The 70,201-nt window shown below is 35.8% G+C and overlaps 8 protein-coding genes and 1 long non-coding RNA gene across 17 annotated transcripts in view; 5 read left to right on the forward strand and 4 right to left on the reverse strand.

Annotated features, from left to right (window-relative positions):
* Positions 1-5,928: 5,928 nt before the first annotated feature.
* Positions 5,929-6,879, reverse strand: LOC140804536 (serine/threonine-protein phosphatase 7 long form homolog). Its single transcript, XM_073160576.1, has 2 exons — positions 6,190-6,879; positions 5,929-6,045 (listed from the first exon to the last, which is right to left on the reverse strand). The coding sequence occupies exons 1-2, from the start codon at positions 6,877-6,879 to the stop codon at positions 5,929-5,931; spliced, it is 807 nt and encodes a 268-aa protein (XP_073016677.1).
* Positions 6,880-13,726: 6,847 nt separating this feature from the next.
* Positions 13,727-23,365, forward strand: LOC140805792 (aminodeoxychorismate synthase, chloroplastic-like). Of its 2 annotated transcripts, none has more exons than XM_073162098.1 (14): positions 13,727-13,951; positions 14,197-14,594; positions 15,764-15,895; positions 16,535-16,602; positions 17,134-17,198; positions 17,375-17,441; positions 18,638-18,910; positions 18,992-19,118; positions 19,283-19,557; positions 19,962-20,041; positions 20,163-20,262; positions 20,465-20,547; positions 21,497-22,111; positions 22,464-23,365. In XM_073162098.1, the coding sequence occupies exons 2-14, from the start codon at positions 14,264-14,266 to the stop codon at positions 22,975-22,977; spliced, it is 2,730 nt and encodes a 909-aa protein (XP_073018199.1). In that variant the 5' UTR covers positions 13,727-13,951; positions 14,197-14,263; the 3' UTR covers positions 22,978-23,365. The 2 variants fall into 2 exon arrangements, with proteins under 2 accessions (XP_073018199.1, XP_073018200.1); XM_073162099.1 differs by having other exon boundaries at positions 20,172-20,262.
* A 2,262-nt stretch (positions 23,366-25,627) lies between these two features.
* On the forward strand, positions 25,628-34,158 carry LOC140804305 (uncharacterized). Of its 4 annotated transcripts, none has more exons than XM_073160217.1 (6): positions 25,628-25,756; positions 25,892-25,989; positions 26,150-26,249; positions 28,568-28,750; positions 30,644-30,786; positions 33,893-34,158. In XM_073160217.1, exons 1-5 carry the CDS (start codon positions 25,700-25,702, stop codon positions 30,764-30,766), a joined length of 561 nt encoding a protein of 186 aa, XP_073016318.1. In that variant the 5' UTR covers positions 25,628-25,699; the 3' UTR covers positions 30,767-30,786; positions 33,893-34,158. The 4 variants fall into 4 exon arrangements, with proteins under 4 accessions (XP_073016318.1, XP_073016320.1, XP_073016317.1 ...); XM_073160219.1 differs by lacking the exon at positions 33,893-34,158 and adding an exon at positions 31,098-31,169; XM_073160216.1 differs by lacking the exon at positions 33,893-34,158 and adding an exon at positions 30,911-30,966.
* Positions 32,931-39,328, reverse strand: LOC140804304 (patatin-like protein 6). The gene is made up of 3 exons (XM_073160214.1): positions 38,002-39,328; positions 35,053-35,354; positions 32,931-33,189 (listed from the first exon to the last, which is right to left on the reverse strand). The coding sequence occupies exons 1-2, from the start codon at positions 39,133-39,135 to the stop codon at positions 35,079-35,081; spliced, it is 1,410 nt and encodes a 469-aa protein (XP_073016315.1). The 5' UTR covers positions 39,136-39,328; the 3' UTR covers positions 32,931-33,189; positions 35,053-35,078.
* A 6,964-nt stretch (positions 39,329-46,292) lies between these two features.
* Positions 46,293-50,736, forward strand: LOC140805870 (probable protein phosphatase 2C 38). 5 transcript variants are annotated; one of them, XM_073162221.1, is made up of 5 exons: positions 46,293-46,365; positions 46,900-47,425; positions 48,280-48,662; positions 49,489-49,725; positions 50,163-50,736. In XM_073162221.1, exons 2-5 carry the CDS (start codon positions 47,098-47,100, stop codon positions 50,376-50,378), a joined length of 1,164 nt encoding a protein of 387 aa, XP_073018322.1. In that variant the 5' UTR covers positions 46,293-46,365; positions 46,900-47,097; the 3' UTR covers positions 50,379-50,736. The 5 variants fall into 5 exon arrangements, with proteins under 5 accessions (XP_073018322.1, XP_073018323.1, XP_073018324.1 ...); XM_073162222.1 differs by having other exon boundaries at positions 46,304-46,321; XM_073162219.1 differs by lacking the exon at positions 46,293-46,365 and adding an exon at positions 46,378-46,735.
* An 8,694-nt stretch (positions 50,737-59,430) lies between these two features.
* On the forward strand, positions 59,431-60,248 carry LOC140804537 (uncharacterized). The gene is made up of 3 exons (XM_073160577.1): positions 59,431-59,910; positions 60,007-60,105; positions 60,178-60,248. Exons 1-3 carry the CDS (start codon positions 59,439-59,441, stop codon positions 60,246-60,248), a joined length of 642 nt encoding a protein of 213 aa, XP_073016678.1. The 5' UTR covers positions 59,431-59,438.
* A 21-nt stretch (positions 60,249-60,269) lies between these two features.
* LOC140804279 (uncharacterized) lies at positions 60,270-60,779 on the forward strand. The gene is made up of 3 exons (XR_012112157.1): positions 60,270-60,412; positions 60,484-60,540; positions 60,609-60,779. It is a non-coding gene; the product is annotated as an uncharacterized lncRNA (long non-coding RNA).
* A 3,251-nt stretch (positions 60,780-64,030) lies between these two features.
* LOC140804539 (uncharacterized) lies at positions 64,031-66,032 on the reverse strand. The gene is made up of 3 exons (XM_073160582.1): positions 66,011-66,032; positions 64,817-65,934; positions 64,031-64,765 (listed from the first exon to the last, which is right to left on the reverse strand). The coding sequence occupies exons 1-3, from the start codon at positions 66,030-66,032 to the stop codon at positions 64,031-64,033; spliced, it is 1,875 nt and encodes a 624-aa protein (XP_073016683.1).
* Positions 66,033-68,107: 2,075 nt separating this feature from the next.
* The window catches only part of LOC140805871 (protein TONNEAU 1a-like), a 6,559-nt gene continuing 4,465 nt past the window's right edge, over positions 68,108-70,201 (reverse strand). Inside the window, exons 3-8 of the mRNA XM_073162224.1 lie at positions 70,179-70,201; positions 69,968-70,090; positions 69,405-69,538; positions 69,300-69,325; positions 69,058-69,211; positions 68,108-68,496 (exon numbers count right to left, since the gene is read on the reverse strand). The exon at positions 70,179-70,201 is cut by the window's right edge and continues 66 nt beyond it. Of these exons, the coding sequence (XP_073018325.1) occupies positions 68,445-68,496; positions 69,058-69,211; positions 69,300-69,325; positions 69,405-69,538; positions 69,968-70,090; positions 70,179-70,201 (512 nt within the window). The 3' untranslated portion in view covers positions 68,108-68,444. The remainder of the gene's footprint in view (positions 68,497-69,057; positions 69,212-69,299; positions 69,326-69,404; positions 69,539-69,967; positions 70,091-70,178) is intronic.

Here is a 70,201-nt window from a genome sequence, read left to right on the forward strand (position 1 = left end):
GAAAATTTCACGTGAAGACCAATAATAGAGAAACGAGTCCTATATAATTGAAAAATTTTCGATTGAATCAGTTAACAATTCTCATAAATTTTCCCTCACTTCTCTTTGAATTTTTCTCCAATCTCAGTGAAAAATGTCTAACATCGACGTACTCTTATATTTTGGTGGTCATGTAGTTAGCAATAATGAATCGATTGAATATAGCATTCCATTTGTTAGACCGATACGAGTATCACGATCCATTAATTTGATGGATTTAGTTGAAGTTGTGCATAAAATGTTAGCAATCGATCCAGCGAATTTTGTTTTGAAGATGTCAACCAAGTATTCATTCATGGAGAGAGCATCTTGGCATGAAATTCAAGTCAATCTCGTTGATGACGATGTTTTACAGTTTATAATGCAATGTGACAATATGCATGTTTTTCATCTGTACGTGGAAGCAAATTCAATTGAGAATAATGTTGTATTTGATGATCCTGAATCGTACGTTCCACATGCATCCGATTCAGGTTTTTGTAACCAACCCGGTACGTCTACATATGGTGGTTTCCAGGAGCAAGAATCTTATGTTCCACAGGTTACTGAAGGACTCGGTAATATGAGTTTCGATGATGTAAGTGGGCCTTGGGATCAATTTATAAATGTCTCGTCGGAACAAAATAATGTTCCATATTGGCCGAATCCAACATTAGATACGAGTGCTCGTTGTCCGGATGAGGCCAATAATGATTATATTTGGAGGACTGATTCTGAACCCGATATATCATACAGCGAGTCTGAAGAAGACGATGCGAATGTTGATGATGAAGTGAATATTTTTACGAATCCTGATGAGGGGACATCATCTCGACAACCACCACGTGACACATTGCAGAGGCAGACCGTATCATTTCTGTCAAACACTTCTGAAATACCATCATTTTTCAATAAATTTTTTGGGGAAGAGCATCTTGCTTCTGTCGATGTTCCTTGTGGAGAGCAATCAAGCTATTACAATCCGGATAGAGGTGAATTACGCGTCAACATGTTATTTAAAGATAAGAATGATCTTATTGCATCTGTGAAGGATTATTCTGTCAGAGTTGTCAGGCGTGAGTACCGTGTCGAGGATAGCACACGCAGTTTGTTGAAGTTACGTTGTAAAAATAATTCTTCTACGGTCATTTGTCGATGGGGACTGCGCGCTTCATTGAAGGCCAAGACAGGTTATTGGAAAATAACAAAATATGGCGGGCCTCACACATGTATATCTACGTCTGTTGGTATAGACCATAAGAACTTGAGCAGTGAGATGGTGGCACATACGCTATTGGGAGTTGTTCGTTGTGATCCTTCGTACGAGATTAAGTACATCATTGAAAATGTGAAAGATAAATATGGTTATCAAATCTCGTACCTGAAGGCATGGCGAAGTTTGAAACGTGCTATGGAAATTGCTTATGGTACATGGGAGAGCTCGGTTCAATTACTTCCGAAATATATGTGTGCTTTGTCCAAATACAATCTGGGAACAGTTGTGGAGTGGAAGCATCTCAGAGCCAACAATGAAATGAGTAAGACACTGAACTATGTTTTCTGGGCATTTAGGCCGTGTGTTGATGGGTTTCGGCATTGTCGGAAAATAATTAGTGTTGATGGTACACACTTGTATACCAAATACAAGCACAAAATGTTGATCGGTGTCACTCTGGATGCGAACAATCAGGTTCTACCGCTAGCATTTGCTGTTGTGGATGAAGAAACAACAGATTCTTGGAAATGGTTCCTGGAGAATCTCGGAAGACATGTTGTTCGTGGTGAAAATGGCGTGTGTCTTATTTCTGATAGACATAAGGGAATCGTGCGCGCAACTGCAGATCTACCATATTTTCAACCTCCACACGGTGTGCATCGGTTTTGTTTGAGACATGTGTGTTCAAACTTCAACGCTAAATTTAAAGACGTGCATCTGAAAGATTTATGCTGGGCGGCAGGCACACAGAATCAAATTTGTAAGTTTGAATCAGTCATGGAGGCAATCAAACAAAAAAAAATTTTGGCGCGCCGATATTTGGGTGGAATTGAGAAAGAAAAATGGAGTTTGGCACATGATGGTGGTTGGCGTCGTGGGGTGATGACAATCAATATATCGGAGTGTTTAAATAGTGTGTTGAAGGGTGCTCGTAGACTTCCTATATCTGCCATAGTACACTTGACACTTCAGAGGTGCGTACAATATTTTATTGAACGTGTGACTAGAGGTGCTCGAATGGTTCAGGAAAATCAGATGTGGTCAGATTATGCATTCCGGAAGTATGACAAGTGGGCGAGAAAATCTAGTGAACATCGTGTTGCCAAATATGATGTACGTGATCCAACTGCTTCTGTTGCAACTGTAGGAAGGCCAAGTCGTGGCCAACATATGCAGGTGGTGAAGTTAGCAACGAGTGATTGTTCGTGTGGTAAATGGACGATTTTTGGCATACTATGTTCTCATGCTATTTGTACCGCGAAGTGGCACTCGTTGGATCCCACGACACTAGTGCGACCATGGTATAACATATCTGAGTACCTAGCGACTTACGAAGGCAGATTTCAACCTCTTGCAGATGAGTGTTACTGGGATCCTCCACCTTTCGAGTTGCTACACAATCCTTTTAGACGTGAAAGAGGAAGAGTTGGTAGGGATAGAACAACTCGATTGCGAAATGAGATGGACACAAGTGTTTCTAGACAGAGACATCATGGATGAATTATTTTCTGATATTATAATAATTATTGATATGATAAATGAGAAATTTTATAGTCACAATTTGTTTTTACGTTATGTTCACGATTAAAATTAATTTTAAATAATTTAACATATGCCAGGGAAAATCGAAATAATTCAAGTGCACGTCCGACGTCCGGCGTCCGAGCGGTAACGAATTACCGCTCGGGCGCAACCAGAGCCCCTCGCGCCCGGGCGGTAACAAGTACCGCTCGAGCGCGAGCAGTGCGTTGGAATTCTTTCCAGCGCACAGCTCGCGCTCGTGCGGTAACTTGTTACCGCACGAGCGCGGGGGGCTCTGGAAATTTTCCAGAGCCCCTCGCGCCCGAGCGGTAACAAGTTACCGCTCGGGCGCGTTACGTGCGCTGGAAAGAATTCCAGCGCACAGCTCGCGCTCGAGCGGTAACTATTTACCGCTCGAGCGCGAGCATTTCTGCCTCCACACATCAACGCCCCTTTCTCATTCCCTTTCCTTTATATTTCCTCCACTCCTTTCTCTATCTCTTTATCTCATATCCAAATCTCTCTCAATTCTCTCTCAATTCTCTTCCCTCCACCCCTTTTCCTTATCTCCTTACCAAAATTCCTACAACTCTCCAAATATCACTCAATTATCCTCATCTAATTATCAATCAATGGCTCCCAAGAAGGAGAAAGGTAATCTCGGGTCTTATTCTTCGTTTGATAGAACTCGATTTGTTAGTGATGCGGCGCAGGCTCAGTATGAACATGCCAAAATCAATAGAAACCCGATTACCGAGCGGGGATTTCGTAGACAAAGGGAGGATCGATACGTTGGGCCTCTTGTGGATTTGGATAGGCGCAGCTGGGAAAAATTTGGAGCTCAACCGAGAGCGGCGGTGGTCTCGATCGTGCGAGAATTTTACGCAAATGCGGGTGAGAGGACGGATGACAAAGCTTTTGTTCGGGGTAAACTTGTGTCATTTGATTATGATATAATCAATGCTTTTTTAGAAACGCCCGAGGTCGACGATTCCGCCTTCCAGACTTTGGTTGCTAACCCTGATTATACTGTGATAATCGACACCCTGTGTCATCCATGGGCGATCTGGAAACCAGTAGGGGGATCACCGAGTTGTTTTGATGAAAAATATCTGAAGGCCGATAATGGTCTTTGGTATTTGTTTTTGGCAAAGAGAATGATGCCGGTGTCACACAAAAGTGAAGTTCAAAAAGAGCGAGCCGTGGTGCTATATGATATATCTCAGGGTTACCCAATCAATGTGGGAAAGCTTATCAATCCTCAAATTTTGATAAGCGTTAATAATAGACATATCGGTCTTTTCTTTCCATGTCTCATATCAGAGTTGTGTGCGATGGCATGCGTTGTGTTCCGTGATGATGAAGAGTGGCTGCAACCAATGAAGCCCATTTGTATCCAGGACTGACAGCGTAAGTATGCTAAACGACGTTTAGAATTCAGGACGGATGAGGGCGATACAGGTGGATCGAGCACCGCCGTCCCGCATCGCCAACAACCCCACAGACGGTCCCTAAACGAGAAAGTAGATGAAACTCTTGCCTTCATGGCATACCAGGAACGAGTTAACTTGAACCACAATGAACATATATCATATTTGGAGTCCATGATGCATACAATGATGGCCCATAGAGGTGTTGACCCAGGGACCATTCCTCCACCTCCGCCGTTCATTTCTCCGTTCAATTTTCAGTATGACTATCAGCCACAGGGGAATGCATCGGGAGTGCCACCACCAGATAATGACGAGGATGAATGAGGTATGTCATCTTATTTTTCGATTGTGTATCTTCTTCATTTCAGGTGTGTAAGATGTAAAAGAAATTGGAACGTGTTTGTTTATATTTTTTATTTCAGTTTTGTTTACTTGTGTTTTGTTTCCTGCACTTATATTAATCTGATACTGATGAAATTAAAAAATTTACAATCAGGTAAATAACACTATACTTATGAAATCATAAAATTCACACGGTGCAACAACGCAAACTGTACAACAATTGAAATTTTATAGTCACAATTAATTAGCAGAATCATCGTCATAATTAAAATGATACAAATGGCTCCCTGTTCCACAGTCAGGTGGATTGCGTCTTCTCGTCCCTCTACGCAATCCTATATTTCCAGGAATTCCTTCATTTGAATAATCTGGATAAGTGATAGGGGATATAACATTCCTCTGCGGTCGAGTATCATTCACAACATGCTGATGTCCGACGTTAAGCAAATTCGTGAAACTTTGTGTGTTCGACCAATAAGGAGTCTGAAAATCTGTCTGACCAAACGGACGAAAGTCACCATACCCTGAATCACCGAAAAAATCATGCTGAGTATTAGAGGTTCCTGCAATATTCATTTCAGCTGACGTAAAAATCGTAGAGCCTCCTGCAAACCCACTTGGTTGCCCAACCATGTCAACTCTCCCTCCAAATGAAGACTGATGCGAAAACGGAGAAGGCGTACTAAAATTTTGTTGAACATTAAATTCTCCAACAAAAGTATTGTACGGTTGTGGTTGAAAACCAACGGCAGTAACTGCAGGTGAGATCGTGCGCACAGTTATTCGATTGTACCATTCAAAGTAATCTTCATCAGTTTGCGTCGTTCGCCCGTATCGCACCCCTTTACAAACATGTCTCAGCCTATTATTCCACAACTCAATTGAATTCCTATGATAATCTCTCCAGTTGATGTTGCGATGTCCTATTCTCGTGATATTATGCATATCGTCATTGTCGACGGCAGACCCTGGAATTGATTGCCGCCTTCGAAATTGTCGCATTACCCGATTAGGACGATGCATCTCCACAATGTCAAAGCAAATAAGGGGACAAACACATCGCCATATTTTGTTGTCGTATGAATCAATAATGGTCTTCACATCTATGTCATTTTTCTTGTATACGCTCCAATTAAACTGCAAAAAAATTATTAAAATTGAATATTAATTTCATCAACAAAAACTAAATATTTTTCGGCTAATCACTATTACGTATTAAAATTTTATAATACCTCATTATTATTCATACGATCTAGCGAATCCCTTATAATTCTTACAGAATGTGTTGGCGAATGTGTGTAACTAAACTCATACGTCCACCTACAGTTACAAAAAAAAATTATATATCAAGAAAATATACAAGATAAATATGATATTTACAAAAATAATTTTTACATATTACCGTGCACCATATGGAGAAACTGGAATTAAAGCATCCGGATCAACGGGAGGTACAACTAATGTTAACCCATCTCGATCGGGATTAACATATTTAATCCTGCTCCATGCCCAAATCTGCGTGTAATAATAATAAAAAAATTTAACAAATTTAAACAAAATATCGTGTTAAATAATCACATCACATTAATGATACCTGCGGGATATATAAAGGTTCAGCCATTGTAGACTTCTCTACACGTGTCGCGCTGCACAACTCACGATATAGAAATGCTCTGCACTACCCCAACTATAAGACTTCACGTTATCAAGATCTCGTAACAGTTGCAAAAAAATTAGTCTAGATGACCCTCCTTGATAATCAGGGAACATTATTCCTCCAATAATCATTAACGCAACACAACGAGTAAATTTCACAACATCTACCTCTGAAGTTTCATCATTGACAGGGTTAGATATACAATGATCATGTAGTGCTGTCATAGACAGATGACCACCTTTCAAATATTTTGATGCTGACAAAAATCCCAACATATCCAAACATATGTGTTGCCATTCCTCAACTTTATGCGATACGTCTACTCCGGTTACTGCTTCACCATCAATTGTCAGTCCCCAAATTATTGAAACATCTTGTAATGTAACTGTTGCTTCACCACATGTAAAGTGAAACGTGTGTGTCTCACATCTCCAACGTTCAACAAGCGCAGTAATAAAATGATTATCAATAACTTGCGAGCCACATTCTAAAACTCCATAAAAACCCATATGATTTAAATATGACAATACACGCCTGTGTAAGTAATTATCGGTATATAACTTCCAAATCAAATTGTCTGACCTTTTCACTTTGACAATATCATCGACGGTTAATGAAGATACGCTTGATGAAATATGGGTCGCCTGTAAATATAGGACACTAAGATCTTCTGGATTTCTATTATCTGCCATTTTTGAAAAATGCTGTAGATCTTCTCAACTTCTTCAAAAAATATTGTGCGTAGGAAATGAAATGATAAACGAGAGCACGACAGAGGAAGATAAATGGAGGAAAAAAGAGGATGAGGAAGAAGATAAGAATCGACACTCATAATGCTTGGACCAATCAATAAGGGCCACGTGGCATGAGAGAAGAGGGGACGCTCCACGTAGGAGCGTCCGCGCATGACAAGCGCGGACGCTCCTACCTGGAGCAGCGTCCGCGCTTACAAAGCGCGGACGCTCCTACACATAGGCAGCGTCCGCTCTTCTCATCAGCGGATTGAGGTAGTTTTGAAACATATTTTTTTTTTAAAGTATTTTTGAAAAAAAATTTAAAATTTAAATTATTTTTAATAAAAACCCTGAAATACGAGAAAACCTCGAGTTTTTAATTTGATAACAACTTCAAATCACGTTGAAATGAAGAAGAGATTTATACTCAAAACCTATATTTATATTTTAAATAATTACAAACAACCTAAGATCGTCACATTAGAATTTTGGCAAAAACTTGTGTGAGACGGTCTCACGGGTCGTATTTTGTGAGACGGATCTTTATTTGGATAATCCATGAAAAATTATTACTTTTTATGCTAAGAGTATTACTTTTTATTGTGAATATGGGCAGGGTTGACCCGTCTCACAGATTGTGATCCGTGAGACGGTCTCACATGAGACCTACTCTAGAATTTTTGTGATTTTGAGAACAGAGAACTCTTGCTAACAAAATATAAAATTCTCACATAATTTGTTCTTAAAAATTTATATATATTTTTATCTTGTTTTAGATAAATAACAAAATGTAATTTTTTATGTCAAAACATTATTTTTATTGTAAATATGAACATAATTGATCCGTCTCACGAATAAATATCTGTGAAACGTATCACGAGCACAATCGAACCTACTATTCCTAGTAATTGATTCGAAACTGAATTTTTTAAATTGTGCTCTAAATATGAGTTAATTTTCCGAATAAAGGATTTCACAGATTTTATGGTGCACCTCAAGATCTCTTGACTTTGTTTGTTTTAATGCTATATATAGAAACAAACCCGTCGAAAATCAAGAAAAAATGTTTTTTTCCCTATATTTTAATATGGTAAAATCTACGTGATATTAGAAAAAGGATAAAATTGGAGCGTGAGGTTGCTTGAACTGAATCGTGCATTGATTTTTGGACAAAAGATTGAATCAGAAATGCTTCGGTGAATCTGTCGGCAGAAACAAGGGGGGACCATTTAAATAAATAAAATAAAACGTGGGCTGTTTGATTGAATTACGTGAGAAGATAGAAGACGCGTTTTATACGCGTTTTCACACGGTCAGGGGCTCTATAAATAGAGCTCCCCCTTTCATTCTGAAATCATCCATTCTTCGTGTTTTCTCTCATCTTATAAGCATTTAAGTGCTTAGTTCTATAATATTTGTGAGGTATTTGTTCTCCTGTATTAAGAGAGTGTGTGTTCTATTTGGAAACACAGTGAGTGAGTTGTACACCACAAAATATTATAGTGGAAATTCTTTTCATCTTGCCCGTGGTTTTTACCCTAATAATTTTTAGGGGTTTTCCACGTAAATCTCGGTGTCCAGTTTATTCTTTATTTTCCTGTTTTTACTATCTCAAATTCCGCACGTGGGACCAACAAGTGGTATCAGAGCCTTGGTTTAAAATTTCTTAAAATTCTGAGTATGCTCTGTGGTTGCAGCCTAGACTGATCTTCCACATCAGAAAAGATTTTTTGATTAAGGCGGGATTATTTTGTCCGGTCTACTAAAATTGTTATAGACATAATGGCGGGAAGGTACGAGATAGCAAAGTTCAATGGAAGCAATTTTATGCTGTGGAAAATAAAGATACAAGCAGTTTTAAGAAAGGAGAATTGCTTGGCGGCTATTGGAGATAGACCGGTGGAGATTACAGATGATGGAAAGTGGAACGAGATGAATGATAATGCTGTTGCCAATTTACACTTGGCTATAGCTGACGAAGTTTTGTCAAGTATCTCTGAGATAAAAACAGCCAAAGTTATCTGGGATACTCTGACAAAGATGTACGAGGTCAAGTCGCTACACAACATGATTTTCTTAAAGAGAAGGCTTTATACTCTTCGGATGGCGGAATCCTCATCGATGACCGACCATATCAATACACTAAATACTCTATTTGCCCAACTCACTTCCATGGGGCATAAAATAGGGGAAAATGAACGTGTGGAGCTTCTACTTCAAAGTCTACCAGATTCATACGATCAACTTATCATCAACATTACCAACAATATTCTTATGGGCTTTCTAAGATTCGACGATGTCTTAACTGCGGTTCTCGTAGAAGAAAGTCGGCGCAAGAATAAGGAAGACAGGTTGGTAACTTCGAAGCAGGCAGAGGCTTTGCCGATGATAAGAGGAAGATTCATGGACCGTGACTCCAGTGGGAGCCAAAGACGAGGTAGATCAAAGTCAAGAAGTAAGAAGAAAAATATTTACTGCTTTAAATGTGGCGGTAAAGGGCACTTCAAGAAAGAGTGTACGAGTATCGATAAAAGTTCTCAAGGAAATGTGGCCAGTACTTCAGGCAGTGGTGAAATATTATTCAGCGAAACATCAACTGTTGCAGAAGGCAGACACAAATTTTGTGACACATGGATAATGGATTCAGGAGCGACGTGGCACATGACGTCTCGGAGAGAATGGTTTGATAATTATGAACCAATCTCAGGAGGATCTGTATTCATGGGAAATGATCATGCCTTGGAAATCGCTGGGGTCGGTACTATCAAAATAAAAATGTTTGATGGAACCATTCGCACCATACAGGAGGTACGACATATGAAAGGACTGACGAAAAATCTTTTGTCCTTGGGGCAATTGGATGACATCGGGTGCAAAACTCGGATCGAGAACGGGATCATGAAAATTGTGAAAGGCGCGCTTGTGGTTATGAAGGCGGAAAAGGTTGCTGCAAATCTGTATGTACTTTTGGGAGAAACACACAAAGAGGCAGAACTAGCTGTTGCATCAATTGGTTCAGGAGAAGAATTAACAGTGTTATGGCATAGAAAGCTCGGGCATATGTCAGAACGGGGTTTGAAAATTCTCTCAGAACGGAAGCTACTGCCGAGACTTACAAAAGTATCACTACCCTTTTGTGAGCACTGTGTTACCAGTAAACAACACAGATTAAAGTTTGGCACTTCTACTGCCAGGAGCAAAAGCATATTGGAGCTGATTCATTCGGATGTTTGGCAAGCACCGGTTGTATCCCTAGGAGGAGCGAGATACTTTGTCTCGTTCATTGATGATTTCTCTAGGAGATGTTGGGTGTATCCGATCAAGAAGAAATCAGATGTTTTCCAGATCTTCAAAGATTTCAAAGCGCGGGTTGAACTTGATTCACAAAAGAAAATCAAGTGTCTGAGGACTGACAATGGAGGAGAATATACCAATGACGAGTTTGATGCATATTGTCAACATGAGGGCATCAAGAGACAGTTCACGGCGGCTTACACACCTCAACAGAATGGAGTGGCGGAGCGAATGAACAAGACCTTGTTGGACAGAACAAGAGCTATGTTGCGGACTGCAGGTCTGGAAAAGTCATTTTGGGCAGAAGCAGTCAAAACCGCTTGTTATATTATCAATCGTTCTCCTTCAGTGGCGATTGATCTTAAAACTCCGATGGAGATGTGGACCGGGAAGCCGACAGATTATTCTCATTTGCATACATTTGGAAGTCCGGTGTACGTTCTGTACAATGAGCAAGAAAGATCAAAGTTGGATTCGAAATCCAGAAAATGTATCTTCTTGGGTTATGCTGATGGAGTAAAGGGGTTTCGCTTGTGAGATCCTACTGTTCACAAGCTTGTCATCAGCAGGGATGTTATCTTCGAGGAAGATAAAGTAAAGGGAGACAAAGACACACAGAATTCAGAAACTACTACATTTCAGGTGGAGAATAAGACAGACGAATGTCAAGTTTCTTATGAAGCAGTACCAGAGCACGAAGAACAAGAACATGTTGAGTCTGAAGTTTCCAATGTGAGGCAGTCAACTCTAGACAGAAGACCACCAGGTTGGCTTTCAGATTATGTCACTGAAAGCAACATTGCATATTGTCTATTATCAGAGGATGGTGAGCCATCGAGTTTCCACGAGGCTACTCAAAGCTCGGATGTATCTTTGTGGATGATAGCAATGCAAGAAGAATTGGAGGCATTAGACAGGAATAAAACGTGGGATCTTGTTACACTACCACGAGGAAGGAAAGCCATTGGAAACAGATGGGTCTATAAGATCAAACGTGATGGCAATAACCAAGTGGAGCGGTATCGTGCTAGATTGGTGGTAAAAGGGTATGCTCAGAAAGAAGGCATTGACTTCAATGAGATATTTCCTCCTGTGGTTCGGCTTACAACAGTCAGAGTAGTGTTGGCATTGTGTGCGGTGTTTGACCTACATCTAGAACAGCTAGATGTAAAAACGGCGTTTCTTCATGAAGATCTTGAAGAAGAAATCTATATGCTCCAGCCAGAAGGTTTTGCGGAAAAAGGCAAAGAGAACTTGGTTTGCAGGTTGAACAAATCTCTGTACGGTCTCAAACAGGCGCCGAGGTGTTGGTACAAGAGATTTGATTCCTATATCATGAGCCTTGGATACAACAGACTGAGTGCAGACCCTTGTACGTATTTCAAGAGGTCTGGTGATGATTACATCATTTTGCTGTTGTATGTGGACGACATGTTGGTAGCAGGCCCCAACAAAGATCAGGTTCAAGGATTGAAGGCACAGTTAGCTAGAGAATTTGATATGAAGGACTTGGGACCAGCAAACAAGATTCTAGGGATGCAAGTTCACCGAGACAGAAGTAACAGAAAGATTTGGCTTTCTCAGAAAAATTATTTGAAGAAAGTCTTGATGGCAATAACCAAGTGGAGCGGTATCGTGCTAGATTGGTGGTAAAAGGGTATGCTCAGAAAGAAGGCATTGACTTCAATGAGATATTTTCTCCTGTGGTTCGGCTTACAACAGTCAGAGTAGTGTTGGCATTGTGTGCGGTGTTTGACCTACATCTAGAACAGCTAGATGTAAAAACGGCGTTTCTTCATGGAGATCTTGAAGAAGAAATCTATATGCTCCAGCCAGAAGGTTTTGCGGAAAAAGGCAAAGAGAACTTGGTTTGCAGGTTGAACAAATCTCTGTACGGTCTCAAACAGGCGCCGAGGTGTTGGTACAAGAGATTTGATTCCTATATCATGAGCCTTGGATACAACAGACTGAGTGCATACCCTTGTACGTATTTCAAGAGGTCTGGTGATGATTACATCATTTTGCTGTTGTATGTGGACGACATGTTGGTAGCAGGCCCCAACAAAGATCAGGTTCAAGGATTGAAGGCACAGTTAGCTAGGGAATTTGATATGAAGGACTTGGGACCATCAAACAAGATTCTAGGGATGCAAGTTCACCGAGACAGAAGTAACAGAAAGATTTGGCTTTCTCAGAAAAATTATTTGAAGAAAGTCTTGCAACGCTTCAACATGCAAGATAGTAAGCCAATTTCGACCCCTCTTCCTGTTAACTTCAAGTTATCTTCCGAGATGTGTCCTAGCAGTGAAGCAGAGAGGATGGAGATGTCTCGAGTACCATATGCATCAGCAGTGGGAAGTTTGATGTTCGCCATGATATGTACAAGACCGGACATTGCTCAAGCAGTGGGAGCAGTTAGTCGGTATATGGCGAATCCTGGACGAGAGCATTGGAGCACTGTTAAGAGGATCCTTCGATACATTAAGGGTACCTCGAATGCTGCATTATGTTATGGAGGATCGGATTTTACACTCAGAGGCTTTGTCGATTCAGATTATGCAGGAGATCCTGATAAGAGGAAATCTACTACTGGTTATGTGTTTACACTTGCAGGAGGAGCAGTAAGCTGGGTTTCAAAACTGCAAACAGTTGTGGCGTTATCTACAACGGAGGCAGAATATATGGCAGCTACTCAAGCTTGCAAGGAGGCAATATGGATTAAAAGGTTATTCGAGGAGATCGGGCACAAACAAGAAAATGTTTCTTTGTTTTGTGACAGTCAGAGTGCCTTGCACATTGCAAGGAATCCAGCCTTTCATTCCAGGACGAAACACATTGGAGTACAATTTCATTTTGTGCGAGAAGTGGTAGAGGAAGGAAGCGTGGATATGCAGAAGATCCATACAAAGGATAACATAGCTGATTTTCTGACCAAACCAGTGAACACTGATAAGTTTGAGTGGTGTAGATTTTCCAGTGGTCTAGCGGAGACGTAAGCAGCAGGGATGGCAAGATTGAAAGGATGTGTGGAGATGTGTTTGATTCTCAATCAAATCTCCAAGTGGGAGAAATGTCGGCAGAAACAAGGGGGGGACCATTTAAATAAATAAAAATAAAACGTGGGCTGTTTGATTGAATTACGTGAGAAGATAGAAGACGCGTTTTATACGCGTTTTCACACGGTCAGGGGCTCTATAAATAGAGCTCCCCCTTCATTCTGAAATCATCCATTCTTCGTGTTTTCTCTCATCTTATAAGCATTTAAGTGCTTAGTTCTATAATATTTGTGAGGTGTTTGTTCTCCTGTATTAAGAGAGTGTATGTTCTCTTTAGAAACACAGTGAGTGAGTTGTACACCACAAAATATTATAGTGGAAATTCTTTTCATCTTGCCCGTGGTTTTTACCCTAATAATTTTTAGAGGTTTTCTACGTAAATCTCGGTATCCAGTTTATTTTTTATTTTCCTGTTTTTACTATCTCAAATTCCGTACGTAGGACCAACAGAATCGACCGTGGAAACTGGGAAGATAGTTTACGTTTGGGCCACGAGTTTTGCCAAGTAAAGACAAAGAGATACCCGCCGCCTCTTTTCGTTCGAAAACGGTGGTTGAAACAAACGCCTACGCCCCATCTTTTCTTTAAACAGTAAAAAGAATGAGAGGCAGAATAATCACGGGAAAAACTAGAAGATAAGGAGAAAAAGCATTACCTTTTCTTCGTTTTCCTCTCGCCAGGTAAATACTTTTTTGCTGAATGTCGAGGATTTGTTCTTTTCTGAATTAATCTTTACGAGATTCGGAGGATCTGCTTAGTATCTTTATATTTTGTTCATTTTAGCGTAGACCCAATTCATATAACTTGGTTTTTTGTTATGATTATATTTAATGTAAGCATATTTTTATTAGCCGTTTATCGAAAATGAGATTTTTTAGAAAAAAAAATGAGGTTGTGATGCAGTTTTTTGGCTCATGTTTTGCAGGGGAGTAAAGTGACGTTGGAAGTTGTTAGTATTTGGAGATTTTTTCATTGTTTTCTGAAACATAAATATGAGTTTTACTTGGGGTTCGCCTTCATCTGAGATTTCATTATCTTGTTGTGAGAACATTTCACGAAACAAGAATTTGAATTCTTTTCTTCCTAATGCTTTTATTAGAGTTGGTGATTTGAATCAGAATGGCAATTTCCAAATACATACGGGAGTTCTGAAAAAAGCCGTTGTTTCGAGCCATTTAATTCCTGGGCACTTGGAAGAATCATATTTAGCAAAGAAGCGGCTGCACGAACCTTCTAAGTTGGATTTTATAAGAACCTTGTTGATTGATAACTATGACAGTTACACATATAATATTTTTCAGGAGCTCTCCATCATCAATGGATGTAAGCTTTACTTAGTTTTTTTTTTGTTATGCAGTTTTCGGAATGTGTTTAGTTGTCTGATAGCATCTATTAGTTATAGAGGCATTTCTCGCACATTCTGGAAAGGATACGAAGGAATTCGCCAGTGAACCAACATTCGAGATGTGTGATAGATTGAACGGGCAGATGTAGAGATGAAGATTAGGGAGTGGGGTGAAGTTGAACGACCGAATTTCAATTGTAGCATTGCTAGTTAAAGTTTGTTGCTTTATAGGCTCAGTAAACATACATTTAAGTTGTTAATTGAAAGCAAGATCTCGTTTTCGTTGGTAATTTATGGTGAATGACGAATTTCTTAATTCTATTTGTTTTATAGAAGATCTTCTTCATTGAAGGCTCGTCCAAATTTTTATTACATTTTTATGTGTGGATAGGTAACCATAACTTGGAAACAATGTTAATCAATTGTTACCTCAAACTTAGCTCAATTGTTGATGATTGCTACCTAATTTCCCGAACTTTTTTAACTCACTTTGGTGTTGAATATGGGCATCCGTTTGTATAATTTGTTGGGCATAATAAACTTTAGTTTTACATAAAGAATGCTCCTGTGTTTTCCTTGCAAGAGATGTGAAAAGGGACTCCTCTACCTTTACTTTGTGAAGACGTTATCTTTCACAATTTCTTCGGAACAAATTAATCTGTGGTTTGTTTTGTAATTATTCAATAAATAATTGAGTTTTCCCCCCTGTATAATCTCAATGGCAAAGCAACTATCATGGACTCATTTCAACTTTTAGAAACACCATGTTTTGAACTTCCTTGATAAAAAATAATGACCGGTTTCAGTCTTTAAGCACAGATATGTGTATCACAAATAAGTCATTATACAAATTGCCCCGTTCCTGGCATTCATATTTCTGGGTAACCATCCAATTCATGTTGGTTCCATCTTTTATTTTCTCTTATCATGGTCAAATTTCAAATAAAGCTTCCGTTAATTGTTAGGCTTCCCTCCCGGTTTCTGTTAGCGGTCCAGTGAATTAGGTTCTCTGTTTGATCAATTTGAATTAGAAAAGAAAATGAATTGGATATAACCTTGTTCTTGTTGGCATCCATTTCTTTAATAGTTGCCTTTACGTTGGGAAATGATGTTTTTTAAAGATAATTTTTTCTCGAAACTGTACCAGTGTCTCCAGTGGTGATTCATAATGATGAGTGGTCTTGGAAAGAGCTTTATCATTTTATATATGAAGAAAAGGCATTTGACAATATTGTGATATCTCCTGGTCCTGGTTCTCCGGCATGTGCTGCTGATATAGGTTAGATTAAAAATTATGCTAACCATTTTTCTCACTGTTTAGGATACTACCTGACTTTACATTATGTTCAATATGAATATCTTCCAAAATGTGTCCTTTGATGAAGTGGAACTAATCCTCAGCATGTATTTACATTTTGCCGGACACACCTCTTCCCAGAACACATTCTGTTAGATAGTAGTACCCGAGCACTTTTGCAGAATGAAGGAGGCTAAGTGCACATGGAAGCCTTAATTTCGCAATAGCAAAGTGAGGTTGAGTTTGAAAAACTAAAGAGATTCACTGTTAGAACTCATTTGCCGAAGTAAAACATTTAACTTGTCTGTATCTTTTCTTATGAGAATTTTAGTGGTATTTGTTTGCTTAAAAGCTTATGAAAAAGATTTCTGTTTCGGTGCAAAAGTTAGGTTTATGAAAACTATCTCCCGCTTACTTAAACCTGTTTTCTTGTTGGGAATTAGAAAAGAATATTATTGGTGCGACATCGGGTCCAAAAAAGAAAGAACATTTCTTGCTTTAAATGATTTCATCTTGTATAATTTAATAAACTGTTACCGTCAACATTTTTCTATTATGTAACTAAAAACATGCTATAATTTGTTTGCTATTCAAGTTGTTCGTGGTATCGGTATATTTCAGGAATATGCCTAAGGCTACTGCTAGAATGCAGTGACATCCCCATCTTAGGTGTTTGCCTAGGACATCAGGTATGTTTACATTGTCCACCACTCTTTCGTGTGCTATTTATTACTAGATTCTTCGTTTTACACAACTTATGTTTCCTTATGAACAAATGTCCTTCTTTCCTTTATCGTCTATTACTGTGATTCATATATAGTGATGGATGATGAGTGGAGTTGACATATATGGGTGTGTCAGTGTGTGTGCGCGCACAACGTAACAGCTGGGAAATTGTATTAAAAGATAAGCAGGATTCTGGAAACTCCTGCATTTTTCAGCTGAAAACTCCTCTAATTTTCAGCTGAAAACTCTGTACTGAAATCTGAAAAACTCCTGCAATTTTTTAGCTGAATAAATTTCGATATAGTTTTTTTTTAAGTTCTGTTTTGTAATTTTGAAGTTTGCTGCTGTTTTATCTTTGGGGTTTTATTCTACCATTTGAATAACCAATGCCTTGGGATGTGCTTTGTCATGACGAATTTGGCTTTATGCATCCTTTTCTTGTTATCCCGTGTTTTGATGTTCAACTGAAGTACATACATGAAATGATATTACAGGCTCTAGGTTTCGTGCATGGTGCTGATGTTGTCCATGCTCCTGAACCTGTTCATGGACGGTTGAGGTAATCTCCTAGTTTCTTTGTTTGGTGGATATCTTTTATTTCTTTGTTAGCTGTATTGAGATTGTTAAGGAGTTTCGCCATGGATTCCTCTCTTTGTAGAAATTGTTATATACTATATAGGTGATCCGAGCAAAAATATACTTCTCTTTTTTTTTGATTATTTCACACCCTTGCAGTGATATTGAACACAATGGTTGTCAATTGTTCCATGGGATTCCTTCAGGCCGAAATTCTGGATTCAAGGTTGGCATCGCTCCACTTTAGATTGGATTATATAATACCTTTGTATATGTGCATGAGTTTTTCTTCAAAATATTTCTTTCAAATCATAAAATGGTGTGCTCCCAAATAATGTCCCCAGATTACTTGAGCAGTAGTAGCCGCACTTTGTTTGTATTGCATGATATATCTTGTATTGTATACAGGATTGTTGACAAGTCGAACTTGACTAAAAAAATTGAGCTCACGTTCATTGAGCTCAAAAGAAGGAGCTTGTTCTCTTGAGCTCGGTTTGTGAGCTGGCTCACAAGCTCAGATTGGGGTGTAAAAATTTGTTCATGGACTGTTGCAAGCTGGGATCACGAGTTTGGCGTGGGCTCGAGTGCATGAACTATTTAAATATATTAAAACCTTAAAGCTTATTTATATTATTAAAATTTAAAAATATTTTTGAGTTTTGGAATTGAGCTCTGGCTTAATCGAGTTCAAATTAAGCCTGCTCATCAGCCTTGTAAGCCTATCGAGTCGCCTTACACTGCTGATGCTTAGTCACATTTGGAGTTTTTTCTATGATCGACTAGGCCTTCCAAATTGAGTGCATTAGGAACGGCGAAAGAAAAAACTCGGTTTGATTTACTCGTGTCCTGGGCCATTTAGAAAGACAACATGAACTGAAGCCTTGTCCTGTTCCAAACTGCTTTTCCGGTTTTCTCTTGCTTTGCTCCTCCTATCCTTTTATTCTCGTGTTTTTCGCACCTTAACAGGATTCTTCAATGTATTTTGTTTTTCATTTCTTTGATGTGTTCATCTTTTCTCATGTCTGCATCTGTCAAGGCACACAAGAGTTTGAGTAACCATTTATTCCTCCAAAAGCTGAAGCCTCTGCATAAGCGTTGGCTTTTGAGGAGAGTTAATAGGTATAAAATGAGTTTTAATTTTTCACTTTTAAAACTGACGGATATGTTTGGTGGTCCTCATTTTTGCAATGGAATGGTTTTAAACGCAGCCATTCTCAGTATCTATTATATGAATTCAGCGGAATTCTGCTTGGATACTCCATGAATGCTGAATAAAGGATTTTATGAAGTCTACTTCAAAATGTTTCAACTAAACTCTATTTGTAACTACAGATATGTGTTTTTGATATTTTTATCATTGCTTCCTCCTGTAAAGAACAAAGGAGAATTCATTTGAATGCTTTCCGTGTTGACTGGATGCAGGTGGTTCGGTATCACTCCCTTGTTGTAGACCAAAGATCACTTCCAAAAGAACTCATACCTATTGCCTGGGCCTCGTCCTCTGACACAATTCCATTTCTCGGAATTCAGAACTCTGATTTTGTTGGACCAGCGGACTCCCAAGTTTCCGCCAAGTTTTATTCGACAAGATTGGAGAATAGATTGAGATGGCATTCATCTAACCCCGAGGAGTTACAAAGTGGAAAGATACTCATGGGCATCATGCACTTCTGCAGGCCTCATTATGGCTTGCAGGTTGGCATTTTCCCTGAATGCAAGTGCAATAAAGTTGCATCACTTTTAGTTAATATTTATTTTTGTGTTGTCCCTCTCCAGTTTCATCCAGAGAGCATTGCTACTTGTCATGGGAGGCAAATATTCAAAAATTTTGCTGAAATCACCAAGGACTATTGGTTTAGATTGAAATCATCCCCAAGTAGCATGAGGAATGTTAAATATGCTGGTAATTTACTTCAAAAATAAGATTATTGTCAACTTTTGACTTTTTTTTAAGATTAGTTTTAAATCTTATCTGAATAGATATGATTTGAAAATTTTCATACCTGTTCGTACTTGTGTTTTTGTAGCATGGTCTTTCAGTAACTCTGAGCAGTGAACTTTACTTAGCGTGCATGCAGGTGTCTAATGAGACTCAATTTTTCCAAGATGTTACGAGAAGCAAGCATTTGGTGAATGGATTCAGTAATGAGAAACCTGCAAGCATGCGTAACATAATGAACCTATCGCATTCACGAAAAACTGTAAAGTATTTGAAGTTGAAATGGAGAAAACTTGAATTCCCTGTGAACCAAGTTGGTGGGGCGAAAAACATGTTCTGTGAGCTGTTTGGTGATCGCAAGGCTGGACATACCTTTTGGCTGGATAGTTCCTCAACAGAAATGGTTTTCTTCTTAGTATTTTTAGTTTTCCCATCTTAAATTTTGATTGCCTGCTTGATCCTCTTTAAATACCCTGTCCTTTGGACCATTTATATTTCCGCTGCTGTGTTTTTGGAGATACGGTTAAGGATGTCATTTGGAATTTACTTTCCCCCCTTTATTATTTGAAGGATTTTTACTTCTCTCTAAGGTGTTAAATTTTTTCTCATTTACTTTTATCCATTGAGATGGAGAGAATAAAGTTAACTTTTTTGATTTGAAGTTACTCCCTCAATTCTAGTTGCTTGTTGCATATTTGCTTACATGGATGGAAATAATCCATATTTTGACAATTTGTTTTGGATATAGGTTACATGCTGTTTTTCCTTTCTATATTATTCTCTGATGGCGAACCCTCATATTTGTAGAACAGGGCTCGCTTTTCGTTTATGGGGGGTAAAGGTGGACCTCTTTGGAGACAAGTGACATTTAAATTATTGAGCAAGAGGTTAGAAAATTCACATGCAGTTAGTAGCAATGATTCTGCGACTATATTTTAGTAACCCGAATGAATCATATTAACAATGTTTTCCTTCACATGAAACTACGCATGTGGCTACCTCTTTCAGCGATGCTAGAGATAAAGGAGGCAACCTGTTAATTGAGGATGCTGAGGGCTGTACTTCAACTACCTTTCTGGAAGATGGTTTTTTTGACTTTTTGAATAAGGTAATGTATGGAAATATGATCAAAACTTATTATCATGTTAAAATGTATCAACATGGCCCTGAAGATGGCTATAATGTATCAACATATTTGTCTTATACACCAGTTCTTCCTTCCGTGATCCTCCTCTTTCTTTTTTTGGTATGATGATTATTAGATATATTTTTTAGAGAACTATTAATGCATTTTCATGCCCATGCTTCAGGAGCTCCAGTCATTCTGCTATGATGCATCAGATTATGAAGGATTACCTTTTGATTTTTATGGCGGTTATGTTGGTTACATTGGGTATGTTGTAGCTATCTCATGTTTGGCATCTCAATGCTGTTTATATCTTTCTTTAAGTCATCTGGTTTAAGGTGTTGAATTTTTACCATTGAGATTGGGAAGTACTCATGAAATATGTTGGCTGTTTCTATATGAATCAGGATTCTTGAAGTAGTAATGAAGTGAAAATTTAGATAAAATGAAGTGAATATATTCCGATCAGAAGTCAGTTTAGATTACTTTTCTTTGTCAAAAGTTAATGTGCCACATATTGTTTTATTATAATAAAATTTCCAAACAAATATACAGCAGATGACATACATTGACTTTCTTGGCCACTATGCTGAGGTCATCCTTCTCTGTTTTCGGCATTGAAGCCATTTAGATTTGTATTATCATGATTTTTCCGCCATACAGGTCGGCTTTTGTTCCGTTTGCTATAATTTTGATTCTGTTAGAAGAAAGGACCCTAGATTTCATTATTTATTGCTCTAATAATTTTTTTCCCAAATTTAAAGTTGAATTAGATACTTTTTGGGCACTCAAGATAATGTGTTTCCTGGACCTCTATAAAAAGATGAACTACCTGGCTGTACTGATAAATTAATTCCAGCTACCGAAGTTGGTTGTTAAACTTTTGATTGTAGATGTTATGTGATATAACAATATATTGAATAATTTTGTTTTGAATGAACGTCAGCACTCTGGTGAAATAGGACTAAAACCAACAAAAACCAAAGTTGCGGGATTAAAACACAACTTTGACAAATTATAATACCAAAAAAGAAAACTTGACAACATAGGGGGACTAAATAAATTAGCTATTTTCCATAAAATTTTTGAATTTATATTGTATTGATGTCCAGAAAAAATGAGAATGTTCTCCAAAGGTTAAAACAAACCCAGCCATTGATCCCTCAATATGTGAAAGAATAGGTTAAACGTTTTTCTGCTGATACCTTGAATGCAGATACGATCTTAAAGTGGAATGTGGTGTTTCATCTAATTGTCATAAGTCAAGTGCCCCAGATGCCTGCCTTTTTTTCGCGGATAATCTTTTAGTGGTGGATCACCTACATGATGATATTTATATCACATCCATACTTGACAATGACACTAGCAAAACTCTATGGCTTGACGAGGTCGAACTAAAGCTTCTTGATATGAAAGTTCGTCTATCGAAAAAGTCATCATTTGCATCTCCAGTTTCTGTGAATGTCTCGTTTGGAGAGAGTTTTTCAGCTGAGAAATCAAGGGAGCAATACATGGAAGACGTAGAAAAATGCCAGAAACTTATTACAAATGGAGAAAGCTATGAGTTATGCCTTACTACGCAGATGACTAGGAAAGTTGGGGAAATAAATTCTTTGGGACTTTATCTCAATCTTCGAGAAAAAAATCCTGCCCCATACTCTGCCTGGCTCAATTTTCCGAAAGAAAATTTATGTGTATGCTGTTCATCACCTGAGAGGTTCCTAAGGTTGGACAGAAATGGTGTTTTAGAAGCGAAACCAATTAAAGGTACCATAGCTCGTGGCCCATCGAAGGGGGAAGACGAGTTAAACAGATTAAAATTACAGTACAGGTACTGAAGCGGAGTGATTTATTTAGAAAAGTTTAAAGTCTTTATTTTTTTATTGCAGGACATGAAATTTTGGATAAATTTCTATTACCATTCCTAAGAGTTCATGTTTTGTGGTTAGTTGCTGAACAAAGAAGTGTTCCTCAGTAGTTCTTATAATGTGTTATATCTCGTGTTTGTACTTGTGCCCATTTTCCAGACAAGCGTGACATGCGAATTTTATGGAGGGTGAAACTGTCTTTTGTGTTAAAGTCATATTCCTGTGATATAATATATGAGGAAAAAATTAACAAGAATTTTTTTTATTTTTTATGGTTAGCATCCTCCTTTTCTCACGACTTGCCTGCATCTACAGTGAAAAGGATCAAGCCGAAAACTTGATGATTGTTGATCTTCTAAGGAATGACCTTGGACGCATCTGTGAGCCAGGTTCAGTTCACGTGCCTCATCTTATGGATATCGAGTCGTATTCTACTGTTCACACCATGGTAAGCACCATACAAGGCAAAAAACAATCGAATGTGAGTGCCATCGACTGCGTTAGAGCTGCATTTCCTGGCGGCTCAATGACAGGTGCACCAAAGTTAAGATCAATGGAAATCCTCGACTCTCTTGAAAGTTGTTCCAGGGGCATTTATTCTGGATGTATCGGGTATTTCTCTTATAACCAGACCTTTGATCTCAATATTGTCATCAGAACTATAGTAATACACGAAGGTCAGGCTTCTATTGGAGCTGGCGGTGCCATCACAGCTCTATCGGATCCCAAGGACGAGTATGAAGAGATGATATTGAAAACCGAAGCACCAACCAATGCTGTGATCGATTATCAGAGATCAACCTCTAATATTTCTCCAGTCGAATGCTAGATCAAGTATATTACCAATACATATTTTTTCATCACAAACCACACATATAGTCTTAACTTGGAGTCAGATTGAGTTCCCAAAGGTGAATTTTAGAGAAAAAGAAGTCATGTTTCATGGGGCATTATTCCTTGTCAGTACAAACGGTGGTCGTGGGAATTCAGCCATCGGTCGGCGTTCTCTTCCCTGTCTTGCTGATTTATATTATTTGCTGTTTAGATTGATTATGACAAGCTAAGAACTTGATTAAGAGTTGCTGAAATGGTGTGTTGTCATGTGTGTTTTGAAGGATCTGGTTCATTTCCTGTGATGATACAGTATTGTGTGTTCTACTTGTCAAACTGAAAATGTCATAATTTGCTGCTGTTCATGTTGGCTACTATTGTTATTCTTTGCTGCTTGCTTTGATTTTGACTCCGCTCATTTGTGTATTCTTATTCTTATTTCTAACCAAAGGCCAAAGCACAAAACACAAGAAGACTACTTGGTTTCTTGAATAAAAAAATATCAGTATTACATCCATTTTATATTAATTAATATACAAATTCTTAATATAAATCTTGTTTTCATTTCATGCAAATGTTTGTTACCAAATGAGATCATTTCCCACTCATGTGCCTTGTAATATTTACTGAAAGTAAATGAGAAAGTTTGATTTTATTTTCTTTATTACCAAATATTTGTTGCAAGTATATTTTTAGTAGTTGAATTGAAAAACATATCATCTGATTATTTCCTTTTTTTAAATAAAAAAAATGAAAACGGGTTTGGTTTGGTTTTTATTAAGATATTGAGTGGGTCTTATGTGATACCATTTCACGGATCATAATCTGTGAGACGGGTCAATCTTACCCATATTCACAATAAAAAGTAATACTCTTAGCATAAAAAGTAATACTTTTTCATGGGTGACCCAAATAAAAGATCCGTCTCACAAATATGATCCGTAAGACCGTTTCATATATGTTTTTGCATAAGATATTTGGTGTCATGTAAATATATATATTAATGTCTTTTATGTACATGTGTTATGTGTATATCCAGGCTGCGTTTGGTTGCAGGGTAAAATAAACTAATGATTAGTATGTAAATGATAAAGAAAATGATTGTGGTAGGATTGTAATATATGGTGTAAAATAATATTATGTTTGGTAAGATTTTTAAGTGTAGGATAATTTTGAATTTTTTGATGAGAAGACAAAATTGCCCTTCCCCTTCGTGGCGGCGGAGACGACGGCGACAGTGGCGGCGGCGGCCGGAAACGGCAGGCGGGAGGCGGCGGCCAGAAACGGCCGGCCGGAAATGTCGACCGGCGCCGGAAATAGTCGGCACCGGCGGCGGCGGTCGGCCGGCAGCGATCGTGGAGGCGGCGGCGGTCGGTGGCGGGAAGTGGTGGTGAGTTTGAATATAAGAGAATGATAAAATTGGAAAAATAGGAGGTATTAAGAGTTGGATAAATAATCTTAGGGGGTGAGGAGATATTATTTTAACCTATCTAATATAACTTAATCATTCATAGGAGGGATTGACTTGGTTAAATAATCACGCGTACCAAACAGCTGACTAGGTAGGATAAAATAATCTATCCCGGCTAATCATCCGAACTAAACACGGCCCCAATGTACAGTTCATTAAATAATTAATCCTATCTTTTAAAATTATTAATTGGTGAAAGGTATAATAATAATATTATATTGATAGAATTTGATCGTGTCAATAAAGGAATGCGGCTTAATATATAGTGTATATACGCACATGTCAATTTGTAAGGTATTTCAAAAAATGTAAATACTATTTTTAATAGATCAGTACTATAACATAATGATCTACATATAATATATATATATATATATATATATATATATATATATATATATATAAATTATGATTATAATTTTACGCATAGAATGTGTGTGCATAATTTACTAATAATTATAATTTTTAATATATATTTTCATGTCCAGCCTGATTGAGAGTCAATATCTATACTATTATATTAAGTTTGAGCACATGATAGTAACTACCTAAGAGGACACCAACTTTTCTTTCCTATTTTACCCTTATATAATACTAATATTACATTTTTGTTGTTTTGTTTTGTTTTTTAAATTTCAACACACATTTTTATTTTATTTTTTTATTTCAACAATTCAAATATCAATTTAGTCACTCCATAAATTGTCAAATTACACTTTAGTTCATCGATAATGATAAAAAAAAATTGTACACACGCATCGCGTGTGCATAGTAACTAGTATATATATTATGCACACACATTCTATGCGTAAAATTATAGTCATAATTTATACAAGATTATTTTTATTTTATTAAATGTTTAATTTCACATTTAATTTAATAATAATTGATAGAAATTAATGAATGATCATAGTTCAATTTGAGAGAGATAATGTTGAAAATAAGTTGTCGTGATTTTTTTTAAAAAAAAATGTGGGTGTCAGAGTAATACGAGGAACGAAAGATGGTGTCCACTGGAATACTGCATGACAGATTTTTTATATAATAATATAGAAATACAAGACAATTTAGATATTGAGAATAAATAAATAAAAATCAAATTCAAATAATAAATAAATATATGATAATAAAATAATAGCACATTTTTTGATTTTTTTTTTTTTAAATCATTTGAAACAACAACATGCAACTCATTTGATTACTAGTGCGAGTAACAAGAGTTTCACCGTTCCGACCCGAAGCTCTTTCCATGGCCCCCTCGGCACCTAAATCTGGCGACGCCATTTTCGCTAGCGTTGAACGCGTGGTAGGTTTACTAATCGTTAACAAGCCCCAACAGTTTCGGTTGCTTTTGTTTTTGAATCCTAGTTATGGATTTTTTACCATTCAAATCTTGTTCTGCGGACTCATATTGGTGTTAATTTTTATGTAACGTTCTCAGAATGCGGAGCTTTTCACTATGACATACGGTGCTATGGTGCGCCAACTGATCACCGATCTGGAAGAGGTTGAGGAGGTTAACAAGCACCTCGATCAAATGTTTGTAAATGAATCTCTGATGTGTTCTGATTCTTCACCTATTATTGAGAGGATCGATTCTCCAGTCTACTATGTTGATAATTGGATATTTTATTTTTCTGAAATTTTGTTTGACTTTAGGTTGCATTTTTTGAAAAGTTTTCCGTTTTAAGCGTTGCAGGGGCTATAATATTGGACTCCGTCTAGTTGATGAGTTTCTTGCAAAATCAAATGTTTCTAGGTGCGTCGATTTTAAGGAAACAGCGGAAGTCATTGCAAAGGTCGTGTCTTTACTACCTAGCACCACTTCTTCTCTATTTCCTGTTCTCTGCTGGTTCTTTATTTTGTTTACTTCAACAACAGTGGAACAATTTTAACGATTTAAAGCTTTTATCTTTGGATTGCATTTTTGTTTCTCTTATGTCAAAACTGGTTTTGCTTTGTTTCTCATCAATCAAGATAATGATGTTGCCTATTTTAGTGCTAATGATGTAGTTTTTATCCAATTTAAGATCTAGATAGCATTTTGTATTTTGTTGTTGCCCGTTATAGTACTAATGATGTTGTTTTTACTTTCTTCCAATCTTTGCGGAGTTATTATCTAGCATCCTAGTTCTTACAGGAATAGCATCATAGCCTGAACCATGGCAGTTGTCAAGGCTAAGTAAGATTACAAGCCTTGGCACAGCAAGGTGCAAACCAATGTTTCAGTTAAAGGGAAAGTCTTGAATGATGCATACACCTTGTAACTAGATACTTAGATTTTTAGCAATTTGCAGTAGAGTTGCTCAGGTTTATGAATTTTGTGATTTAGTGGTGAAATCAATTGATTATGCGTGTCTTTGAGTGCTGAAATTTTTTAAACATGATATTGTATTGCCAGAATCTATAACTTAAATGTGATTAAATTACAACATTTCAACATGTAGTAGCTAAAATTTCTATTATTTCACTAAAATTTTAGGAACATATAATTTATATTATTTGCTTTAGTAATTCCGGAATTTTTGTTTATCTTTCAGCTTTTACATTTATATTGTAATAATCATCCTTATTGATAAAGCCATGGATTCTTAGGTTCAAGGCTAGGTTCTTTTATGTTCATGTAATTCCATGTTGAATCCTTTCTAAGGTTTAGAAGTTTCAAAACTTGACATCTTTAATGGCAAGGGAAAGCAGGGGAGAGTAGTGCTTGGAATGATTTTGAAATTGGGATTTTAGTGTTTTATGTAATGGAGGCTAGTTTAATGTTTCATACAATGGAGGAGGGATAGAATTGAGGTGTTCCTGGTTTATGCACTGGAGCGTTTTAGGTGATTTTGAGCATGGATTCAGTTGGACTAGGCCATTTGGTTATTATTATTTTAACACGAAGAAGCGCGCCTTACAGCGCTTTAGGCGTAATTTGTGCCGGACAAAAGCACACGGCTTTTGAAAAGGCTGTGCCCATGGGCTGTCTTGGGTGCACTGACTTTGCCTGGCTGTGTCCATAGCCTGGATGAGCCAGGTGCATGCCTTCTAATAATGATGCCCATGACACCTTTAAAAAGCATATTTAAGAAACCCGAGTAGGGTGAGGTTACTTAATAGTTGGATGTCCCTGAATTTTTATGGTTCTTTAGAGTCTTTGCATCTCTAGTTTTGTACCTTTCATTGACAAACTGTTGTGTTCCATTCAAATTTCCTATTTTTTGTTGGTCTTGATGATGTCCTTCAATGTTTGGAACATTTAAAATATTACAGCTCTCTATGGCTATTCATGAATTGATCCTCCTGAAAGATGCGGTTTTATGAAGGGATTATTGTCTTATAGTTACTTGTTGATGCCTTGATGGTTGTGGGAAGATTGAGATGCAAAACTTAATCATGAACTAAACAGGAAAATTTGAAACGCAAATTGCTTGGACAGAAATAATTTACTTATAGAGCTTCTGTTATTTGTAATTGGTTCTACAGTTAAGAATTTGAGAAAGATCTCGACTGGAAGCATGCTATTTTTGTAAAGAGAAATGAGCATTAAGCAGTTTGAACATCAACTTTATGAATTTTGATGATGCAATTGTGCTATTGTAGCTCAATTTAATATTTTGGTAAGCATGCAGGGTTATACATCTGGTAGGCCTTTGGAAAATGAAAGTTTGAGGCTTTTCTAATTGCCCTCAACTCTAGACTACTCTGGAACTTCATTTTTAATAGACGAAGAAAGCATTGGTTTAATTCCAAATGGGTGTTTTGTTCACCTAAAGTAACCTGAACAAAATGCTTTTATAGTTGGAACACCCGAAGAAATATGAAATAAAAGGTGTTTCACACTCTTTTTATTTGATCATGATCACTCGTGAGGAATAGCTTCTCAGTCATTTTATGATTGGTTCGATCTAGGTAGACTCTATTTAGGTTTTAGCTTTTATCTTTAAATAAATTATTGATGACTGCTACTGATGAAAGATTATTATCTAAGCCAATGCATCAGCTGACCTATTCATCATACTTCTCTGCCCAGTTGACATATAATCCCCCTTTGAAAAGATGGCACGAATTTGAGTGCTGTAAAAAAAATGTTTTATTGAATCCAATATTCAAAACCTGTTATGAACAGGTTGGATTTAAAATGTTCCTGGGTATCACTGCATCTGTCACGAACTGGGATGTTGAGGGAACAACCTGCAGTATAATTTTGGAGGATAACCCACTTGTAGATTTTGTTGAGCTTCCTGATACCTGTCAAGGTCTTTACTATTGCAATATTCTAAGTGGAGTAATCAGAGGAGCTCTTGAGATGGTGAGCACATCGGCCTCTATTATCATCTTCTCAGATTTGTTTCAATTTGTGTGTTGTGTGTGTGAATAAATTTTTAAAAATTTAAAATGATCAATTTGGATATCAACCCTCTTGGCATGGTCATGTCATAACTTACATAATTAATCCTCTTAGCAATTGTTTAAGAGTATAAAGCTAAAATTGGAAGAGTCGTGACGAGGAAAACTTGCACTGTGGAATCCTTAATAAAAATATGGTTTTGTGCTCAAAATTAATCGCAAGTGCACGATGTCAAGTAATAGTATAATGTACGTGAGTACGAGTATCGTTTCACTGAAGACCGTATTTAACAATTATTATTTTCAGTTATTAAATCTTTAGCAACGAAATTTAATTGATTGCTTTAGTACTACAATGCTCAAATAAATATGCAAATAAAATGATTCAAGAATAGAATAATGAGATATAATATCTAAAATGGTTGATTACAATTCAATGAGAAATGAATTTGTTGGGAATATCAGTTCACCTACCCTTCGTTAATTAATTAATTCGTTCGATAATGATTATATGCTTCCGACAAGATTTCCTATTCAATTGAACACATTCTCTCGAGCTATGCGAAACTAATTCTACTCAGTGAAGTAATTAAATGTCTTTAATTATTTATCAAGAGTGAATCGCATGTCGATATATGAAATTCCCTAGTTTTCGCCCTACCGGACTATGACTATCGGCGCGTATCCAATTTCATATATCTATGTAAATTGTAAATCCACGGATTATACTACTTGTTTCTATCACAAGTTATTCTCTCGAACTCACTCGCAATATAAAAAACGTTGTTACAGTTAGCTACGCTCTAACAACACGATAAAACAATAGTATAATCAAGAATAACGCAACAATCGAAATGTGAATTAATTCAAATTAAAGTTCGGGGTAGGATCCCCTTAAATCCCAACAAATATTTAAGTTTAGCTGCAATGTTTAAAAGATAAAAACTAAGTTTAGAAATACTAGATGGGACGAAAATTGCGAGGAACGACGCCCGGAAATCTTCGAATCTTCAACTCCAAGCGCAAAAGTTCTCTCCAAAGCTTGTGGCGGCTACTCCAATGAAGTCTGAATCCCTAAAAACGTCCAACTCCCCTTTCCATATCATCCTCATCCACAACATAAGGTAAGGAATTGGCCAAGGATTATTTCCAAAAATAAGCGGCGGTCGGGCGGTAGAATAATACCGCTCAAGCGCCACATATTTTGTAATTTCTCTAGGGGAATGCGGCATTCGCGCTAGGGCGTAGAATATTACCTCCCGAGCGCCACATGTTGTGGACATTTTTTCTTCGGAGGACAAATCTCGCACTCGGGCGGTAGGATATTACCGCCCGAGCGCCGCATGTTCTGTAAATTGGCTTGTGAATCACTTCTTGGCCCGGACGGTAAATTTCTACCGCTCGGGCGCCAGTCTTTCTGCCCATTTTTGCACCTTTTGCTCCGACTTCGGTCTTCCGGTCATTTTACATTCAAATTTGTCACGCACCAGTGAGAAATGTTCAAATGCATATGCTTAGTCTAAAACGGACAAAATGTACATGAAATGTACGCATGCACAATGCAAACATACACAAACTAATGCAATAAAATACGTAAAAACCACACATATCAAGTCGTAACCATAATGTCGTTAAATTGAAGACGGTAAATTCATCTTATCAGACATGTGCTTTAACAGTAACGATCGAGTATGCCCTTTTTTCATATTATCATGGAGTTTGTTGTCTAGTCTAGTTACTTTGAACGGGTCTTGTACGCCTGGAAAATGTCAGGCAATATCAGTATTCTCTCCATGACTATCTTGATGGTAAAACTTCAAAATCATGTAATTCGTTGTTTCTTCCCTTGTTTCAGGTTTCTATGAAAACAGAGGTCACATGGCTACGTGACATGCTTAGAGGGGATGATGTATTTGAGCTGCAAGTTAAGCTTCTGAAGCAAATTCCCGAGGAATACCCTTATAAAGACGATGAGTAATGTGACTCATTCGCCTCCAGGTACACAAAATTTCTTCCTACGTCTAAATTTGATGGATCTCGTATCTTCTTTGGGTTAAGCGGCAACCATGTCCTCTTTAATCTGTTGACATTTTTTCTTATCGAAATGTACCCTTCTTTGTAGCTGTGGTGCAACTTTAGAATTATTAGTCCTTACTTTTTAGCAGAAGAGGAAAAGTTTGAACCAAATAATTGGTCCTTAAGAATACATAATATGTGGCCAACCAGTTATTCCTGTGTCGAATGGGTTAGCTCTGATGATGTTATTTTTTAGGGTCTAGTTTTGACATTGAGTGATTCTTTGATATCAGATGATTATGTAGCAATTCATCTGCGTTTCGGCTATTTGGGGCGTCGAATTTCGGGCATTCCTTTTGTAGCTATTACATGCATGAGCCAACTAGTTCTTTCATTTTACAAATTTTTTGACAAAATAATAATGTTTGACAATATATTGAAAGTCAATATTCGCTATTATTCAGTTATTTTTGTTGATATTCAAAAATGGGGATGGAATGGTTACACTTACACGGTTTGTAAAATGAGAGGTGGAATCGAATTTTTATGAAAAATAATAACAAATATATACTCATGATAAGAGTGATTTCACACATTTATAGGTCGATTTGGTTTATACAATAAGTGAAGTGTAAATAACATTATACATCATGATCGAATTCATCAAATCTTAATCAAACCCGAATTAATCCAATTGATTTCATAGTAATATGTTGTTTATAAATTATTATTATAAGAATGCGATAATGATGCGTCACCAGATTAAGTATATTAAATACTATAGGAAAATTCGACCAACAAAATCATGGAGTAGTTCGATAAGCCATATTAATGTGTAGCTTAAAGTTAATTTGGGATCCTTAAGAATTTCTTATTTCAAAAAATTCCTTAAGCCCTTTTGCTTTATTTATCTCTTCTTTCTTTTTCCTCCCATGCATTGATTTTGTCGGCCTTAGGTTTGTTAAAAGTAACTAGATAGCATAATTGGAGTGGACGAACAAGATACTTTTATTTATTTAAGAAAAGTCATAATCACCAATCATTAACACAAATTATTCGACCATTCACACTTCTTTTTCCACTAAATTAAATATCATCTATATATTATTATAATATACTTCATAATGACTATTTTTGAGTCTACAACAACGAACTTCAACTAGAAAAATAGAATAAATGAGAAAAGGCGAATTCATAATATCTGAAGATTAAATTATGTCAAATATATGTTTTTGAAATGTGGAATTAGGAATAATGCTAGAGTAGATTCGATGCTAACTATTTAAACAAAGTTATATTTTACTCCAAATGTCATAAACAAAGTCGTCCTTAGTGCCAAAGAAAGGAGAATACTTGAATATGTAAGTAGTTGGATGGTGCCAATCGGGGGAAAAAGCAAATCATTTTAATAAAAAATTGTGTCATTATATGTGTTAAAAGAGTGTACACACGCGGGCGCGCGCATATGTATTTATAAGTATGTATGCATTTATTTGTGTTGTATATTATTATCGGGCAAAAACTTGTGTGAGACAGTCTCACGAGTCGTATTTTGTGAGACGGATATCTTATTTAGGTCATCCATGAAAAAATATTACTTTTTATGCTAAGAGTATTATTTTTTATTGTGAATATCGGTAAGGTTGACCCGTTTCACAGATAAAGATTCGTGATACCATCTCACAAAAGATATATTCTTGTTATTGTTGCTAATTAAATTATCTCATTAAAATCTAAGAATTGCCTGCTCTAAAAACTGTCTAGTGTTTGTTCATAATTCTCTATTACTTTCAGAACCATCGTTTAATGTTGAGATATAGTCTGATAATCACTTGGCATGATATTTTAAATTCTCCATTTTATTTGTGACTTGTTTTTAGAAAATATATAATAAAGCTTAAAGCTACCAATTTGTACTTCTATGGTGTGGTTTCTATCAAAGTCAAAAAAACTAATTTTTATAGATTAGTACTTTTTTTCAATCTGAATTTGAGTTAATAGAATAGAATAATAATATTAAGAGTGTGTTCAATTGTGAGATGAAGTTTATGATATTATCTCAGAGTTTTGCATGATGATATGATGTTGCAGTGTTGATACAGGCATAAAAAAGATTTAAAAAATAGTAATAAAATATTAAAAGAAATGAGAAGGGTATTTTCACAATGGACAAATTTTAATGTTCCACCATGACTTGCAATATGGCAGGCAAGGAATCTAACCAAAATCCACACTTTTTTTTACAGTTGACACTCCTTTTTCACTTCACTCACTACTTCTCCTCCAATCCTGCCAAAAGTAAAAGCTTGCAATATTTGCCTTTCTTCCAACATCCTTGTTTCTTGGTTTCTTTTTTCCTTCCAAGTTCACTCTATCTTTAGTTACCTGCATTGAATACATACAGTGATTGAACATGCTTAGTTACCTGCATCGAATTGAATACACACAGTGATTGAACATCTTAAAATTTGAACCAATTAGACAGACTGATGCATGCTTTTTTATCCCAGATTGTTTTTTGATAACTAGTAGATATGAAACACAAATGTCGCCATTGAATGTTTATTTCATTTAAGATTGATGTAAGGAATAAAACATACGGCAGGGTTTAAATGACAATGTAGGGCAGACAACCTGTAAAACTACAGAAAACATACATCTGGTGCTCTAATCATGGCTTCCCATTTGATTTTAACAATAGTAATAATAGTGAGCACAAGTAAATTTTATTCTACATTGTACTGTTGCTGTTTTACACTTTCATCAAAGCTTGGAATAAGTTTTACTTTCTCTTCTTTATATACAAAGACCATCTTTTGACTCTCCATTGTTTCCGGTTTAAAGTTGGTATGTGAAAGTCAAAAGACTACTAGCTTCCTCTATAAGTGTCCATGATAAGAGTCTCCCGTCTCTCTTTCTCTGTTTATATATAAAAACCAACAAAGTGCAATAAATCATATCATGGAATTGAAGGGAAAATCCTAGTCCTAGCTGATAAAGATGACTCGTTAGGAAATGTGACTCATCCAACTCAGTTATAAAGAGTTCTATATTCTCATATATGTAAATGTTTTGAACATATGAGCAGGGAAAACCCAGTGTACGGAGGAGGTGGGCTTCCCCTCGAAACATAAAAATTAATAAAGTTCATCAGGGTCCGCTTAGCCTAGAGTCCTATAATGCACAAGAAAAGGTAAAATATGCAGAGGTTTAATGGACCAAAAGTAAAAGTTACTACAAATAAGTGTCATCGTCTATAAATTTGTAATAAAAAGAGTGACCTCTTTATCAAAGATTCAAACATGGCATGATTCATCGTGGAAAATAAAAGGGCCCTCTCATTCATGGATGGAAGTGGAACAGGTCCCCAAGTGCACCTACCCAATTAGATGAGATGACTGATACACCCCTCGTTCTCCTCCAGGATCAGTGTCGGTGAGCAGACAAAATGGTCAAGCTTTCTATCCCTACATACTTCTTTGTTTTGTTTGGCTTCTTTGTTTTGTTTGGCTATAAATATCTTTCATCTTTCCAAGTACATTAAAATTAAAATTATGTCAACAACCAGAGGTAGTTGCAAGCATTGTTGTTTCTGAAAGAAAATGACAAGACAGAAGCCAAGGGAGCTACTGGAAACAGAACATCTGTATCTAAAAAGTCATTTTATTGGGGCAAAAAATTAGAGGAACCAAATTATGTACCAATTATATGCTCATACATGGGACCGGTTTTGAACTTTTTTATGGGGAGGATTTGAGGACTATGTGTTCATGCTTTCATCATAACGTCGTTACCATGAACAGAACAGAAACATACCGATAAGTTCAGTACGCCATGACAGCCATAGGACGGGAATAAAGATTTCAGACCGAAGGTGTTTAGTGTATATTTACTTTTAAATATATTATCCTTACATTTTTTAAATAAAAGTGAATTGTGTATGTGAATCTTAAGGATATTAGAATGGTTGCCACCATATTTTTAGAGCCAAAACATTCACAAGTTAGCTTACTCATAAAAGTAGCTAATTGGGTTCTTGGAAAATCATTCCTCACTTCCTCTCAGGCATCAAGTTCTTGCAATGTTATTATAATTAAGAAGTTATATTATACCCTTTAAATGTTTTGAGTGGGGCCTTGTCGATATCATCAGACAAAATAATGCAAGCAATAAAGAAAATGTAACGTGACCATTTAATAATAATAATGCAATAAAGAATAACAAAGTAATCAAAGGCAGCGAGCTCACCATTTTCAAAATAAGTAAAGTTTTGTTTAAGAAAGTTTTGGGGTAGCTTGCTTGAATGCAACAGTGGGAGCTATTCTACAACTCCTCCTCTGATGTTCTAACACAAGTTGTTCGGCAAACCAGTCCAGTTTCTCGAAATTGCTTTCTTCTCCTATCCTCTTCCCATTAAAGAGAATCGATTCAATGTTTTTCTGCTTCAGCATGTCATCAGCTGCTCCTATTAACATTTTTACTTTGCTCGGGCAAGCGTCTGAATCGGTAGCTGCACCATATCGGTTCATGTTGGATCCATTAGCCTGCGACTGGTAACAAACCAAAAAAATTGTTAGCAAATCAGCAAACACTCTGGGATGTAATTTGAAAAATACTGCTTAAATTCCAAAACGGGGACCTTCTAAATTAAAAAATAACCAATAACTTTCACAAAATTCCCATACAGAACCTTGATCCTGAGTACAAAAGTGTTTGATGCAAAATAACCATGTAAAATAAAAGGGCTATAGGCGTCGGGTGCTTTACACCAATGCTTAAGAGCTAGCAACTAACAAATGGAGCCACTTGATGAAAACCAACTCAGTCAACTGCAAGTTATTAGGCTTAGGTATTTATCAGATAATTTATCACAATTTCCCATCTCAAGATTATATTCAAGAAAACAAGTGGTATTTAATTATCAAATCCTTGTCATTATTATTAGATTATTCCCTAACACCCCGTTTGGTTCGAGGGATTAGGAGTGATAGACTAATTTATCCGGCCCAATCAAGTGTTTGGTTCAATTTTAAATAAACCTACCTTATCCCTCCTAGGTATGATTAGGTTATATTAGGTAGGTTAAAATAATACCTCCTCACCCCCTAGGATTATTTATCCCACTCTTAATACCTCCTATTTTTCCGATTTTACCCTTCTCCTAAATTCAAACTCACCACCATTTCCCGCCACCGACCGCCGCCGGCCAACCACTGACGGACCGCCGACCGCGGCGAGCACCGGCCGACCAGCGACGAACTGCCGACCACCGGCCGAACACCGGCCGACAGCGGTTAGCGACGGTTTGTCAAAAAACCGTCGCTATTAGCGACGGTTTGTATAGAAAGGTTTGTCAAAACACCGTCGCTATTAGCAACGGTTTGTTTAGAAAACGTCGCAATTAGCGACAGTGTGTTTAAAAAACGTCGCTAAATGTCTAATTTTTAGTAATTAAAATAATTCAAAACAAGATCGGCGACGGTTTCTCAAAAACCGTCGCTATGAGCGACGGTTTTTGAGAATCCGTCGGTAAGTTCCGGCAGCCGTTTCCGGCCGTCTCACCTGCTGACCTTTTCCGGTCGACCATTTCCGCCGGCCGCCACTGTCGCCGTCGCGAAGGGGAAGGGCAATTTCGTCTTTTCATCAAAAAATTCAAAATTATCCTACACTTAAAAATCTTACCAAACATAATATTATTTTACATCATATATTACAATCCTATCACAATCATTTTCTTTATCATTTACATACTAATCATTAGTTTATCCTATCCTTCCAACCAAACGCAGCCTAAGTCGCCATATGCTCCAACAGTATAATTTGTGTTCAGACAATTCCAAACCATGCCATTCAAATGTACATAGAGTATTGTACACCTGATAATGATTTAACAAATAAGACCAACAAAATTATTTTGCACAGCTAAAATCTGGTGGCAGGACAGTACAAGGAAATGAGGAAATAAACCCCACTCTACTCCTGTTATCAGCAAATTTAGGTGCAATATAAGAACGGCAAAAAAAAAAAGAAGCAAGGGCCTCTCGAAAATTGATCTTCAGTCCTCAGTCGTCATTTTTTTTTGTGTTCAATCTTTGGGTACTTTTTTAGTACCATATTTCCACATGAAGTGTATCACATTTCCACATGAAGTATATCAAATTTTGTATGACATAGTACCACGATTTTGTGAGTAGGAAGTGAACTCAAAAAAATATTTTGATTCCTGATTTTTCACCGACTTCCCCAATTATCTTAAAACTCGCAATAAAATTTGACAGACAAAGGTATATAAACATTCTGATATTGTGAAAGGACATTTTACAGAAGCCAGTCAAATAACATGTGACTTTGCTGTAAAATTACAAGAAGATAACTCAAATTAGATACAGTCTGTCAAACTTTAAGTCGAGGCATTTTTTTACCCTTTTCAAACACAGAATGTATTAAAGATTATCCGACCACAAAGGAATTAATGAAAAATATATTTGCCAACAGGAAACATTTAATACCCGGAATAACTGCACTTAAGAAGGCTTGGAAAATTATCCGCGTGACTGTAAAATGGAGCATCTTCTTTCTATATAGATTAGTTGAACCTAATTCCCTACAAAAATCTATGACACCTCGTTAAAACACTTCAACTATGATCAGTCCAACACATAACACGATAGAACTTGAGCTTTGACACCATGCTAAGATTGGAACTTGAACCTAACTCAACCTCAAAAGCGAGCTCAAGGGGGAGGATTGTTCAAGACCATATATACAACTTTTAGGTATTTTATCCAACCGATGTGGGACAACTAACAGAAACTTATTAATAAAATTTGGTTTTATCATTCCCATAAGTAATTTGAAAGCTCAAATACAACATAGAGAAATATTACCTTCTTAATAGAATTATCCATGTTCCTAAACCTTTAATTAATTCTCATGGAAGGATGGTGGTAGAAGAAGACGTGGGCCAATATAAAATATATGAATGACAAAAAATTTGCCCTCCATTATCATTTTACATTTCAGTTTTCATCCAACTGAATAAAATTCTTGACTCGTAGAATAGATAAAATCATTGTAAATCTGATAAAGATCGAATATAAAGATAAAAAAGCTCCAAATTCAACGACATTCGGTGGGAGACCGATCTTACCAACCAAGACTTTTGTTGCATTAAATTTAATGTTGTTAATTTCGTACCTGAACGCGGACGTAATTACTGACACGGCTCTGACCGAAAGCCATTGCCACGGCGTGGTCCACTAGCTCCGCCGAGCCGGAGCCGGAAATGCGAGCAAGAGGCCGAGCCCAATCCTTTGCCTTCCATTTCTTGACCTGTTCGTAGTCGAAGCTGCCTGCCAGAAGCTGCTCGCCGGCTCCGAGTGAAAGTACCAAGACGTCCTCAACCCCCCTCACGAAAGGGAACTCCTGTTTGTTATGTAGCACGTGCGTTATTGCCGCCGCCGTGGGGTTGTTCATAGCCAGCCCCCCGTCCACGGCCACGCAACGGGTCGCCCCGTCAACCGATCTCATTAAAACCGGGTCGAATATCCCGGGTTCGGATGACGTGGCCATACACACCTCCCAGAGGTTGAAGTCGAAGCTGTCTGTTTCGAGAGCATCAGCTCTGGAGAACAGAAACGGCGCGGTGCTGGTGAGATCGTAGCATGGAATCAAAACCGGCTTCAGCGTGTCTTTCAAGGTCAAGCTGCGTCCGGTTTTCTCATCCTTGAACGCGTCTCTCATGGCCTTCTCCAAGCCGGAAGTGGCCGAACCGGCGACGCCGGTTTTGCTGAAAACACGCCTGAAGATATTGCCCTTGGAGTTGCGCGGTTTCGCGGAGCGGTAGAATTTGTTGCCCTCGGCCGCGAGGAATTTCCAGGTCTCGTCGGCTTCGAAAATCGGCCGCTTCTGATCGTTGGTGCCGAATAGCATGGCTGTGAAAATCCCACCGACACCGCTGCCGGCGGCGACGTCGAAATAATCGGCGACTCTGGCGTTGGCATCCCCCGACCGGTTTTTCAATGCCGTTTCCAAATACGCCAGCGCTTTCCCCGATAGAATGTTCTGCATCCCACCTCCATCAATGCTGAGAATGCATATCTTCCCTCTATGGCTCTTCATAGACTGCACCCCATTTTCAACGGCGTCATGTCTTTGCGGCTGCTCCGGTGGTATCTGCTTCGGAACCCAAAACTTCTGATCATCGCAGCCAAACAAGAACTTACTCTCCAATATGGAGAAAATCTCATAGCTCAATTTATCCGTATCAATACTGGGTTCTTGCATTTCAACCGCATGATTGTTAATCTTTTCAAAATCAGCACACGCCATTAATTTCTAAACAATTTCTCTTCTCTTGACACCAATAAAAATCTGTTCTCTTCGTGTCTTCGCATATATGAAATGGGATTGTATGTATATCCCGAGATTGCAGGCCTCAAAGTTCAAATGATCGATCAAAACGAAGAGGAAGAGGGGGATTCGGCAAAGAGAGACGCAACAAACAATATAGAATATAATTCAGTTTCTGCAGACCAATGTTTGTTTTGTTTTGGCTTTTATAAATTATTATTTTTTAGTATTATTATCCTCAAAAATGAAAAATTAATTAAATATATTTATACAATAAAATTTAATTAATTATACGTCAGTCAGAATTCCAAAAAAAAGAAGCCACGAACGATAATTTTAATTATATCAATTCAGACAATTGATTAAATCTAAAAACACATAAAGATGCAAAATCTAAAAATAAATATGTTTTGTTTTAAAAAAATCACTATCAATAAGATAGTAGGTCTATTGTGAGTCGGTCTCACGAACCTTTATATGTGAAACGAGTCGACTCTACTGATATTCACTATAAAAAGTAACACTCTTAGTATAAAAAATAATATATTTCATGTATGATCCAGATAAATGATATTCACAATAAAAAATAATACTCTTAACATAAAAAATAATACTTTTTCATGGATAAACAAAATAAGAGATATGTCTCACAAAATACGACATGTGAGACCGTCTCAACAAATTTTTGTCTCAAAAGGAACCATTAATTAACATTTAGCCGTTTTTTATGATTATGTCATCAATCGATTAGTTAATCATAGACATATTTTAATAGATAAACACATAGTAGATATACAAGTTCTAGCTACAAATCACAATACCTTAAAATTTTTATATCATCCAATCATTGATATTCAAATTTTAAAAGTTAACTTTTGTAGAAAATAATAATAAATTAAATTTCAAAAACAAATAAAAAATTTAACTTAAATTTTTATCTAATAGAAAATAATAATAATTGTGCATTAATTTTTTTATGAGTGAATCTCATGTGATCCGTGAGACGGGTCAACCCTACTCATATTCACAATAAAAAGTAATACTCTTAGCATAAAAAATAATATTTTTTCATAGATGACCCAAATAAGAGATCTGTCTCACAAATACGACCCGTGAGACCGTCTCACACAAGTTTTTGCTTTTTTTTACCTACAAATCTTGAGCTTGATTGTATTTTATTTGTTTTTCCCAAGTTTTTGTAAAAAAATTCTTCAAGCTTCACGCTTAATCCTCTTTTTCCTCGCTTTTTAGTATATATTTATATATATATATATATATATATATATATATATATATATATATATATATATATATATATGTTAGAGTAAATGTCCTGCAAGCTAACGGTTGGTTAGGGAATTTATTGATTCAATTGTAATAAACAATATTTATTTTAATATAATTTAAATTTTTATGGTCTTGTTTTACTTTATCTGTATATCCATACAATCAGCATGGATAAAGTCCTTGATTATACTTTAATACAAATGAATCGTAATTCGATAATGAAACTCATTTGTAAACATTGTATTACCTAAATTCATTCCTAGTAGATTCAGCCGCCTAAAAATGGATAAAGGTCGATTGAGCTCGAGACTAGCATATGTGATGTTGGGTACCGCGTTTCTTAGTAAGGGCATGAAGATGTCCAAACATGCAGATCGATAGTTATATGATGATTATACCGAGCAACTCTCCCTCGAACTTTCCAAGTGGTTATCATTCATTGAGAGGATAAGTCTGTGGTTATGATTGTACATCATTAGTTCTTATGACCCGGGACAACACTAGTGCGACTATATCCTAGGCTGTGCTTTGACTCGTTTACCGACTCCAGGAGAGTCATCAGGTGGCGAGATTGGGTATAGTTGTGACACATGTAGGAGCCAGTGCATTGTAGTCGGGAATTCATCGCTCACCTACGAGTGTGGATATCCTATGTGATCTGATTAAATAATAGTGCATGGAATCTCTGGTCAGAGTATGAAATGTATGTTAGAGAATGAGTTCTCCAATAGTACACGTGATGTCACTATTATATGTATCACATAGTTATCGAATTAATATGCAACCCTCGATGAACCAATGATTGCAGATTCGATCGGGATATATGAGATGAAATGACTGTATTGTACATTAATCATAACCGATTGGTTATTGCAGGAACTATCAGTGATACCTAGGAAATCATGGGGCGATGCTACTAGACGCTCTTACAATGATTCGATGAGTTTAATCAGAAATATGATTTCTGACATTCTCATGATCAGTTGTTGATACATAGAATGAGGCAAAATTGGGTAAGCCCGAATAAAGGATTATGTCTTGAATCACAAGGAGTTGTGAACTCATGGCTAGCTGTATCCCTGAACTATTGAGGATCACACAAGCACTAGATCATTTGTTTTCGTTGAGAAAATAAATTCAAGGAGTTAAATTTAAATTATGATATAGTAAATTCAAGAAGTTGAATTTATGATAATTAAATTTTGAGAAAAATAAATTCAAGGAGTTGAACTTATGATATAATAAATTCAAGAAGTTGAATTTATGAATTTTGGAGAGAATAAATTCAAGGTGTTGAATTTATAAAATTTGATGATTTAATTTATTAAACTCAAAAATTGAGTTTATTAAATATTAAATTTTTCAGGTGATAAAGATTTGAATTTATAATTTAAATATTAAATTCAAATGTTGAATTTATAAGGGATTTAAATTAAATGTAATGTGAATATGTATAATGGGCTTGTAGGAGTACAAGACCAACATACATATTATTAAGATTTTTAATTGGACTTTAAAAGATTAATTAATTAATTAAACTAGTTGGACTATAATAATTAATTGATTAAGCTCATTAAGTATTTAATTTAATTAATGGGTCCTAAGCTTATATATATATGTGTGTGTGTGTGTGTATTAGGCTTAGGGTTAAACACAACTCATTCACAATTTTTTAAAAACCCTAGCCTCCACTCTCATTGTGTTTTTCGAAATTCCTCCAAATTGTCCTCTCAAAATTTTGGCCTCCGTCAAAGTTTTTTTGGTTGAGCCGTATCTCATTTTTTAATCTCCAATGTTAAACTTCTTCCAAATATTATAGTGCTATTTGAAAGAGGAACAAATCTTCTAGTCGTGGACCTGATTAGGAGGATTAAAGAAATGAGATTTGAAGAATGTTCGTAGGGAATTCATCAAGAGCTATTTCCGCCAACTCTGGAATAGTGGGAGCCGTGTGAATTTTTCATCAAATATATAAAAGTTTAAACTCCATGTGATGATTTAACTATAAAATCATACGAGTGCTCAAACAAATACTTGGATTATCAAAATAAAATAAAAATTTTAAAACTTCTGCTACCTTTTGGACACGAGAAAATCGAGATCCGATAATTTTACACAAAACTATTGGGAGAAATTCTCATTATTCAATTTACTGAGATATGTTTTTTGATTTGGGTTATCTATGAAAAATATATTACTTTTTTATCGTAAATATGAATATGGTTGACTTGTCTCACGAAATATGTGAGACCAATTCACAAGAAATCTACTCATTTAATTTAATGTCGAGAAAAGATGAATAAACCATGAATGGAACTCTTTTTATTTTTTTCTGTTTGGAAAAAATAAACGATGTTACATGGATAATGCTGTTACTTGGTAAATATAATTAAAGGCTATAATTTTAATGTATTTTTTGTTTTAAAACATTAATCGAAAACGTGTGCATATATATATATATATATATATATATATATATATATATATATATATATATATATATATATATATATATATATCTCTCTCTCTCTCTCTCTCTCTCTAACCTCAAAAACTAACATATTAAATCAAAGGATTATAAAATATGAAATTGTGGGAAGAAACTTTTTAATTAGTTCGATATATGATAGTTTATTTTTAAAAATAAAAAATGAAAAATCGCGTAACAAAATAGCCTCATAAAATCCACTTGATTAATATATAATGGCATTTGCACATATATTGATTAAATCATTAAAAGATACAGTTTTGTTATATTTTTTAAAATTATAAACAATTATTCTTATCAAAAGTAATATGTGAACCTAAATTCCTACAAATAGGAATCCTTAAGTTTAAAAGAAATAAAGAATGAACAACTTTAATTCAATGATAAAAACTTGTGTGAAACGGTCTTACGGATCGTATTTTGTGAGACAGATCTCTTATTTGGGACATCCATGAAAAAGTATTGCTTTTTATGCTAAAAGTATTACTTTTTATTGTGAATATCGGTAGTGTTGACTCGTCTCACATATAAAGATTCGTGAGATCATCTCACAAGTGACAATAGATCTACTCTAATTCAATTTTTAGAAAATATTTTAAAAATACAAAAAAAATTGTGAGACGATTTCATAAGTAAATTTTGTAAGACGAATTTTATATTTAAATCATTAATAATTTTTTATTTATTATAATAATTAATTCGTCTCATAAATATAGACAGAAAAAAATATTAAAAAAATATATGCAACCGATGATGATTGTGGTTGGAATGACGTGTAAGGAATGGGACTCGTACGCGTTCATCGGCAACCGAAAAATCATTCCCTAAGCTAACAAACAACCTAATATTTTTTTAATACAACTATGTCCAAAAATTTCTTATCTAAATTATCAAAATAAGTGTTATTTGAACTCAAGATTTATGGGTCTTCACATTTATCCCTTGCCTATCAATCGTAACGTGATGTCTTAATAATAATAATAATATCTGAAATAATATCAGGATTAATTTGAGAATTAGCAAAAAGATATTGCTGTTATTTAGAGAGTGTGTTGCAACGGATTCTGCTTTTAAATAAATGATTAAATTTATGGATTATGGAGAAATGAAGAAAAATTAGAAGTGAGTAATGTTTGTAAACAAATGTGAGTCTCATATGAGACCGTCTCACGAATCGTAATATGTGAGACGGGTCAACTCTACTCATATTCACAATAAAAAGTAATACTCTTAGCATAAAAAGTAATACTTTTGTATGATTGACCCAAATAAGATATTCGTCTCACAAATACGATCCGTGAGACCGTCTCACACAAGTTTTTGTCTGAAAACAAATGTGAAAATTTGAAAATCAGATGTGGATAGTATTTTGATAAATAATTGATTCTAACATAAACTTGTTATTATAATCAATTTTATAGAAGCAAAATCAGCATCTCACTAGTTTATGGATTTCAATTAAATCATGCAGAAACTGACGCTGAATCTGAGTTTAAAAACCACACAAAAATAGGTTTTAAAATCAGAAACAAATGTCTTCTTTTTTTTTTTTTTTTGTGATTGCAGACATTTTTTAAATATTTGGTTGGAAAATAATCTGTTTCTGAAAATTTTGAAACACTGTTTGATTTAATAAACTTTTTAAACGAGAACTTTAATTGGGCTTAGAAACGGAGGCCCGACCCATCGGGGGCCTAGGAATTCATCCAACACAAACATGAAGAAACTGAAGCACAGTTTATAGTGATTTTGATTTTAAAAAAAATTATATTAATCTTTAATTCAATTTAGTGTTTTGAAAAAATGGATGAAATAGATTTATGGATGTTTTCTCACACAGGTCCGGACGACTCTACACCAATGTTATTGTTGTATAAATTGTCTCATGTTGCACTTGACGATCTACATCGAATGCAGTTATTCGTCTATCTCTGCACACATAATCAATTTCAAGCTCATCATTGACTAGAGTAATTCATATATAGAAAATTCAGTTTCGGATAAACCCAGATCGAAAATTTGAGCTCGAATGGCTAGGCGAATACATATATATAATTAATTAATATACACAAAGTGCAATTCAGTTTTGTATGTTCCTTAAACTCAGATTCATTGTCAGCTTCTGCTTAATTTAACTGAAATTCATAAGCTAGTGGAATACCGCTTTCACTTCTATAAAAGCGATTCTAATAATAAGTTGGTGTTAGAATTAATTATTCATCAAACACTACTCACTTCTGATTCTCAACTTTTCGCTTTTGTTTTCAAACACTACTCATTTTTTTGTAAATTTTTTTCTTAATGTCTCCTAATCTATAGATTTAATCATTTTTTTAAAAAATAGAATATGTTGCAACACATTCTCCAAATACTAGCAGTATCTTTTTGCTAATTTTAAAATTAATATATATATAATTTCATGTATTCACATTATTATCATAAATCTCCCTTTTTAAAATAATATATATATTAGTGCGGGAACAAAAAAATAATTTAAACACCACGTTACGATTGATCTGAACGATGAACGATGAGCTTAAAAAGAAATTTTCCAACCTAGTTGTGTTAAAAAAAATTTATGTTGTCAGTTAGCTTACGAATGAAACTATAAATAATAATATTATCATAAGAAACTCAACTATCCAAATAATGACTTAACTTACTTGTAATAATTATTAAAAAGCTAAAATATTTAAGATCTGATTTTTACAACTTTTTTTTGAGCTTTTGGATAATGAAGCTCAAAGTTGATATTAGAACAAATTATTAAAAAGCTAAAATATTTAAGAACTGATTTTTACAACCTTTTCTTGAACTTTTGGATGATGAAGCTCAAAGCTGATATCAGAACAATTTCGAGCCAAACTCGAACTCGAAATTTCAAACTCGAGCTAGTGTTGTAAAATTAAAGCTTACTCCAATCAAAGGTTAAAAATAATTTCCCAAGTCTAAAACTTACTGCATAATCATTCAATGTAATAATAGTTGACCAAGAAAAAGATCCTTTTGTATGTTTGAAACTTGGCCAAAATGAAAACATAATTGGAGATATGTAACTTATTATCAAGTCCACCTTATTATTTTGTATAAAGAATCGAGTTCGAATTCAAATTTTTAATTGAACCGAACCCGAGCACGATATATTCATAAAGTTATGTTATCTTAAAATAAGTTAATAAATCTGAGTTCGAGCTCGAGCTCGAATATAAAATATAATTAGTAGACATGAGTTTGCTAAAAAAAAAAAAAAAAAAAAAAAAACTTTGGAAAAGAGTACAAATTAATACAAAATGCAATTAACCGAAATTTAAAAAAACAATTAAAACATCTCCGCGTGATAATGGCTGTAACCGTGTGTGGATGGATTTGCAGAGGAAAGATGAACGGAGTGCGAGTGTTCAAAGCAATGATTTTTGTATTATCCCTTTTATAAAGTAAAAATTCCCATAAATTCCCATTTTGTAATGCATATATTTAGTAAATATGTGTATATATATATACAGGAGAGGGGAAGAGATGAGAAAAATTTGCCTGAAATGGTGGTTTGTTGTTGGTCAATATCAGAGCCCCTAACCCCCCTCCGAATGAGTTCCTATAAATGAATCAAATTTGCAAACAAATCTCTTGAGGTGTATAAACCCAACGAGAAAATCGGCTGTGAAAAGCCCATTGAAAGTTGGTTATATAAGACTGTTGAATTCTTCTGTGTACTGTCATTTTTTTTTCTTATTTCTTTTTCACATCAAAGGGTTATATTCATTCTCTCTCTCTCTCGATCTAACCCTTTGAACTTTTTTTTCCCAGGTAAAAGTTTGTGGTTTTGGTTCTTTCCGCGGGGAGCTTGTCAATTTCTTATTGATTGTTGTGTTGTGATGGGTTCTTGGTGCTAAATTTCCCATGTATCTGTGATCACATTGTTTTTGGTTTGGAGGAATCATTGATTTTCTTGCGTTTTATGCGTAATACAGATTGCTGGTGTATTCATCGTTTGGTGACTGCTGCATAAATCTGGAATTTGTGATGTGGGTTTGCAAATCAGAGGTGAAAAGGAATCGAAATTGCAGTTGGAATTTAGAAAATTCGAAATAAGGTTGAGTTTGGGGATATTGCAATTCTTTTGAGTGAATAGGAAACAGTTTTAGCAAAACATAACATGTAAAAAGGCAATGGTGACCTCGACATGGAGAAAATTTGTATGTTGGAGGTCTTCGGCTGAGAACGAGGGCGAAAATAGCAGCAGAGGAGGAGGTGACATTGGCAGTCGTGTGGATGGTTTATGGTGGTATAAGGATTCTGGACAACATGTTAATGGGGAATTCTCTATGGCAGTTATTCAAGCCAATAACATATTGGAAGATTACAGCCAGCTCGAATCAGGACCGATGAGCTTATCTGAGTCGGCTCCTCATGGGACTTTTGTCGGCATTTATGATGGACATGCCGGACCCGAAGCTTCACGGTTTATTAGCGATCGCCTTTTCGAGAATATGAAGAGTACGCACCTCGTTCTTGCTGGATATTTGACTCTTGTGTTGTTTCCACTGACTTATTTACATATTTTCATTTGCGTATTTACATATTATGAGATGGTTAATGTGGATTTGATAGTATTTATTGTTAAGATGTGTTTTATAGTGGAATGCATGCCTTTTCTTCCTCCAAAGTCATTTGGCTTCTTTTTAGTTCCTTCCGATAGAAAGGAATATCGAAGCAGCTTTTTCTACACATAAATGTCAGCTTTAATAATTATCATATAGTCTTTCACACTGTATATTATTCTCGGAGTCTTCATGGAAAAACACAGTGGAAATAAAAGAAGTGAGAATCTTTAGTTTAGCTTTGAAGGAAGGGAAAAGGAAAAGTATGCGACAAAGATTTATGGTATTTTCAATTATTTTGAGAATATTCTTTCCTAATACGAGAATGGAGCATGATGCCTTCTTCCTGAGAACAATTGGTGGTTAGAATAATGTTTTGAACTAGTTGGAACTGATCACCTTATGTTCTAGTAAATTAAACTAGTGTTTGCAAATCACTTTTTTTAAGCATTTGCAAACACTACATAAAGCTAGTTGTTTTACTTTTTTGTATGCAACTTTAGATAAAGAATCTGGTCTATAGAAATTACAGTGCTTTTGCCTCAAAAAAATTTCTTCCTCTCATGCTGTGCAATCAGTAGCACACTCCTATATGACCCCCCGAATCTGATTTATTTGCTTATTCACGAGCCATTTGTTTAAAATATTAGGTTTTGATATAAAATAATAATGTCTTAGCATGTGGTAAAATAAGGTTATCTTTTGGAGATTTTTTAAGTCTGCTGATGCATATGTTTACTCACTTGGCAGCTCTTCATGATGCAGAACTCGCGACAGACAAACAAGAAATGTCGGCCGATGTAATAAAAAATGCATATTTGGCAACAGAAGAAGAATTCCTTTCTTTGGTTAAAAAACAATGGGAATTTAAACCACAAATTGCTTCTGTGGGATCATGTTGTTTGGTGGGCATTATATGCAGCGGTCTCTTATACGTTGCCAATGCTGGGGATTCTAGGGTGGTGTTGGGAAGACTAGAAAATGTCGAGAATGAGGTTAAAGCCATGCAGTTATCAACTGAGCACAATGCAAGTTTTGAATCTGTTCGGGAAGAATTACATGCATTACATCCCAATGATCCTCAGATCGTTGTTTTAAAGCACAGGGTTTGGCGTGTGAAGGGTCTTATCCAGGTAACTTTTTTTTGTTGCACAATATATGTTGTTCTCTTTTGTTCTACATTCTTACATTCCTTTTGTTGCTTTAAGATAGCATCCTGGTTTAGTTTTAGCTCTGCGGTTAGTGATTAGCTGTATACATGTAAAAAATCCATATTAATTTTATCGACATGCCTGGTACATTGGCATTGGAGATAACCCATACTCTTCTATGTTTTTTTGTCTTCATGATTATCAGGAAAGGTAATAGATGGGGCAGTTGGTCCCTCTGCCTCATATATTTCTCGCCCTAGTTGACATTCTGAAAAAAGGACAGAAATTTGGAGTGTCATACCATATTGATATTTATGTATAGGCATTAATCAAAATGCTCTGTCATTTTCACATTTCTCAATATTTCATGGTTGATGAGTCTTGACCAATGTTTTGATCATGTTAGAGTTTAAGATAAGCCCTCTAATTCTTTCTGGTATCGATGAGTGAAGTATATATATACAATTTTGATATGTATTCACCAATGAGGCGACACTCACCTATACAATTTACAATTTTGATATGCTTAATCAAATCCTATATATGATGAGATGGGCACAAAGGTGGAAATGATTGAGGCAGATAACAAAACTATATATATATATATATATATAATCTTAATTTTCATGTTTTATGCCTTTTCTCCTGTTGTGTAGAATGCATTGCCGGGAAAGTGATTTTATCGAACATTTTATTTGTGATGAAATAATTGTATCCCAAAACTCTGGATTTTTTTCTCTTATAATTAAATAAATTTGTACCGACGCTCTCGGCTTTCATTGCTGATACACATGGAATTTGATTCAAGGTTTCGAGATCAATAGGCGATGCTTACTTGAAGAAACAGGAGTTCAATAGAGTGCCATTGTTACCAAAGTTTAGATTGCGAGAACCGTTTGAGAAGCCGATCCTTTTGGCTGAGCCATCAATACTTGTCCAAAAACTTTATCCCGAGGACCAGTTTCTTATTTTTGCTTCAGATGGTTTATGGGAGCACCTTAGTAATCAAGAAGCAGTCGACCTTGTCAACAGTTCTCCACGCAATGTAGGACATTTATGTCACTTGTGCGATCTTATTTCTAGGTTTTTAATATGGGTAGTCGGCTTTTGTCTGAGAATAAGTATTTATTTTCATTCGCAGATCGATATCAATTTTCATAGATTATATATCTAAATTATAACTGCCTTGTTTTATAATTTTCTTAGTTGAGATCCTTTTTTTCTCTCTGCCCTCTTCCTCTATCAAAATATTAGTATTATCCTGTTTTCTCCTACCTCCGACCCCACCTCACTCTTATTTTCTCTAAGTTATAGTTATCCTATTTTATGGACTCAGAAATATCACTTCTTGATCTTTGCATAACTTGATAGATTTATGGCCAACTGCATGCACTAGCCTACCTTTTCAAGTGGAGGTGAAACTTGTGAAAGCCGTGTTGTATATTTTTTTTACAAAGAGGACCTTTCCATGTTACATTACAGGGTGTTGCTCGAAAACTTGTCAAAGCTGCACTGCAAGAAGCAGCAAAGAAAAGAGAAATGAGATATTCGGACCTGAAAAAGATTGATCGAGGAGTGAGAAGACATTTTCATGATGACATCACGGTTATAGTTCTCTTCTTAGACTCTCATTTGATCAGTCGCAGTTCCTCCCACGGCCCCATTCTCTCGGTAAAAGGCGGGGGAAATACTCGGTAAAGCTTACCTATTGACTTGCAGAATGATTTTCTTGACAACTAGAGGATTTTTATGTGTAGAGTGAGTTTTTGTTTTCTTTCCGTGGGATATCACCACATTTTGATCATGTTAATGATTATGCCAGGAAGATGCGACGAGTTGGTGCTGTCTTGAATTTTTAGCTGACTGGCATATGAAACAAAAATTTAAATGCCGTGATAAAATGAGGATACTGAAATTTTTTGTAAGATAATTTAGGCTGCCTTGGTTAAGTTAGCTTGTGTGTTTGAGTGAAATATTTGATTATGCATTGGGCACCATATCTTTCAAGAATAAAGACTCCACGATTATTAAAAAAAACCAAACTTTTGGACTCATTCCTCTGTCTCTCAAAATGGTGTTGTGTATAATAATGTAATTGTGGACGAGCATTGCATATTTTTTAACTAAAATTTCGAAAGACTGGTTTTATAATGTAATTGTTCCAAAGAAATTTGGGCACATCAAAGGTATAGGAAGAAAAATATTTAAAAAAGTGCTATTAAAATTGTTTTTGAGTATATATGCACCATAACCACATTCGTTATAAAGCTAAAACAAGTAACATTCTTCTGTAGATAGCATGTGATATTTTGAAATGATTTTTGAAAGTACCCTTGAAAAAGGAACGAAGACTTTGTTCCTTATCTAAGATCTAAGCTTTTATTGATAATTTTATTAATTTTTTTGACAAGATACAAGAATTTACTTAAATTAATACAATTACTAAGCGGGTTTGATGTGAAAATTCATAAAATTATATTTATAATTTTACATATATACACAATTTAGCATATTTTTCTAGTATTTTTAAAGATTTATGATTTCTAGTATTTAGCGTATACACAAAAGCTATCTTTTTAAAGATTTATTTAAATACCAAGCATTTGGAAAAAGAAAATTATTTTTGAATTACATTTTCTATATTGGCACAATGTAGTTCATTTTATTTTAATTTTATATAATTAAAAATTAATTGGACTCCGGACAGCATTCTAAAGAAACAAGTTGTCCTCATCCAGGCGGAGGGCAATTTCAGAGGAATATTGAAAACAATGAAAAAGAAAACGTGAAAATGGAGAAGCAGAGGACATACTAGACACTGTGGGATGATACTGCTAGAGAGTTTTGCACATAAACAGAAGAAATATTTCACTTTTCGTAATCTAAATCTTGGCCTTATTTGTTCATAGGGATGTAAATGAACCGAGCTGTTCGCGAGTTTTTCGGATCTCGGCTCGTTAAAAAGCTCGTTCGGGCTCGTTCGTTAAGCTTATCGAGCCGAGCCCGAGCCTTATTTTGGGCTCGACAATTTTGTTGAGCCGAGCTTGAGATTAATGATGTTCGGCTCATTACCTCGTGAACATGTTCGATAATAGGTTCGTGAGCTCAAAATTGAGCTCGGCTCGTTTAGCTGGCTCGTGAGCTCAAGCTCGAGCTCGGCTCGTTTAAGTGGTTCACGAGCTCGGGTTCGAGCTCGGCTCGTTTAGGTAGATCGTGAGCTCGAATTTGAGATAATTAATGAGTTATAATATTAAAATAATTATGTATGATAAATGATAATAAATTAAAAATTAAAAATCTATACATATTATAAAAGTGTGAATTAAGGTCAAAGTTATTTGTTTTTATTTGCTTGTAGATGAAGTGAACATATATTTTTCACAAAATATTAAATTGAATATGATTTGTTTTATTTTGTAAATCTATAATCTTTTGAATGAGTTATATATGCAAGAAGTTTCTCAGAAAAAAAATTAATATATACAAATTTAATACTTCCAATAATATAATATGAAATATAAAAAAAATTATGTTATCATAATTTTGAATTTTTGTATTTAAATAACATATTGCATAAATATGTTATATCATTAAAGAGTTGAACACTTTTTGATAAATATAATAAAATATTAATTAAATCATATTTTGTCAGTTGTCTAGAAGATAGAATAACCAAAATTCATTGATTTTATTTGCTTGTAGATTAAGTTAAAATATTTACAAAAAATAAATATAATATGTAGAATACTGAAATAACAAAATTCTTTGATTTTATTTGCTTGATGAAACAAATTTTTTTTCTACAAAACACTTAATTGTGTGGAGATTTGTAGAGGCATCAAATAGAGAAGAATATACCTTTCTTCTCAAAAGATTTGCTAATGAAGATGGCGAGAATATTGTTTTTCAAAGAGAAGAAAAAATTGATGACGAAAAAAATCGTGAAAGCAATATAAATTGAAAATATAAAAGAAGAAAAATTTGACGCAATAATTTAATTTAAGGTTTATAATATATTATGTATATTATATTTTTCATAAATCAATAACACGTGATAAATAAGTGGTCAACGTTATGTATTATACTTTTTTCTTCTCTCAAATTTAATTTTAATACCTATTGTGATATCAATTTTATATTATATTTTCTCCAATGTCTAATTTATACAAAATTATAATATTTATTACTAATATGTTTTTCAACAATTATTAATTTATTTAGATTATGCTTGGATAAATTGATTTCAAATTTATGGATTAGAATTATAATTTTATTGTTAACAATGAAACAATATATCAAATCTTGACTCTACACATTACTTATTTACATATTATTATTTATATAAAATAGAATAAATTTCAAATAACATTATTATTTGGTGGACTTGAACAATATCATAACTAACATGAAATACTACTATATAAATATGAAATGCGTGGATTTGAAGTTTATGATATTACGTCTCTAAATAACAAAAATACATTTGAATGTATTGAAATCCATGGATTTGAAATCCTTTCAATTAAGAATAACCTTAGATTTATAACACATAAAATTTTTTAAACAAATATCTTTTGCAATCATTTTATAATACATATAGTATAAATTATATTACATTGAATTTCCTACGGATAATGCTAAAGGTACAACTAATATATAGTACTGCGATATTTACAACAATTATATCGTGAGATTTTGTTATTATCTAATGAGATTTTATATTTAATTTATCATGAGATTTTGATAAATGAAATTTCTATTGATATTTTTGAATTGTAAGAATTATTGTACAAATTTGGTTGCACATAGCATTACTCATTTCTATCGACTAATATAGCATGAAATCATTAATATATAATTTTTTGTAAATTAATCTCTTCTGATCTCATTTCTTTAAGAACAATTATTGATAATAGAAATATATTTTCACGTGCGTCGCACGTATCTTTACCTAGTTATATTAAAAATGTGAATGTTATGGCAAAAATCACTAGTAGAAAAATCGGATTTTATTTCGACATGCTTTACTTCGGCAATAATAAATTACGAAGTAATACATTACCAATAACTTCAGTAATAACACAAGCGAAGTAAAATAATATATTTTACTTCGGATGTTTAAAAACACGGGCTTCACTATATTTTTTTATTATATTTTACTTCGGTATATCAATGTTGACGAAGTAAAAAATTAAGAAAAATAATTTCATGCTGAAGTAATAAGATGAACCGCGCAGATTACCAAAAGAAACTAAACTATACTGAACATTTAGCGACGGTTTGTCGCTAAAAAACCGTCGCTGATTTAATCAGCGACAGTTATCAGCGACGGTTTGTCGCTTAAAAACCGTCGCTGATTTAATCAGCGACGGTGTTTCAAAAAGCCGTCGCTAAATGTTCGAGCCGAGCTCGAACCGAGCCCGAGCTTCACAACTTCCGAAAGAGCCGAGCCCGAGCTTGAAACCAAAAGCTCGTAACGAGCTCGAGCCGAGAAAATAGTTGAATGAGCCGAGCCCGAGCCCGAGCCTGTTCGGCTCGGCTCGGCTCGGCTCGGCTCATTTACATCCCTATTTGTTCATTAAATTAGCTCAACAGCCATTGATCACAATGACCTTAAAAAATCATAAAAAATATGTAGCTCGAGATGTTTGAAGAGTCTGCGGTTTATGATATAAATGAACATAGACCGTGTCGTTCTGCTTGCATGGCCGTTCAGGGACGGAACCGGGCTTAAACTTCGATGCCTCATGTCTGGCTAGCTCGGGGAGACATGACCAGTGGCGGAGCCAGAAATCTGGGATTACCTAGGTTAGAATTTTAAACTCTAACATCCTTTAATATTTCAAATTGATATACCCGGACTAATATCAAATTTATTCAAAATTATACAAAAATTTACATATAAATTTTTGTAAAAAAATTTGGACCATCCGGGCTAAAGCCCGGGTATAAAAGGCTGTACCTCCGCCCCTGAATGTGGTCACACGATAACCTTCTTCGTCCAAAGCTTTGGCAACCACGCCAGCAACCTTCCTCCTGTTAAAAAAATACAGTAGCAGTCTTGCCCCCCTAACTCATCAAGAAACTTTTTCAGTCCACACAATTTATTGTTCTCTTTCACCATGAAAACATGCTGAGTAATAAGATCGGTAGTCTTTCCTGATGTGCCGATATTGACAACAAGAAGATTTCTCAAGCACTTCCGCGCCAGCTGCCATAGTTGCACTGAACATGTAAGTAGTCGTATAAATCCTTTTCTCATCAAGGTCCTCGTCCTAATTTTCCGGTTTCATGTTACTTGAAGGCATGGCACCTAAGCAACTTGACATTCAAAACCCATATCAATCATTCGGTCAGCCTCATCGAGAACAACATGTTGGATCTCGGTTTTCTACACGCCCAAACGCAACGGAAGTTTTAAAATTTTTTATTTTATTTTGAAAAACAAAATAATTTTGCTTTAGGCGCTCGTATGATTTAACAAAACAAACATACATAGGATGTTAGAATTTATACCTTCGGTGAAAATTTCACAAGGCTCCAACTATTCCGGATTTAGCGGAGATAGCTCTTGATGAAATCCCTACGAACATTCTTCGATCTCCTAATCCGGTCCACGACTGGAAGATTTGTTCCTCTAATTTGCACTAAAAAATTAGAAGATGTTTTTGCGTAGAGATATAACACGAAAAATTCGACTCAAAGTTTAAGCCAAAATTTTCTTGCTTTCGAAGGAATTTTCGAGAGCCTCCTTTGAGAAATTGGGAAGACCCAAAAGTTATCAAAAGTCTTCTTGGGTGGATGCCTATTTACGTAAGAAATAAGATTTAAAATCTTATTATATTTTCTAATCTTATATTTACTTAATTAATCTTATCAATTAAGATAATTAAAGATTCTAAAATTGCATCCCATATTTTGTCAATCTCGAAAATCCTATTTTCTTTGAGATAATGGAGGCTACCCTTTTTATATTCTAAAAAGAGTTTTTTAACCTAAATTCCATAATTTGGATTTAGGTTCCTAAATTAAATTTAATGGGCTTTGTTAATTAAATGGACTAGTCAAACTAGTTTAATTAATTATATTAAAGTCCATTAAGAACTTTAATCATTTAATATGTTGGACTTGAACTCCTACAAGCCCATTAAACATATCTCACATCATATTTAATTTAATATTTAATAAACCCAACTTTTGAGTTTAATGAATCAAATTAATTATAAATTCAACATTTGAATTTAAATTGTGAATTCAACTCCTTGAATTTTATCACCTCCAAAATTTAATATTTAATAAACTCAACTTTTGAGTTTAATAAATTAAATTCTCAAATTTATAAATTCAACTCCTTGAATTTATTCTCTCAAAATTTAATTATCATAAATTCAACTCCTTGAATTTACTATATAATATAAATTCAACTTCTTGAATTTATTCTCTTAACGGGAACAAACGATCCAGTGCTTGTGTGACCCTCAATGGTTCAGGGATACAGCTAGCCGTGGGTTCACAACTCTTTGTGATTCATGACATAATCCTTTATTCGGGCTTACCCTAGTTAGCCTCATTCTTTTCATCAACACATTGATCAAGAATGTCAGAACTCATTTCTGATTGCAGCCATCGGATCATGGTAAGAGCGTCTAGTAGCATCGCCCCATGATCCCCTAGGTATCACTGATAGTGCCTGCAAGAACCAGTAGATTATGATTAACGTACAGTACGGTCCCTTCATCTCATATATCCCGATCGAATCTGCAACCATTGGTTCATCGAGGGTTGCATATTAATTCGATAACTATGTGATAACTATAATAGTGGCATCGCGTGTACTATTTTGAGAACTCCTTCTCTAACGTACATCTCATACTCTGGCCAGAGATTCCATGCACTATTATTACATTAGATCACATAGGATATCCACACACATAGGTGAGCGGTGAATCCCCGACTACAATGCACTGGCTCCTATATGTGTCGCAACTGTACCCAACCTCGCCACCTGATGATTCTCCTGGAGCCGGTAAACGAGTCAAAGCACACCCCTAACATATATAGCCTCAGTGTTGTCCCGGGTCGTAAGGACTAATGGTGTACAATCATAACCACCGACTTATCCTCTCGATGAATGATAACCACTTGAAAAGTCCGAGGGAGGGTTGTTCGGTATAATCATCATATGACTACCCATCTGCATGTTTGGACATCTCTATGCCCTTACCAAGAAACGCAGTACACAACATCACAGATGCTAGTCTCGAGCTCAAGCGGCCTTTATCCCTGTTTTAGGCGGCTGAATCGACTAGGAACGAATTTAGAGTATGCAGTGTTTACAAATGAGTTTCAACATCGAAGTACGATTCATTTGTATTAACGCATAATCAAGGACTTTATCTATGCTGTTTGCATGGATATACAGATAAAGTATAACAAGACCATAAAAAGTTAAATTATATTAAAATAAAAATTGTTTATTTCACTTGAGTCAATAAATTCAATAGCCAACCGTTGGTTTGCAGGACATCTACTCTTACACAACATAGTTACACTGATTCAATACAGCATACCGCATTTCCAAGTAATCAAGAAGACGTACAGGTTTGGCAATCACAAGCTCACGACCTTGCCTCGCTCTAAACCTCAGTTCTTCGATTGATTGCCTGCCAACCATAGGAACAACCTTTATGCCCAAACAAGGAGCGAATTTGACAGCCTTAACCTCAATCTGCAGAGCAAGCTCTCTAGTTGGCACCAGCGGGATGGCGGCCATCTGAATGGGAGATGAAGTATTGTAGCCTGCCCTCTCCACAGCCCTCAGCAGCTCGGGTGCCAACTTGCTCTCATCCCAACTCCTCATAGGGTGCAGAATTCTTGAACGTCCCTTGTAAGAAATATTGAAATCTTCCCTAAAAATTCTCCAGACCCTCTAATTCATTGTCTCGAGATTCTTCGGGAAATTTAGGGAAAAGGGTGTCTTCTCGGACTTATTTAAAAAAAAGGATTGAGATATCAATTTACGTAAATGTCCCTGTTTTGTTAAGTTTAAAATTGATTACCTCTTAATACTCTACCGGGACTTCTTCACTTTGCTTTTCTTTCAACTCTAAATTACCCTCCTTTTGCTCGTCAACTAAATCACGATCGACGATCGACGAAACACGTTTATTTATTTGCAACGCATCCGAGAAATGGCTGACCAAAATACGGTATGTTAACTTTATTCTGTTATTTGATTCTTCGTGCGTGTGCTTTGAAAGAAATGGTAGGACCGTAGTGTTGAGGAAGAAAGGGTGCGTGTGTTGAACGTATGATGGTTGAGGAAGAAAGGGGAAAGGGCTTCTTGGTCGACCAAGTTTGCGTTGGTCGACCAACTTACGCTTGGTCGACCAACCCTATCTTGGTCGACCAAGCGTGGGTTGGTCGACCAACGCTTGCTGGTTCAGTGTTACATTAATTTTTATTCTAATATATTTGTATTTGTTTCAGGTATATTTGCCGAGAAAACTAGGCAGGGATGCAATTTTTCGTTGCAAGTTGACAATCGAATCAAGATTATAAAGAGGTTGCGGAGAAGATTTTTCACTACCTCAACAACGACGAGAGAGCCCTTTTTTTTTAGCAGTCTCCTTTTGGTAATTTGGTTAAGTATCATAGAGATTTTAATATTTCTAGTCAAATTATGTGGTATTTGATGAGTAATCAGATCGTTGAGACGGGTAGTGATGAGTTTTGGATGGTTGTGCGCAAGAGGCCGTTTAGATTTTTTTTGTTAGAGTATTGTTTATTAACCGGCCTCGATTGCGGTACAGAGCCTGTAGATGTACCAGAGGGAGGTGTCTTTCGCTCCATACACTTTGCCTGTAAGTCTGATATTATTTTGAGTGATTTGGAGGCAAAGATGAGTGGTCAAGTGCAGAATGAGACTGGTGTAGACGTGGAGAAGTTAAAGATGGCTAGTCTTTACTTCTGTTGTTTTGTGTTCGGTGAGGGGACTAGGAAAAAAACGAATAAGATCGACCCTAAATACCTGAGGCTTATAGATGATTTGGATAGGTTTAACAGCTATCTGTGGGGTAGAGTAGCCTTTCAGTGATGCGGTCCGATGTTTGAAGAAGGACCTTTTAGGGCGATATAATTACCTCACCGAGGCACAGGGTGGGAAAGAAGTTAATGGCAGCTTCCTTGTCGGTGGTTTTGTGCTTGCCTCTGCAGGTATGTTATTTTTTTAATGTTAAAACTGGATTTATTATCTTTATTTCTACTAATAACATTGTTCTAAATATATGTTACACATCCTCGCTTATGAATATTTTCCGAGCGTGGCACAAAAGTTTGCAAAGAGAAGAGATGTGAACGGTTTGATGTTGCCCAGGATGTTTCAGTGGGTGACTAACACGTGGCCGTCAACCCGTGCCCCAACTGCTGTTGATGTCACTGCAGTCTTTGGTGATTGTGATGTAGATGTAAGTAATATAAATTGATTTAGATATAATAACTGTGGACTTAATCTTTAATTTATCTGATACGGCATTAATTAAATGTAGGACTGTCTTGGATGCTTAACTCCTACTCCCGAGGAGCTTGTTTCAGCGTATTATACGAGCGGGGTTTTTGTTGATTCTGCGCCCGATGCGGTCACCACTCGGGTACTCGAGCTTTGGAGGCAGGGTCAGACAGTCATATGTAGCGAGCACCCTGTGGAGTCTCCCTCAGTCCAGCACATGCGTTCCGCACATCACCTCCTCAGTCCAGCACATGCGTTCCGCACATTCACCTCCCTCTGTCCAGCACACACCTCCTGCACATGCTTCTCCTGACGTTTCTGGCACCCGTCCTGGTGATCTCAATAGATCCAGCTCTAGCACAAGTTCTCCTATGCGTATGGGTCCTAGAGTTCACTTTGGACTCAATCCTTCCCGCCGCCCATCACCCTTGGAGCATCGTTTCGAGCGGCGATTGACTGCGTTGGAGGAATCCGTTACGTCCATGCATGCGAAGATTGCAGCTGAATTTATTGAGACCAGAGCGTTTATGAGGAGTATAAATCAAGCTGTAGTTAACATGAAATCGAGTTTGAATCTTGGTCTCGATGAGTTGAGATTGAGTTTGACTCAGCTTAGAGCTGATTTTGCTGAGATGAGGCCTAACATGCCAGTGCATCATGACAGAGATTACAGCATAGCCTATAGCAGAGGGCGGAAGAGGAAAGCATCTGAGGCAGATTTTGGTGAGTTAATTTTATTAATTATATTTATGTTTATGTATTATAATGATTTAGTACAATTCTTATATTTATTTTAATTTATTTAATGTACGCTTTTAGGTGTGGATGATAATCTGGCCAGGGAAATTGATAGTACTAGCCAAACACCACATATATTTGAGCATAACCTTGAGGTCATTATAGAGGAGTCCTCAGAAGGTGAGTTAATACAATTTTTTGATTTGATATTTATGTATAGTATATTTAACAACAAAACTTTTTGTTTTTTAGATATTCAAGTTACTCCGGATTCGCGTAAGTCAGGTGGCGAGGCGACCACTGTCGAGAGGTTATTACACTAAACCTTGTCTATTCATATTTGCATTAAAGTTGTTATTATTTTAATTTGTTGAATGTACGCTGTTAGGTGTGGCTGACAATTTGGGCAGGGAAATTGGCAGTAGTAGCCAAACCCAACAGAGATTTGAGTCTAACCTTGAAGGCATTCCAGAGGAGTTCGCAGGAGGTGAGGTAATGCACATTTTTAATATTTATATTTATGTATAGTATAATAAACAATATACTTTGTGTGTTTAGATATTCAAGTGACTCCAGATGCGCGTCTGTCAGGAGGCGAGGCGACCACCTCGAGAGGTTATTAAACTGTACCTTGTTTATTGTTCGTATTTGCATTAAAGTTGTTACACTAAAGGTTTTTATAGATGACGGTGTGAGGCCACTTGCGGAGACTGTGACACTAAAGGTTAACTACTCGCTTGCGCGAGTTAGGGCATCGATGCTCGACCAGTTCGCCTAGTAGGATTCGAGGTTTTTACGACGAATATGAGAAGTCGTTCTACGGGCCCATGGCGATCGCTAACTCGCGTGTCACTTTCTTGGTAAGCTTTTAAATAAATCTTTTTTCAAAGTTTAAATTTGTAGAGAACTTGTTTTAAAACATATAATACCTTTTGTTATGTTCAATTCAGCACTTCAACGAAGCTGTCCGTGGATTACTTGAGATGCAGATCCGACATCCTGAAGTGATGTCGGCTGATAATTCGTTGATGGACACTCATTTCTGCGATGCGATCTCAGTTTTGGCCGAAGATATCGATTTCAAAATAGATCTATCACGGCTCGTGACCATAGTCAAAGGTAGTGATCCAAAATGGCCGTGTCTCTCGTGGGAAAAAGGCACGAAGAATTCTCATCCCTGTCTACAGAGATCGGCGCTGGTTTTTGCTAAAACTCGTGACAGGGGTGAATAAGTGCATCATATATGACTTGCAGCGAAGGCACGATCCCAAATTCAAAGATCTCAATGAAGAAATAGAGCCTATACTTATAAACGCTGCCCCGTCTGCTATCCATTGTTGGGAACAACCCACACCCCGAGAGGCCATGGAATATAAAACTACATGATGAATTCCATGCCAAGATTATACAGTAAGTTGTCAACTTTCTATTTAAAATATAATATCTTCATTATTCATTTTTTAAATGTTAACGTAAATATTAACTTCTTTTTTTTTCTTTTTTCACAGTGAAGATTCGGGAGCATTTGTCTTAGCCGTTGCTGGATACTCTTTGTCTGTGAAGAGTGCGCAAGTAGTACTAACTTTAGATGATAGATTAGTATCTGAGTTTAGATATTTTTTAGTTTGTAATATGTTTCTTAATGATTGGTGATTATTGTGATGTATTTGACAATTTTATGGCATTACTAAACATTGTTACCTTTGTAATTATTTGGAGTTTTTTTGTTGGTCGACTAATGTTTTGCCATTACATTTGGTTGGTCGACTAATGGGCGACCATTACAATAATGGTCGACCTTTACCTTTGACGGTCGACCATTATTGTAATGGTCGACCATTACATTTGGTTGGTCGACTAATGGGCGACCATTATTGCCCATTACAATAATGGTCGACCATTACCTTTGACGGTCGACCATTATTGTAATGGTCGACCATTACCTTTGAAGGTCGACCATTTCATTTTGTTGGTCGACCGTCACTGTACTTTTGGTCGACCACTCTTTAGGTTTTAGGGTCAAGGGTTTTTTAGGGTTTAAGGTTAGGGTTTTTTGGGGTTTATGGGGCAAGTTAAATGTGAATCATGGAATCGAACTATTTTTTTTATATTTTTTAAAAAATATAAATCGTAATTCCAAGATTCTGTTATATATTTTATTTTACATACGAATCAATTCATCACAATCTCAGTATTTTGCCACGATCTAAAAAACGAGATTTTGTTATATGTTTCAAGTTAAATGTGAATCATGGAATCGAACTATTTTTTTTATATTTTTTAAAAAATATAAATCGTAATTCCAAGATTATGTTATATATTTTATTTTACATACAAATCAATTCATCACAATCTCAGTATTTTGCCACGATCTAAAAAACGGGATTTTGTTATATGTTTCAAGTTAAATGTGAATCATGGAATCGAACTAATTTTTTTATATTTTTTAAAAAATATAAATCGTAATTCCAAGATTAGGTTATATATTTTATTTTACATACGAATCAATTCATCACAATCTCAGTATTTTGCCACGATCAAGTTAAATGTGAATCATGGAATCGAACTATTTTTTTTATTTTTTTTAAAAAATATAAATCGTAATTCCAATATTATGTTATATATTTTTTTTACATACGAATCAATTCATCACAATCTCAGTATTTTGCCACGATCTAAAAAACGGGATTTTGTTATATGTTTCAAGTTAAATGTGAATCATGGAATCGAACTATTTTTTTTTATATTTTTTAAAAAATATAAATCGTAATTCCAAGATTATGTTATATATTTTATTTTACATACGAATCAATTCATCACAATCTCAGTATTTTGCCACGATCAAGTTAAATGTGAATCATGGAATCGAACTATTTTTTTTATTTTTAAAAAAATATAAACCGTAATTCCAATATTATGTTATATATTTTATTTACATACGAATCAATTCATCACAATCTCAGTATTTTGCCACGATCTAAAAACGGGATTTTGTTATATGTTTCAAGTTAAATATGAATCATTGAATCGAACTATTTTTTTTATATTTTTTAAAAAATATAAATCGTAATTCCAAGATTATGTTATATATTTTATTTTACATACGAATCAATTCATCACAATCTCAGTATTTTGCCACGATCTAAAAAACGGGATTTTGTTATATGTTTCAAGTTAAATGTGAATCATGGAATCGAACTATTTTTTTTATATTTTTTAAAAAATATAAATCGTAATTCCAAGATTATGTTATATATTTTATTTTACATACGAATCAATTCATCACAATCTCAGTATTTTACCACGATCAAGTTAAATGTGAATCATGGAATCGAACTATTTTTTTTATTTTTTTAAAAAATATAAATCGTAATTCCAATATTATGTTATATATTTTATTTTACATACGAATCAATTCATCACAATCTCAGTATTTTGCCACGATCTAAACAACGTGATTTTGTTATATGTTTCAAGTTAAATGTGAATCATGGAATCGAACTATTTTTTTTATTTTTTTAAAAAAATATAAATCGTAATTCCAAGATATGTTATATATTTTATTTTACATACGAATCAATTCATCACAATCTCAGTATTTTGCAATTATGTTACATATTTTGGACAATTATTAATATATATTTAAAAAAAAACAAAACTCACCATCAAGCTAATGGTCGACCATGAGATTGATGGTCGACCAAAGAAAACTAATGGTCGACCTAAAAAGCTAAGGGTCGACCATCACCCTGCCGATAACTTGATGGTCGACCAAAGAGAAATCATGGTCGACCATCAAGCTAATGGTCGACCCTCAAGCTATCTATTGCTGAATTCACCAATCGAAGGAAATCTGTTTTGTTTTCTTCTGCGAACTTTCTTCTCTAGCAAAGGAGGCAACACCAATGGAAAATTGATGTTGCGTGGCCATTCATTTTCTTCTGGAACGGGATACACAGTCTCTGAGTAAGCCATAGCACCATGACACTGTAGAATAGTACTGTGAACACATATCATATAAATCAATATTCGCTAACCAACTAGCTGCGATGGCATGAGCACATGGGATTCTATCAATATCAAAAACTCGACATGTGCATCTTTTTTATTCGAGGTCCACTATGACCGAATGTCCACGACTCCTAACATCAAACTCCATACGTCCTAATTCAAAAACTTGCATTCCTTGGGCATCTGTGAACCTGCTACGAAGGATCCCCTCGATCGTAGGGGTCAAGTTAGTGTTACTTGCAATTGATGCGTGGCGATATCGGGCAAACCAAAATGATGCCAGTCTCTGCAAGGAATCTAACAGTGCAATGATTGGCAGCTTCCTTTCTTCAAGCAGTCTAGCATTGATTGACTCAACCCCGTTTGTCGTCATAATATTGTAACGGGTCTTCGAACAATACGTTCGAGTCCATCTATCAAGTGAGTCTCTCTCGTCCAAATATTGCGCTGCCTCAGGATATCTATTCCTAAACTCATTGTATGCAATATCAAACTCGAAAGTTTTATAAATTTTTGCAATGTGCAAAAACAATTCGGTTACACCCTTCTTTTTGCATCTTGTCTTCATGTTTTGGGATAAATGCCACGTACAATGCCCATGATGCGCATTTCTATAGACGGTAGAAACTGCATTAATGATCCCTTGATGCCTGTCAGAAATTATCACCAATTCATCCTCGTCTGGTACTACTTCTACCAACTTCGTTAAAAACCAACTCCACGAAGAAGTACACTCGACATCTACGACTCCCCACGCCAAAGGATATTGGTGATAATTTCCATCTTCTGCCGATGCCACCAATAAAACACCATTATACTTGCCCTTCAACTACGTACCATCAATTGATACAACTTTTCGCACACTTCGATATCCTCTAACGCATGCACCAAAAGCAAGAAACATATACTTGAATCGATTTTCCTCGTCGACAAATATGTCTGTTATGCTTCCTGGATTCATCTGCTCAACCATGTGCAAATAACAGCTCAATTTTGTAAAACTCTGCGTAGGATCACCTTTCAACATATTGTCTGCTAGTTCTTTCCCTTTCCAAGCCTTGTAGTATGATATATCAGCATTCATACTATTGCGCATCATCGCCATCACCGCTTTTGGTACAATAGGCACTGGATGACCTTGGAAATTATCCACCAACATATCACGAAAAACAGCAGAACTCGCTCCACGGATTCTCTTTCCTCTCCCAGTCAAACCACATGTGTGTGTACTGCAATATGTTCGAACGGAGAATGCACGTGAATCATTCTTAATCAAAGAGGTCCAGATTCTCCACTTACAATCAGACACTACACATTTTACGGCGTACACCTTTTTGCTACTTTTTACCGTCTCAAATTCAAAGCAAGCTTCCAAACTTATTCTAATTAGCTCTTTTTTCACCGCTTCTTGGTTTGGAAACTCTTGACCCACAAACAAGTTCGAACCATCCGTGAATGAAAATGTGTCATTATCAAGAGCCACATCCACAACCAAATTTGCATCATTGCTTTGAACCAAATTTGCATCGCCCTCAATTATGTCATCACGTGCTTCATCATGTAACTCGTCCGTGTTACTACGATCTACAAGCATGACATCCATATTATGCGCTTCGTCGAATGTGTTACTACGATCCACAGGCATGGCATCTACATTATGCGCTTCGTCGAAAAAATCAATGCTATTATTACGATCCACAGACACAATATTCAAGTGAAAATAATCATCAAAATGACTCTGTTCGTTAATATTGCAATTGTTCTCATCAATAGCATTTCCGTGCAAATTATCACAAGAATCAAAAGAAGCAACACATTCAATTTCAACTTGAAGTACTGGCCTACTTCTCGGACAACCAAGATACAAATATGCTTTCAAATCATGGTCGTTCTCTATATAAATTGGTTGAATGTTGCACGGCAAATCTAGTAGATAACTCAACCTCAAGTTGGAAGTGTCTTCTACTTTCTCAGCTCTGTATAGTTCACTTTTTAAATCTTCAAAATAACAAATATCATCATCCACTGGAATAACAACAAACTTTACATTGGCCTCTGGATTCTATTTATAAACCAGCCCCTCTGTCACTTCCCATTTCCCATCAAAATGAACAACAATAACTGTTGGCATATCTACAAAGTGCACAAACAAATATGATATTAGAATGGGCAAAATGTTGTAACAACAAAAAAAAACGCACATGGTCGACCAAAAAATAAGTTGGTCGACCATGAAGTTATGTAGGTCGACCAATAAGAACTTGGTCGACCAACTTAATTTCTGAAAAAATAAGCTCACGGTCGACCAACGTAATTTCTGAAAAAACAAGAACTTGGTCGACCATTAAGATTGTGGTCGACCATGAATAATTTCTCTTTGGTCGACCACGAAGAATTCTTTTTTTGCTTTGACAAAAATCCATGAACGACACTGGATTATTCATCTTATTTGTGGTCGATCGCTGCATGAAATGATGAAAACAATGAACTGGTCAAAGAAAATGGAGCAAACTTACTGTATTTTTCTTCAAATACAGACGTATTTACAGAAGAATGGGGGAACAATATGTGGGAGTAGATTTAGATCTGGATCTGAGGAATGAGCGCCACAACACTTGAGCAACCGTGGTCAATTTCGATTTATTGATATGCGGAAGATGTAGATGCGGTAGATGAGTTATTTAAATTTGGGAAGCTTTGGGAATTTTGTGGGGATTTTGTGCGTAGAATGAGAAGAAAGAGAGAGAACAACTAACAATTAAGAAGTTAAATTTAATTATGGTTTAATTAACTAATCAAGAGTCAACTCCTTCTTTTTTAAAAAAAAAAAGTCAGACTCCTTGTTTTTTAAATCTTTGCCCACGTAATCCCATTTTTTAAATTGTCCCAGATTCTTCTCAGACCAATCCCTATCAACCCTCATATCAAACTTTTCAGTACAAATCAGCAGCAGCTTCCTAACGAGTCTCCTCAACGCCTTCCTTCTAGCAGCAAGGTTTTTCTGCTCCCTGCGGGACCAGCATGGCCTGGAGACCCCGGCCAAAGAGTATCTTCGGACGTTCTCCCAATCGAAAGAGAATCGGAACATCTTGTTTGGCTTAATAACCCGCTTCTTGGGTATGACCAATCCCAGATACTGCTCCTTAATAGCACTCAACTCAATCTCACACTCCCTATCCGCCAAAATCTCCAAACGATCTCGGTTTCACGCTTCCAGGGATTTCGTTTCCGTCTCACAGAAGTTGGGTCAACCGATGATGGGATTTTTAGATTCTTCACGCTCAGCTTTGGTTAGAAAAGAAGCTTCTTGGCCTCAGCCGCAAAAAATGGGTCTTGAGTCGATAACCTGTACTTTAATATGTTCCATTCAACCAGTAAAAACAAACAGCCATTTGTTCACCCAAAAAATAATAATAATAATAAAAAGAATCCTTTGTTGTTTATTCTGTTCTTTCTTCCACTAGAGAAATGTGAACCGTGAGATATAGTAGAAAGAGTTTTAATACATCAATCAAATAACTTTCAAACCCAAAGAAAAAACATTGAAAGAGAAACCAGGTGAATATTATTTAATTTTTCCCCTTGTTGCCAAAGCCTCTCAATCCACTATCTTTGACACATTATGTTTACGTTTATTTTACCGAAATATCACTTTAAAAATTGCAAAAGTTGTTCCTATACACTTTCGAGGACAGAACACAAGATCCTCTTTCTTTCAATGGTGAAACTCAGATCTTGGAATGTCAAGGCAGTAACCCCTCACATCTGGAAAATGGATAAAATCATGTACCATACTCACAAACGTTAATCTAACGGGCGTTTTCCTGATTGTATCAAGTTTTTTAGACCTGTAAGGTTTACCTTCACGGACAAAGACGAACAATATCACAAATGCAAATATTAGTCTTTTACCTAGTTTTGTGAGAATAACATATCACTTAGCCAAATGGTCAGTCGTACATTGAAGTCTTTTAAACACCATTAATGACTCGGTTTTGGCCAAATATTTTGTTGATTGGAAGATAAAGACTTGTTATGCTTCTGAAGTGTGGAGTACTGAAAGTTGATCTTTGATGTGAAAAAAAAAAAAAATCACTCCTCTCTTTCATAATCCTTTCGTTGCAAAGACATGAGCTGCAAGAAATCATGTTCTGGCCGAATTGACTCACAAGAGCAGACAACAAATGCTAAAACGAGATAAGATATTCCAAAATGTAAATGCACGCCATGCTAATGATACTCAAGCATGCTACACAAGCAGAAGCAACTACAATTGACTAACACAAGACTGTCTACATACAAGAACCACATGTACCAAACCAACTTGGTGAAGTACCAATATGACTAAAGGAAAGGGAGCATTAAATGGGGATAAATGGTGCAATGCTGATAAAAAAACAGAAGAGGGTTAAGCTCATAAATTTCCAACTCACAGATACATGAAGGAACAAAAATCTTGTATATCGTTGGATCAATAAAATTCTTATAACTAAGTTGAGATCATTTGACTACATGTGGTCTACCCTGCCATCTTCCTCCAGAACTCCATCTCCAGCATGCCTGCCACAAAATTAATCGAACAATATAGCACTTCGAAGTAGTTTTAGATAATATCTAAAAGTCACAGATATTCTTGCAAAGATTCGCCATAAGATAACATGTCATCAAATGGTTGTTAAATTAGAGGGCTGAAAATAGTCCATTTCTTTCACTACTACTTCACCTTCCTCACCCCTGAGGCAAAAAATTTCAGTTTCTCTCATCATATATACGACTGAATAAACATAATTTTTAAACTCTAAAAGACCAATGCATACAAATTGCTGATCCTCGGGAACTGGTGGCGTGGAGATTACATTATGATGTTAACTACATCTGACCCATTAATTTTTTTCTCAACTAGTTAAGTTGCCTTACCACTAGGTCTTCAAATCCAAAAAAATATTTCATACACCAATCATAATCATGGTGCTGGAGTAACATCAATGTCAGCATAACTGTATGATATGGCATAACACTGTCCAAGAATTCACCAAAAGGAACAATTATTTCATCTAAACACTGATATTACACAAAATAAAATGAATTCTAGAAATAAAACATCAAGGTTCGGAAACAAACCTCCAAGACGTTAAATTACGAGCTTTTCTATCCAACTGCAGATTTTCTAATGCAGCAGAAGCGCGTAATACATCTTCTGAAGGTTCATCATTATCATATCTCCAATTGTAATCACCTTTCCTATAGCCAGACGTAGAAGACCCAGCTCTTCTATCTGAAAACCGTACAAAAAAATGACAAAAAAAAAAGGAATAATCTAACTGATGTCACAAAAACAATATCAAAATCGTTTTACTACTTACCAGATGATTGTGAAACAGGAAGAGGCCTGCAATGAGAATTCCATTAATCACAAGTTTAAACAGGAAACCAAGTGAAAGAAAAAAACAGATATGATGGTCACGAACCTTCCCAGTGGAGGTAAACCCCCAGCAACTGAGGGAGGTGAAGGTCTCCTAATATTTCGAGCCTCCAAGTTGGATAGAGACTCTGATTCTGAAGGGTTTAATCTCCTGTTGCTACCCCTTCCTTGAGATAAATTCTGCATGAGCAACATCAAAACTGTCAAGAGAATATGACATTATCTAAGAAATAGAAAAAAAGAACATTATGTCATGATATGAGCTTTGTAATTGAAGATCTGAGCAGAATCATTCAAAAAATTATTTAGCGTTTTAATATGCATTGCAAAAACATCAACAATTACTTTAATTTTGAGTGAACAAGAAACATCATGAAGCAAGAAAATTCTAGGCCACATAGATTCTTTAATAGTTAATATTCTCATTAATTGACCAACCAAAAACAACAGCAATAATTAACTGCTTGAGTTTTGACATAACCCATTTGATAGGCATAACTGGCAAAAACTGTTACTTTAATAAGAAAAGAGTTTAGATAGCAGAATGAGTAGATATGAGTCATATCATCAATATCAAAACCTAAATCTAACTATCGCTCTTAATCGGACCTCATATTTCAAGAACCCTTCTAAAACATCCAAAAGCAGAGGACCGCTGTCTCCATTCCGATTAAGATCATGCCCATTCTTGCTGCCAAATTCTTTTAATTCAGATTTCCAGGAATCTTTTGTCTGAAAATGAACAGGAAATCTAACAACTCAAAATTACATAGCCGTGACAATAAGAGTGAGAAAAGTGATAAGAGCAAGTAGAAAGTACCAGATTACACTCTGGTGAGTAAA

This window comes from Primulina eburnea, chromosome 11, assembly GCF_022965805.1.
Source record: "Primulina eburnea isolate SZY01 chromosome 11, ASM2296580v1, whole genome shotgun sequence".
Lineage (NCBI taxonomy): Eukaryota > Viridiplantae > Streptophyta > Magnoliopsida > Lamiales > Gesneriaceae > Primulina > Primulina eburnea.

Coding starts and splice junctions, on each gene's coding strand:
- LOC140804536 (XM_073160576.1), bottom strand. CDS start 6,879: ATGGCAGATAATAGAAATCCAGAAGATCTTAGTGTCCTATATTTACAG. Junction 6,046..6,189: donor GTGCAGAGCATTTCTATATC/GTGAGTTGTGCA, acceptor TATTACACGCAG/ATTTGGGCATGGAGCAGGAT.
- LOC140805792 (XM_073162098.1), top strand. CDS start 14,264: ATGAGTTTTACTTGGGGTTCGCCTTCATCTGAGATTTCATTATCTTGT. Junction 17,199..17,374: donor CCTGTTCATGGACGGTTGAG/GTAATCTCCTAG, acceptor ACACCCTTGCAG/TGATATTGAACACAATGGTT. Junction 17,442..18,637: donor GCCGAAATTCTGGATTCAAG/GTTGGCATCGCT, acceptor GACTGGATGCAG/GTGGTTCGGTATCACTCCCT.
- LOC140804305 (XM_073160217.1), top strand. CDS start 25,700: ATGGCCCCCTCGGCACCTAAATCTGGCGACGCCATTTTCGCTAGCGTT. Junction 25,757..25,891: donor TCGCTAGCGTTGAACGCGTG/GTAGGTTTACTA, acceptor TAACGTTCTCAG/AATGCGGAGCTTTTCACTAT. Junction 25,990..26,149: donor AACAAGCACCTCGATCAAAT/GTTTGTAAATGA, acceptor TAAGCGTTGCAG/GGGCTATAATATTGGACTCC.
- LOC140804304 (XM_073160214.1), bottom strand. CDS start 39,135: ATGGCGTGTGCTGATTTTGAAAAGATTAACAATCATGCGGTTGAAATG. Junction 35,355..38,001: donor GTAATTACGTCCGCGTTCAG/GTACGAAATTAA, acceptor GTTTGTTACCAG/TCGCAGGCTAATGGATCCAA.
- LOC140805870 (XM_073162221.1), top strand. CDS start 47,098: ATGGTGACCTCGACATGGAGAAAATTTGTATGTTGGAGGTCTTCGGCT. Junction 47,426..48,279: donor CCTTTTCGAGAATATGAAGA/GTACGCACCTCG, acceptor CTCACTTGGCAG/CTCTTCATGATGCAGAACTC. Junction 49,726..50,162: donor TCAACAGTTCTCCACGCAAT/GTAGGACATTTA, acceptor GTTACATTACAG/GGTGTTGCTCGAAAACTTGT.
- LOC140804537 (XM_073160577.1), top strand. CDS start 59,439: ATGCGTTCCGCACATTCACCTCCCTCTGTCCAGCACACACCTCCTGCA. Junction 59,911..60,006: donor AGCATCTGAGGCAGATTTTG/GTGAGTTAATTT, acceptor GTACGCTTTTAG/GTGTGGATGATAATCTGGCC. Junction 60,106..60,177: donor TATAGAGGAGTCCTCAGAAG/GTGAGTTAATAC, acceptor TTTGTTTTTTAG/ATATTCAAGTTACTCCGGAT.
- LOC140804539 (XM_073160582.1), bottom strand. CDS start 66,032: ATGGGAAGTGACAGAGGGGCTG. Junction 65,935..66,010: donor GGGAAGTGACAGAGGGGCTG/GTTTATAAATAG, acceptor GTTATTTTGAAG/ATTTAAAAAGTGAACTATAC. Junction 64,766..64,816: donor TTCTTGCTTTTGGTGCATGC/GTTAGAGGATAT, acceptor GATGGTACGTAG/TTGAAGGGCAAGTATAATGG.